Source organism: Dermacentor albipictus, unplaced genomic scaffold, assembly GCF_038994185.2.
Source record: "Dermacentor albipictus isolate Rhodes 1998 colony unplaced genomic scaffold, USDA_Dalb.pri_finalv2 scaffold_14, whole genome shotgun sequence".
Taxonomy (NCBI): domain Eukaryota; kingdom Metazoa; phylum Arthropoda; class Arachnida; order Ixodida; family Ixodidae; genus Dermacentor; species Dermacentor albipictus.
The window spans coordinates 6,011,122-6,083,210 of NW_027225568.1; the positions used below are offsets into that span (position 1 = coordinate 6,011,122).

The window sequence follows — 72,089 nt, forward strand, 5'->3', positions numbered from 1 at the left end:
TATGAGAACATAAACTCTTTCGTGTTTTTAAAAGATTGACAAGCACTTGTGCAGCTACTTGAAAACTATGCCTGGTGCATGATATTGTGAAAAACAATGAAAGAAGACAACCCGCCATATAGAACATACTGACAGAGAGTAAAAACACCCAACCATCTACCTTCCCACTCATTTTGCTAAAACGTTCTGCGCGTTATTCAAAATTGCCAGTTCCAATAATAACTTTTTCAAGATGTATACGCAACACACTTAGATATCATTGCTTTCATAAGGGTTTTCGCGGTTGATTCACTATCTTGCTGTACACAGTCGTGTAGACAGCATCTGAAAGGGTTAAGCACTGCCGAAGGAATACCATAAGCACCACAAGGGAAGGTTTGACGCGCTTCATACTTTTGAAAACAAGGTCTCCATTGACTGATAGCGCACACACGATGCCAGGCTTAGAAGGAAGGTTACTTGAAGCATCTTTTACACCATATACAGAATGTAAATGAAAGCCATCAGCAATGTTCGAGACAACATCACCATATTCATCAAGAAGGCATACATCATTGGCCCTCTCTTTAGAAGAGCGAGAGTGCACAAAGCAGGAGAAATATATTGAAATACGTGTCACGCTGGCGTCAACACATTCAATGTGGTCGTAGTAAAAATTCTAATAATAATAATATGAAATAACAATAATAATCTTAGTAGTAACATGGCACTCTAGACAGCTCGCAAGGCTAAAAAGAAGGCGGATGCCTGGGTGCTAGAGCGCCTGAAAGCCAGCCATCTAGAGCAGGAGTGCGCAGGGTGCAGAAGACAACCCCCCGTCCACGTGCACAACACACACACGCGCACGCACGCGCACACATTTGTTGAGTTGCAGAGCACTGCACACAGTCGACGGGTGCACAACACGCAGGAGTTCCGATTCAGTCCGGTCGCAAGGAAGGGGTGTCCGAATGGCCGAGGGGTGGAGAGAAAGCTCTGTATGCCAGATGTAAGCATGGAGTTGTGGTGTCGGGCCGTGCAGGCGTGACAGGGCTCAGGCTGTGCGGACCACTTGTTCAGATGGACTGAAAAAGAAAGACGAGTGCTGTCCAGAAATCCATCAAGAAACCTGCAGAATAGACTAATGCAGTGTTGGGCTGGTATTGCATGGGGTGCCACTTTAGTGCTCTGAGGCGATCCTCGTAGGCTGGCATGAGCTTGCGACGACCGAAAAGACGGGAGTGTGCGTGTTGCCCTGCGCTGAACAAAATCAAGTTTATCGGCGACGTGAGTCTGGTATAGGGACAGTACTGATGAGCAGTACTCAAGGGTCATTGTTTTTTAAGCAGGGGGATTATTTTTGCGAGTTTCCAGTCAGGAGGTATCTATGCGTTCATGAGAAAGTATTTTACTATATTTCAGAAGTTTTGTGGGGCGAGGTCAAACAATATTTTCAGCATGCCTGATGTTAATGTCATCTGGACCTGCAGCTGTGCCAGGGAGCAGTTGAACAACGTGCTGAAGCTCCTCCATTGCTACCATTGAGCAATCATCCCCTGACAGAGCCCCTACGAAGTTTACCTGAAGCTGAGTTGTAAACCGGTGCTCTAAATCTTTCGCAATCGTATCTAAGGATTCTAACAGTTCTTTTGGTGACAGAACAACTGAGTCACTATTTGTGGGCACTGGAACGACCTTGCGAGAGCGGAAAAACCTAAACAGTGCTGTTGTATACTACCACTTTTCAAAAAAAAAAATCGAAGTTTTTCCTCATAATTATCCTTCGCTAATGAAATTGCTCTTTTCAACATAGCAGCAGCATACTTACAATTGCTGCTCGCGAATATTGGCGGGACGCTTCTTCTTCTTCCAGAATTCGCCAGTTGTATAAATCCGAAGGTGTGAGCGCTAGCTGGTGCTGACCGTATAAGCGTCATAAAGCAAAACTTTTGATAGCGACCGCTCCGAGGCTTTATAAGGAAAAGACCCGTTAGAGAAGGCATTTAGTGCAGAATTGCGACAGATTCAACCGTAGACTGTTTGATCCAATTCAGAACCATTTACTGCAAGCTTAAGCAATGTATTTTGTACGTAAGCTTTTGACACCTTGTCAGTGGAACTTTGTTTAGCTGCCAGACTACCGAAAAAAAGTTTGTTTTGATTAGGTGTTCATGAACGCGCGAGAAATATTTCCTGAAGATATTTTGCCATTTTTAGCCACAATGCCTAATCCCGCTTCTGCGTGCATTGGTGGAGTACGCGCGTACGGGGTGAAAAGGAAGAGGCATCGCCCGTTGTCAAAAGTCATGCCGTACGAGTCCTACTACGACCTCAGCATTCCCCGTGCGCCCCAGCATCCTCCGACGTTACTTCTAAAGACAGTCGAAAACCAGCTGCCCGCGCTACCCGGTACCCCACTCGCCGTTCCCAGAGTGAGTCTTCCGACGGAACCGGCGTCCGCTCCCTGTGCTTGGCGGCGCAGCGGCGTCACAGGCTATCATCCCGATTCTGCCAACCCCTGCAGCGGCGGCATTGCGTCTTCCCCAGTGCTGCAGACGTACACGGCCGCGACGAATGTGGCCGCCGAGTTCGCCGCTGGCTCCGCCGACAATGCGACACTGACGACACTCGACTGCAGCCGCGAACACCAGCCGCTGCTGCAGCTGGAAGCTGCACTTGCGCAGGAACCAGAACCCGGTAGTAAGACGAATACGCTGCAATATTGTCTCATCGGCATCCTGTTTGCTGGTCTAGTGATCGCTGCGGTTTCAGCAACGACGAACGCGCCCGGAGATCCCCTGGCTCCTCACGACCTTCTCCCAGAAGAAGAGCGACGGCCTGCACACCACCAGCCGCGCCCCTCGTACCACGTGTCCGAGAATGTCCAGACAGTGTTGGTTGTCCCTAGCATCGCCCGGCCAACGTCGCCTGTCGTAGCGCGTCCTGCTGCGGACGAGTCTCGCAACAGGCTCCGGAACTCTGCGGCAGCGAAATCCGTTGACCAGACGAAGACTGCGCAGCACTTGGGCCAGCTCGAGTCAGCGGGGGCAGAGAAATACGTAAGATACATAACTCGAGCTAATTCGCGAGGCGTCAGCTATACATAGCGGAACATCGGTCCTCTTTGCATCCTGTCTGATAGATGTAGGAAGCAATATCTCGTCTCGTTTACTTTATGGCATCATTGAAATCTTAGAACATTACAGGACGCTGTGATCCAGTTACTAAAACGTTTTAACATAGCGCTATTGCCTTGCCTATAGCGCTGCTGCTACGCACATTGGTGCTAGACTCATTTAAGCCTTAGACTAGTAGCATTTTGCACGCGATACCAGTTCCTGGATGAGGCGATAACGCTAGCGACTGGGCGGTAGGGCTGGACAGTACCGCGATGTATCTCAGTGGTACTTTTCAGTATCCGTATTTATGTATCGAGATACATGTGAAAAATGCATTTGCATCTCAGTAGTGAAATATTTTTACAATGTATCGATTATATCGTGGTGCTGTGCAGGATACGGGTATCTCGTTATCCTCTTCTTTGTCGGAAATGGGCTGACGTGTTCGCAGCACGTGTAATCGCTTTTTCCCTTGAGTGCCATGGTTACAACAGCCAATGGCATAGCAACGCCGCACTGAGAGACGAAGAGCGAGACGCAGTTCGTCGCTTCGAGTGCATGCGGCGAGCGCAGAGGAACATGCCGCAGAGAGGCGAGAAAGGAAAATATAAAGAACAAGAAAGCGCGCGCTATCACCGGACCCAAATCGCCTAATCGGAGGTGCGGGAGAAAAGGAAGCGGCTTTCTTCAAGAGATAGCCTTTGTGGAGCATCTACATCCCCGAAATACAAGTATTCCAGTATCTGTACTCTTGTTTCTGTATCGCTGTATCTGTATTCCGGGACACTTTTCTTCGTCTTTTCGCAAAAGTATCTGCAAAATATCCCGTTACGTGAAAGACAGATTTATCTCATTATCTGTATTTTAGACTCGAGCACATGTATTTCGATATCTGTATTCCGGAATACTTTTCCGGGTATCTCTGCGCAGCCCTGTTGTGCGGTAACCCTGTTTTAGTACTTTTTTAAGCGTAGCTTTCTTCGCCTCTTCCTTCGACTTTTTCCCTACTGCTTGTGCTGCGGCTGTTGCTACTGCTGCTGCTTCTGCTGTTGCTGTCTTGCATGCCGCGTCGGGAGGTGCTTGAGTGGCCATGGTAGGAGTGCGGGCGAAGAAAAGACAATGTCAAAGCATGCTTAGTTTGGGAGAAGCGTGGCCACAAGGACCTCTCAATCTCTCTAGCAGTCGCCACAATGCCCTCCCTCTCCGCAAAAGCATTGCAGAAGCTGCAGCGCTTTCCTTTTTATTCACGCGCAACAGTCAAGAGAGGGAGCAGATAGTGGAGGCAGAAAATGGGGTAGAATCAGATTCCCTTCCAAATTCAGTCACCCGTGTAGTTTCGAAACAAGAGATCAACAATTTTACCGCTCTTCTCTCGTGCCAGTTCGCCTACACGTCGCGGGAGCGGGGCAGTGCGACGTCATAAAGCATGAGTCGTCTGGGGTCCTTGCAATACAGGAAAGTCTACTATTGCACGTGGCAACAGTTGTGGACTTACTGGACGAAGGTTAATCCTGGGTACGGTACGGTACGCTTCTGTTATCTATATATATTTTTATTTAAAAATACCGTGTAGGCCTCAAATTGAGGCATTGAGTAAGGGAGCAGTATATGAAAAATACATAGAAAATACATACAATATATGATATCCGTAAAACCAGAGCAGTTTACATACTATAACCGCAACTACAACCACTGTGAATAAGAATTACTTAGCTCACGATTCACTAGTAAAAAAAAACATCCTATAATAACGAGGAATGTGTCACACAGAGTACTTTCAATGCAGTCGTGTAATTAACAACACCAGAGTGCTAAACACTATTATAGATTTAAAAACAAAAAAAACTTAAAAGTTACTAAAGCGACATTCTCACAGAATGGTAAACATAGCGACATAACGGCACTAACGCGACAGCGAGGTGTAAAACTTCGTGCATGTACAAGAAATCATAGTGCCACAAACGCAAAACCTCATTTTTTTTTGTTATGTAGCCGGTCAAGGCATCACGGAATGAATCGTAGTTGGGCAGGCATGCAATGCTGTCCAGGAGAGAATTCCAAAATCTGACAGCACGTTGAAGAGCAGAGTAATGGAGTGCATGTGTAGAACCGTAAATGTGGGCATAGTTGAAATGATTATGAAGCCTATGTGACGTGGAGTAGGGTCGTTTCAAGAATGCTGATGTTCAAAGAGACGGAACGAGTTTGTGAAACAGCGTTGAATGGGCGATGTCTCGGCGAGTCTTCAAGGCTTGTAATGAAAGTTCACGTTTTATTTGTGGTACAGTAGCCTGGTAGCTGTAGATGAAGCGGCTTGACCTGTTCAGAATCCGTTCTAGCGTTTCAATTAAGTATTTCTAGTGAGGAGACCAAATGGGAGATGCATACTTGAGCTTGGGACGAACGTGAGTTAGATAAACTAGCTTGTGAACATTCTAAGGGACATTTTTTAAGTTGCGTCGCAAATACCCCAACGCTTGGGAGGCGTTAGCTTAAGTGGACGTGACGTGTTCTGACCAAGAAAGACTCGATATGAATAGAACTCTTAGATACTTGTATTGTGTGGCCATTGCAACCGTGTAATTGTTAATGTGGTAGGGATACGCTGAGTTTGTGAACTTCCGGGTAAACAACATCACTTTGCCTTTTGAGGTACTTAAATTAGCCGAAAATTGCACCAGCTAATAATTTGTTCGAGGTCTTGCCGAAGAACGAGATGATCATCTGAACACTTAATTGGGCGATAAATTATGCAACCAGCGAATATTCTTATAGTGGGGGACACATTGTGTGGTAGGTCGTTAATAAAGATTAGAAAAAGCAAGGGACCGTGGACGCTACCCTTTGGTACACCAAAATAAACGCCTGTTACGGAGGCAGAGTAGTTATTTGCAATAGTAAACTGCTGACGATTAGACAGAAAGTTATGGAACCATGACAAGATAAGACATTCCAATTTGAGTTTGGATATTAGGCGACAATGTTCGACACGGTCGAATGCCTTCGAAAAATCAAGAAACAATTGCTATCAATTGGTAAGTTACAATTCAAGTTAGTGTGTAGATTTGTTGTAAATTCAAGTAACTTTGTCTCAAGCGAGAGGCCCTTCCTAAAACCGTGCTTATTATGAAAAAGCAATTTCTTTGTCTCATTGTGTCTGTAAATCTGTGAAGCGATAATAAGTTCGAACAACTTGCAGGGAATGCATGTAAAGGAGATGGGACGATAATTCTCACAAGAGTTGCTGTTGCCTTTATTAAATACGGCTAGAACTTCCGCCATCTTCCAATCTGTGGGAAGGTGGCCAGTCGCAAGCGACTGTCTGAATATGTGGAGGAGAATTTTTCTTGACATTGCTAAGGTATTCTTTAAAATATTTGAGTTTATACCATCTACGCCACATGATGGAGACATCTTAAGGTTGTTTATGAAAGAAGAGAGTCCCTTCAAAGTGACTTCAACAGGTTCCTTGTATTGGTAGTTGAATTCTGAAACACAAGCTATATCTGAAGTGTGCTCCTGTGTAAATACAGAGCCGAAGAATGAATTAAAAGATGATAGGCATTCGCTGTCTGGAATAGGAATATTGCTGCTGTTTTGTAATAACACCTGATCGGATTCGTTATTAGGCTTTATTATTTTCCGAACCTTGGCTGGATTGTCCTTAAAGGGAGACTGAAGGTTAGTATGAAGTCAAGTTACAGTGATAAAGCAATGCTTTAGAACGTCTAAGGCGTCAATTTAATCGCCAACAGAGCTTTAGTAACCGAGAAATTGAGGTAAATGCATGACACAATTTGAGATTCCCCCAGCAACTTTCCTGTACAAGCCCGATGACCAAGGCAAGCCTCATCATAATTTATGTCACTAGTACTCAACTACTCGTATTATAAATATATTTCATTAGGTCATAAGACGGAAGGAAATGCTACTGGTCTACTTCTATGCGATTCTAAGAAAAAAATAACATTTTCACGTTACCCTTGAGTAGTATGGGTGATCGAAAGGCTTCGTTTTCGCTCGACTCTGCGCGCTCGATTTTGCGCCGCGCGCGCTTTGGAGTTTCAGTTGTTTCCTTATCGCATCGCGCTGCGGTGGTCCTGCTGGCTCGCGAAACTTGTAGTTGGAACAAGCAGCGAGAACGCCACGTCCATGTGATGTCGTGGGATGCGCGAACGGTCCGCAGAACTTGGCCAAGGGCAGTCGCAGCGGCGGATCCAACGTTACTTATCACTGTGTGCCAACAAGTGAACCTCTCCTTTCGAAGTGGTTAAGTGCCGTACCTCTGCCACAGCGCGCTGGCAAAGAGCCAAAAAATCACGTAGTGTGCTCGCTGCACTTTTGTCCAGAGGATTACGAGTTCAACGCCGACTTACTGAAGTCGTGTGGAGTGCCTTTCAAAGCACGCCGCCGTCGTAGTATACAGTACGCAACGACGCCGGCAGCGCGAGCCCTCAGCCGCAGGTCACGCTCATCAGTGCTTAAATCGCTGAAGTCGAGCCAACGACACATCGCGAGCCAATGTGTCGTTGTCAGAGTCTGCCATTGCAACGAGCGTCGAAGTTGGCGTCATAAAATGAAGACCCAGCTTATCGTCGCGCGCTTCCCTTCCGCTAGCCGCCATATAGTTCCGCTTTCGCGCTGATGTCGGCACTGTCTTGGATCTGCTTCTGGCCGCGCGTTTGCGTTTTGCGCAGAAAAGCCGTAGCGCCGTCTGCGGGTGCCGTTTTACTCACCGACGGCGCAACGTCACCATGACGTCACCACTCCTCGATTGGAGGGCGGGCGATTTGAACTGCGCTAGAGGTATGCGGACGCTTCAGAACGCATTTTCTCTTAAAATAAGTCTCTTCTTCGCAGAAAACAAGCGTTTCGAGGTTTCTGGGGTGGTATTTCAACAGTGCACGTTGACTTAATATTAACCTTTAGTGTCCCTTTAAGTAGCTCAGGAAAATCATTCGAAAAATATTTATCCTTGGCTTCACTTAAAGCAGAGCAGTGTGCGACTTAAGGTAAGTTTTGTAATTCTGCCGCACAGCTCATGTGAGATCTCGCTTAGCAATATTATACAAGTGTTTTTTTTCTCATTCTTCATGCGTTGAAGCTTTTTAGTAAACCAAGGGTTCAACGTGTCGTTAGTTTTATTAACGAGTAGAACATACTTGTCTACTAACGCGCACAGTGTATTTTTAAACAATACCGAGTTTTCTTCAGCTGATCATTCTATCGCAACATGATGGCCACATCGTGTTTACGAAGAAAGCTTCCAGTTCTGAGATTTTCGTTTTATAGTTACCCTTACTGTAATCACGAATTCGCTTTCTCGTTACACCGGCAACTGGTGGCGTTGTATTGATTGTTATTTGGAGTAAATGGTGTTCTCTGAAGCCATCCAAGTATTCTATGTGACCTATGGTTTAAGGTGCAGCACTAATAAGAAGATCAAAAACATTGGCACCACATGTGGGTTTTGTGACACCTTGAAATAGATTCGGTGAAGGCACTTTTGTGTTTCTTAAGGACGACGGGTTTGTGCGACCACCTGCGACTATTAAGGCAATTTTTCTAAAACCACACGCGTCAGCGAACTTGCCGCAATTTCCTTCTTTCCTTCCCTCCTCTCTCTCCCTGTGATCTTTGCTTTCCCCTTTCCCATTCCCCCGGTGTAGGGTAGCCAACCGGACGTTATTCTGGTTAACCTCCCTGCCTTCTTCTTTTCTCTTTCCTCCTCCCTTGAAATAGATTGAAATTTAAAGACACGTTGATGAATTCAAGCGATATATGGCAAGGAGGGGATAAATTTGTGCACTCAATCAACGAATAATTGAAATCCCCGAGAATATAAACTAAATCAGCCAGGAAAGGTTCCATGGATTTGTTGATTGTGTAGCGCGGACCATGGATGAAAGAACTGTTAGCATCCGGTGTACGATAGCTATTACCTATTAGTATCCTAGAAGATGTGGTCGTGCAGGCCTCCCAAATAATCTCGAGATCAGAGTTAGTGTTGACCAAAAATGAAGTAATGGCTTTCTTATACCAATCGAGACACCGCTCCCTCTTTTAAGAGAGTGGTCACACCTATATATGTTATACATCTTTGAAGATGAAAAAATTTCACCATTATTGCGGAATGCAGCCAGGTCTCCGTGAAAGCGATAATGCCGGATTTACTGCCTGCCAACAAGGGAGAAATGAGATCGCGCATTTATAATATGCTTCCTATGTTTGCGTACGATAGCGATAGTGAGGGTGAAGCTAAATGTATGGGGTTTTACGTGCCAAAACCACTTTCTGATTATGAGGCACGCCGTAGGGGAGGACTCCACAAATTTCTACCACCTGGGGTTCATTAACGTGCACCTAAATCTAAGTACACGGTTGTTTTCGCATTTCGTCCCCATTGAATGGCGGCCGCCGTGGCTGGGATTCGATCCCGCGACCTCGTGCCCAGCAGCCCAACACAATAGCCACGTAGCAACCACGGCGGGTGAGGGTGAAGTCGTGGATAGTCTTAGTGCTTGGTGACTGTGCGCATGCTCTAAACCGTAGCTATCCATTCAGTGGGACAACTGAACTTACCGAACCTTCTGCAAACTAAACACTGTGCGAACTTGCCCTGCGGTGAACTGACGTAGGGCACGCAGACGCAACGCCGCATTAAAGCCGCCCAGAAAATCAGCACTTCTGCACCCGACGCGGCATCTCAGTGGCCTTGCTCGAGGTCACGGGTGCGATCCCGACCGCGGCGGCCTCATTTCCGTGGGGGTGAAATGCACAAGCTTTAGGTGCTCATTACACAACACCAGCTGGTCGAAACTAGTCTGGTGTCCCACACTACAGCGTGCCTGGTAATCACACAGTGAGTTTGGCACGTACATCCTTTAAAGGATGTTTAACAATTTCGAAGCGATTCGATGCGCCGCGTGAGGCAATGGCAGTACTAACCTTCTAGCAGGCTATGAACTATGGTCAACAACAACGCCTCAAGCGAACACGTCTCGGATGTGTGTATGGTGTACCACGTCGACAAACACAAGTGGTGCACGCAGAGGGACATCATTCTCTCATTGCGCCAACTTAAGCGCTCGATAACTTAAGCATTCGCCGTCAACACCACAGCCAATTATCGCCAACTAACTAAAACACTACAGAAGTCTTCGCTGACGCTGATTCCAAGTATGTGTGGGGAACTGAATATTTTTTTTCTTATCAGTTGTACCCGACGCCCAAATTTCAACACTTGTATCTTTCATTCCGCTAAATCTCAAAATACACACTAAATAATCGACTAACGAGGTACTTGATGAAGGTTACACACCTCAAGTTTAAATAATTATTACTATTTGGTTTTCTATCAAAGCAATGACGGTGTATCAACATCGTAGGCAGAACGCATTTTCTGAGCATTGAGGTTAGTTTTCACATCTTCTAAAGTGGAATAAAATGAAGTTTGAAGCTCCTTAATTGGAGCAGGAAGATTGGGTTTATGGTGTAGTTTTTTATTAGAATCAGTTCCTTAGCCTCCATAGTGACTGTTAAGAACAGAACTTGCTCACCTGGTGCAATATGTGAACGCAACCACTACATGGAGGTGTATGGGGTGATAAATCTTAAGTATGCCGGAATTTCAAAAAATCGCCTGTTCGGGCCATTATGAGCTCATCAGCCACATTATGGCTGTAGTTGCTAACACCGCAAGGTCGCAATGTTCTGCTTGAAGCATATTGCCGCATCCTTTCTGCGCACAAATCATCACACCTAGGGATTGTTGTAGCACGAGTCGTATATGCGAAAATATTTGTGCTACAAGCCATACGCTCTGAAAGGTGCTAAGGCCAGTGATGCAAAAGTACACAAAATATGGCACGGTAATGCCATATTTAATGGCATTACCATTACCATTTAATGGCATCAGATGGCACGGTAATGCCATCTGATGGCCACTGCAATGCGCGTCCTATCATTGACATAAACAGGGCAGACGTTGAAATCACCCGGAAACAACCACCGCGTCTAGTGCCGTCTTTGCCTATACAGGGATTATGTGCGATCATCAATTCACTTTAAAGCCATTATACATATCTCTGCGACACCTGATTTTTTTGTATTCTGTAATGTTTAAAGAAAAAAAAACTATTTGTGCCTGTTTGAGGAACGCCTGCTGCGTATCAGCAGTGTTGTCACTTGCGATAAAGGCCCCTTCCTTTTATAAATGTCCACGCGTCCGCCCTCTACACTTCCAAGGTGGGCGAAGAGTGCCGGCGCTACTACTACACCTACTGTGCGCACCCGATGCCTCTGTTCCACTACGACCCGGAGCAGAGGGTTTGCGTCTCTACCTCAGACGACGGCGGTCAGCTATGCAACCACGGATCCAACCGGTTTAGCAGCTGGGAGACCTGTCGCGCGAGCTGCTTGCAAGCCGACCGCGTCTCGGAGAGCTGTTCGGAGAACACGCTCTTCTTACCATGCACCAGGTGAGTCGAGAGCACGAAGGGACTGGAGGAAGCGTTTTTCTAATTAGTATTGCGGCATGCATATTCCATGTTCTTTTCTGGAGGATGCGCGCGGGCGCCCCGACGAAGACAAGCTGCTCCTTTAGCATGAGTTTTCGGCTGAACGGGTCAGTGCTGCAGCTGTTCTATAAATATATCTTGTAAATAGTATTCAGAATAAAATTATCCCTCGTTTGTTCCGGAAACTGTACAGAGGCGGCACATTCCCGCATGGCATCCTGCTGCACGCTACGCATCCTACGAGCTACAGTTACAACTGTGCCTTCTGCTCTGCGCCCAATGCCCTCTACCGCGTGACATAGGAATGTGGGCACAAGCCATCGGCACCACCCATCACAGGACCAACCATCGCGCAGTGGGAGGCCCAGCTGACAAGCCCGAACCTTGAAAACCAGCATCCTCGGAACCACGGAACTCCGGAGCAGCAGCACCGTCCAGCTTGCCGCCATGACTCCCGATAACGACAACTCGTCTGAATTTACACCTGCGACTCCAACTACAACGTATGTCACGGTGGCCAATCCCTATATTCCTGGCATATTCTCGGGCCAAGATAATGCTGACAGCGAAGACTGGCTCAGCATGTATGAGCGTGTTAGCCCGAACAGCCGCGGGGACGGTACCATAATGCTAACACATGCGATATATATATATACATATATATATACATATATATATATATATATATATGTATATATATATATAAACGAGAAGAAAGGGGGTTAACCGAGGGGCCCGATATTTATTAGTCATATAATGAGAAGCCAACAAACACTGACACCAAGTACAACAAAGGGGAAATTGCATGTGCTTAATAAATGAAATAAAGTAATGATAAATTAATGGAAATTAAAGTGGATGAAAAAACAACTTGCCGCAGGTGGGAACCGAACCCACAACCTTCGCATGTCGCGTGCGATGCTCTACCAATTGAGCTACCGCGGCGGCGTTTCCCCATCCACTTTCTTGGGTATTTATGTGTACTAGTAGAACCCTGGGAGTGTTAGCTAGCGCCCCCACTCTGTTGTACTTGGTGTCAGTGTTTGTTGGCTTCTCATTATATGCCTATATAAATATATATATATATATATATATATATATATATATATATATATATATATTTATATGTATACAATGAGCTAATGTCTTTAATTGGACAGACAAAGGCGCCAACTTCCAAGTCAAAGCAAACTACCTGGCTTAACAATCAGCTCAAAAAGTTATACAAAGGAACGAAAATGAGGTACATCACACTGCAAGTGGGGTGAGGCCTTTTGGGTACGCAAAGATGCTTCGTTGCGCTAGTTGTAAAACTTCCTAGTCTATGCTGTGCATTTTCCTCATTACTTTTTATTCGTCTTATGCTATGTTAACTGCTCAATAACGCAATCCAGCTACTTGTTCTCATGTTTTTCCGCACTTTTGAGATATCGTTGTGTCTTATTTATTGATTTATTACAGTGAAGTTGTATACCTCCACCATCCAAAAAAAAAAAATTCGTGTCGTTGTTGGCGTAGTAATAAAATACTGCCCATGCGTGGGCCGATCCCGAAGATTGTGCAATGCCGGCCCGACCCGCGGCGGAGGTGAAGCAGGCGTTAAGGGCCGATTTACGCTCGAGCCGCCCATCGCCGCAAGCCGCACCGCACGCGTGCGGTCGCGCGAAAGGTTGCACGTATCAAACACTTGTGCACGAATTTCGCTTTAAAATGTGCTGGATACCTGCAATTTTCCGCGTGGCCGCAAGCGTGCGACGCAGCTTGCGGCGATGGGCGGCTCGAGCGTAAATCGGCCCTAAGCACTCCCCATACGTGGGCTGTTACGTTGACCAGCGGGAGCTGGCGATCTTCGGGGAAGCGACCGTCGGAATGGCGCCGGCAGGTCTGCTGCGACTACTCATTTTGTGAAAACAAAGTCATGCCCGACCCCAACCATCACAACCGGCTGACAGCGGTGAGACGGACTTTGCGACGTGGTGCTGTGTCTGCGGTGAGTGCTTGGTTCTTGCTTTGACTCTCTAGGCTTCCTTTTGTGGTTGTTCTTTTTGGAACAGTAGGGAAGCTGAATTGTTGATTGTTAGCTAAGTTGTGTTTTCCTAGGTAGGTTTAGCCGGCAGGACCAAGGCAGTAAATCAGCAGTTATGGAGTTAAGGGCACTGCTGAGAGATGAATTGTTGATTGTTGGTGAGGAACTGGGCCTAGAGGTAAGCAAGAAAATGCTAAAATTGGAATTATTGCAGCTGATTTCCGAACAGGCCAGTGAGGAGGACATTGAAATTGGGTTGGAACTTCTTCGAAAAAGAGAAACGGGACAGAGAGAGAGAGAGAGAAACGCGAGAAAGATCACGACTTAACAAGAATGCAACTTTAACTTGAAAGCAAACGTTTCGAGTGGTCTCAAGGGAGTGAAGGGCCTCTGGGATGGTCAAGTGAGGCAGAATCATACCGCATGGACAGGCTGTTAAAGCCATTTGAGGTCGGGAACGACATAGGCTTGTTTTTAGAAAATTTTGAAAGGACTTGCGAGAAGATGAACTTCGGGCCGAGTACACGGCCACAGCAGTTGCTGTCTATGTTGCCATGTGAAGCTGCTTAAGTAATCGCCAAACTCAGTGCGCAAGATGCATATGATTACATGAAGGTTAAGGCTAGTCTTTTGAAAAAATACCGCCTTTCAGCCGAAGCTTTTCGGCAGAGGTTTAGAATCACGGGCAAGAAGGATAGCGAAGGATATCTGGAGTTTGCATATGGCTTAAGGTCAAACCTAGACGAGTGGCTGAAAATCGCGGAAGCGTACGAGAGCAGAGACATGATTATTGACTGCATCTGTCTAGAGCAGTTTTACAGAATCATCTCGCAATCTGTGAAGCTGTGGCTGCAAGACAGAGGAAATGCAAACACTGTGGAAAGGGCGGCTGAATTAGCCGAAGAGTGCGCAACGCGTAGAACGCTGAACGCCGAGGACGGAAATTGGGACGGTCGAAATGGACCACGGAAATCATTTCCGTTCAAGAAAGGTTCGCAGACTAGACGACCGGAGTCTGTATATGTGGCGGAAAAGGCCTCTGAAATGAGCGAGGAGAAATCGAACGGGGAAACCGTGCAAAAAGAGCAGAAAAGAAAATTCGAATCTTTTGGACCTATCCGCTGCTATAAGTGCCACAAACTAGGACATATCGCTGTAAACTGCGGGAAGCCTAGCGTAGTTTTCTCCTACGTGGATGAAAAAGACGAGAATAAGGAACTTTTAAGCCCATATTTTCACGGCCAGCAAGTTAATGGAAAGCCATGTCGAGTGCTGCGAGACAGTGCCGCCACGATTAACATTGTCCATCCGTCTTACGTGACGGTAGATGACTTCACTGGAGAAGTAGCCTAGATCAAACAGGTTGTAGAAGAACACAGCATGTGTCTGCCAATGGCCAAAGTCAAAATTAGTGGACCGTTCGGGGAGCTCGTGACCGAGGCTGCAGTTTCCAAATTTTTGTCGCTGCAGTACCTTTACATTTTTTCGAATCGGTCGGATCAGTTACTGCGGGAAAAAGGGACTTAAACTGGGAGAGGGCGTAGTACAGGCGTTGATGCGAGGCCAAGCTCGTAAAATCGCGTCGCTTTCGGCTGATAATGCAAAAGCGGCTCCAGCGAAAATAGCAAAAGAGGTAACTTCAGTAACCGAATCCGAGCTTGGCTCGAGGGACGAAAAAACGGTTGAGGAAAGCCTGCCAGCTGACCAGCTCAATGAGAGCGGTTCTCTAGGGTGTCAAAGTTCACGCCTGCAGGAAGAGCCAGCTGACGCACCCGCAAGCGAGACAGGGCCGTTACTATCACTGGCCTTAAAGAACTTTGATCAGCTCTTACGTGTGGGCAGAGAGTCACTGGCAGCCGAGCAAAAGAAGGATGGCAGGTTAGGTAAACTACATCACACAGCTAAAGAAGGCATTGCTAGGTGCAACGTGACGATACAAGAGAGAGGAGGGTTGTTGTATCGGCACTGCAGAGACCGAAAGGGTAGGATTCTAGATCAGTTAGTCGTACCTACTAAGTACAGGGAAAACCTTTTGAGTCTCTGTCAAGGAAATGGGTGGTCTGGCCACCTAATCATAAACAAATGAAAGGACATATTGCTTATGGGATACTAGTGGCGTGGCTGTTTCAAAGGCGTAGAAAACTTTGTAAGATCATGCGACGCCTGCCAGCGCTCGGGTAAACCAAGATAAACCTGGAAAGCTCCACTAAAGGTAGTGCCCTTAATATCAGAACCTTTCAGATGACTTGTGATAGACACAGTAGGGCCTCTACCGAAGACAAAGTCGGGTTACAAGTGCTTATTTACCATGCTGTGTCCGGCTACAATGTTTCCAGAAGCGATCCCTCTGAAAAAGCTCAGCTCACCCGAAGTAGTAGACGCGCTTTTGAGAGTATTCGCACGAGTTGGGTTTCCAGCCCAAATTCAGGGGGATAAAGGGTCAGTATTCACCAGCGCACTGAATCCCACATTCTTACAAAAGGGCGGGGTAAAGTTTATACACAGTTCCGTCTATCACCCTCACTCAAATAGTGTAGAGAGCTGGCATTGAGTGCGTAAGCGAGTTTTGTGGGCGCACATGTTACCAGCACAAGGAGGACTGCGAGAATTGTCTTCCGGCTACTTTGTTTGCTTTGCGAACGGTGAGGCTACAGGGTTCTCGCTAGCAGAATTAGAGTATGGGAGGACACTAGAACCAAGTTTAATGAGTGTAAGGCGACCTCCAACTCTGAAATCAGCCTAAAAGAAGTAGTAAAACATTCGGCAAGCTCGCACGCTCTAAGACCTGAGGAGCTAGATGAGCTAAAAGGGATGTTAGGGGAATATCTCGACAGATTCAGCGATTCGCGAGGTAGAACTGAACTAATAACGCATGATATAGAGCTGACATCAACCGAACCCGTAAGATCTATAGTTAAATGTATTTAGCAGCGCTAACCCTTTCAATTCGTTCCTCAATGTTCGGTGTCGGGTACAGGTGATCCCTAGTGATGGCATTTAACTTCCTGTAATTAACACACGGACGAGGGTCTTTATTAAGTGTTTCTATAGGTATTAATGGTGACGTGAAGTCACTCTCAGCAGGCTCAATAAATCCCAACTGTAGCATGCGCTGTATCTCTGCCTCCATAATTTCTAATAACTAATAACGCATGAAATAGAGCTGATATCAACCGAACCCGTAAGATTTATAGTTGAAATGTATTTAGCAGCGCTAACCCTTTCAATTCGTTCCTCAATGTTGCGTATCGGGTACAGCTGATCTCCGTTCTGCACTGAGAATGTTAAGAGAGATGTGGGAGGAAAGAGGAGAGAGTCCAACATTGGTAGGATACATGCTAAATTTGCTGGAACGGCTAAGCGCAACCCAAGAAGTAGTCGGAAAGAACATGGGAGTAGCTCAAAAGAACGCCAAATTCTATTACGACAAGAATGCGAGGCTTCGTACGTTTAACGCCTGAGACCAGATAATGATCCTCAAATATTCAAGAAAGAACAAGCTTGAAGTTCACTGGGACGGGCCCGTTAAAGTGTTGCACAAACTTTCAAATACTAACTATGCTCTGAAGATGCCCGGTCGCAGGAAGGAGATGAGGATATACCACTTAAATTTCTTGAAGCCGTACGTAGAGCGGAGCGGAGTCGTAAACACTCCGTAAACGCTTAGCTACACTGTCGCCTTTTCTTTTTTGCTATTCCGGTCTCTCTCTCCTTTTTACTTCCGGTCACTATCTCCATCTTTTTCTCCCCACACCCCTTTCCCCGTGCAGTGCTGTTGACGTGTCCTCCTGTGAGAGACAGTTACGGCACTGCACTTATCTCTTCCATTTCTCTTTAAAAATCACTTCACACAGTCGTAAACTGTAACATCAAGCAGCAGGACGACACTAGAACCAAGTTTAATGAGTGTAAGGCGACCTCCAACTCTGAAATCAGCCTAGAGGAAGTAGGAAAACATTTGGTAAGCTCGCACGCTCTTATACCTGAGCAGCTAGATGAGCTAAAAGAGATGTTAGGAGAATATCTCGACAGATTCAGCGATTCGCCAGGTAGAACTGAACTAATAACGCATGAAATAGAGCTGACATCAACCGAACCCGCAAGATCAAAGCCTTACAGGGTGTCTCCACGACAAAGAGAAATTATGGAGGTAGAGATACAGCGCATGCTGCAGTTGGGAGTTATTGAGCCTGCTGAGAGTGACGTCACTTCGCTTTTAATACTTGTAAAAACCCTTAATAAAGACCCTCGTCCGTGTGTTAAATACAGAAAGTTAAATGCCATCACTAGGGATCAGCAGTACCCGATACGCAACATTGAGGAACGAATTGAAACGGTTAGCGCTGCTAAATACATTTCAGCTATAGATCTGGTGCGGGGATACTGGCAAGTTCTCCTTTCGGAAAGTGCCAGCCGCTATGCCGCATTTATCTCGCCTGTAGGCACTTTTCTCCCTCTCGCTCTCAGGAGGTTGGGGCTGAAGAACGCGCCGTTTAGCTTCTCTAAGTTAATGGATATTGTCCTAAAAGACTTGCAGGAGTTCGCCTTGCCATATCTTGATGATGTAGCAATTTTTTCGGACAGCTGGGAACAGCACGTATCGCACCTCAAACAGGTGTTCTCACGGTTGAGGGAAGCCAGCTTAAAGATGAAGGCGGAGCAGTGTAGGTTTGGCTGCTCGCAGGTTACTTATCCGGGACATGTTGCCGGCCAGGGCACGAGACGGCCGGCCGAGCTGAAAACAGCTACGATTGGAGAATTTTCTCAGCCGCGCACGAAAACAGACCTTCGTTCATTCTTGGGACTTGTAGGGTACTATCAACGGTACATTCCGAATTACTCGCAAATGGCAAGTCCTTTAGCGGACGTCCTCCGAAAGGGAGCACCGAATAGCGTGCACTGGGATAAGGACAAAGAGAACGCTTTCCAAAGTATGAAAACGCTGTTGTTTTCTCGTCCTGTGCTTCGCGCGCCAGGCTACACAAATGAATTCATATTTCAGCGCGACGCAAGCGACAGGGTCAGGTCGGCGACTTAGTTAGGTCGGCGACTTAGTCAGGTCGGCGACGATAATGAGGAGCATCCTATCCTCTATGCCAGCCGTAAACTAACCGTAAGAGAGGAAGCCTACAGCGCTTCAGAGAAGGAATGTGCTTGTTTAGTTTGGGCAGCCCAGAAGTTGTCGTGTTACTTGTATAGAGCGAGGTTCATCTTCGAGACCGACCACTGTCCTCTGACGTGGCTCAATCAAATGTCACACAAAAATGGCCGCTTGCTCCCATGGAGCCTCACTCTCCAAGAGTACAACTTCTCCATTAGATATAAGAAGGGGAATGTTGCATAGCAATGCGGATGGTTTGAGCAGGCTAATTTGAATTCTGGGTTAGGAATCCCGTCTAAATATTGGGGTTGTTATTGTTAAGATTGTTAAGCCAAGAAGATGCCCTCTCATTTAGCAGGACTCCTTCCATGATCGCTCAATTTCTCAGCACGAAATCCCTTTTAAAGAATTGGCGTAGCGAAATGCAGCATTTTTTGTTGCTGCACTTATGTTTTCTTTGAAGCCTAGCGGGTCTAAAGTGAGATCCAAGCTACGTCATCTCGGCGCAGAGCCGTGTTGTGGGGTTCGCTGTGCAGTTGCCTGTCCTTGTTGGATGTTTTGGAGCGGTGTCATCATTTCACAGCGGGTCGCTACAAGCCAAGGCACGCCCCCCCCCCCCTTCCGCCCTTGCCACCAGCCATCCTCTTCCTGCCCAACGGTTATCAGCACTGGCCAGGCGAGATCTTCCGGGCCATGGGGGAGCTGTTAAGTTTCACCGGCGGGAGCTGGCGGTCTTCGGGGAAGCGACCGTCGGAATGTCGCCGGCAGGGCTGCTGCGGCTACTCCCTTTGTGAAAACAACGATGCGCCGAGTGAACAGAACATTGGCGCCACCATGGCTGCGGCGGCGACCCGTTTTGTAAGGAGGACAATGCACCGCGTCCCCAACGGTATGGCGCCGAGATGGCTAGACGCAGTCGGCGGAGCAAGTATTGTTAGTGTGTACGCCGACACCGTCATGGTCTGTTCGAGGGAGGGGAGCTCCGGGAAGATGTGTTGCGCTGCCATCTCACGCAGCTTAAAATTTGTCAGTTAAGGGGCAGACGCGGCGGCCAATGTCTGTGGAGTCGACTCTGGCATAAAGAGGCGCCTGCTCGGGGCAGCACCGTGTCTGGGAGAACCCTCTCACCTTGGTATGGTCAGTGCAACCTGTACGGAAGTGAATGCGTAAACCCTCCCCCTCAAAGGCGGGTCGGCTGCGATGACATTGGACGCTCTGTTTTCCCTCTCCTAGAGATCTAGGGAGTACAGAGTGTTTATAAGCAGCCGTTGTCGGCTCTTCAGTGGGCATTCCTCTTTCACTCATATTTGACTGATGAATTGTAACGATCTCGTGTAGATACTGTAAATAAATCCCATATTCCTCGTTCTCGATGTGAACAAGTCTCTCCCTTCAACAACGTCCTCAGCGTGGATAAGTTGGACGACGGCATGGGCCAGCTACCATCTATTTCATGCCCGACTCCAACCATTACAGGGCCGATCCTGAAGATAGTGCAATGCCGGGCCGACCCGCGGCGGGGGTGAAGCAGGCGTAAAGCACTCCTCATACGTGGGTCGATTTAGAAGATATTGCAATGCCGGACCGGCGCGCGGCGAAGGTGCAGTTCGCCATTAAGGGGCTCACATACACAGCTTCGCTGGTCATCCTTCTTCACAGAGTGGAAAGGCACTCAGTTTTTTTTTTGTTTTCGTTAATATGGATGCTAATTGGGGCGCGTCATAATTTAATACTCTATAATCATCTATATAACTGCCGGAAATAATTGAAACCGATGACGTAATGCATGATTTGTCAAGTAACTGAACTATTGCGTTATAGAGTTATAGGCAAAGCTGCCGCGCGACTGGCCGCACGAGGCACTTTGCGTGTATGAGCGGGCTCCTTTCACACTCGGAAAAATACTTTTATGTAGCACGTATTGAGCAGCAGAAAGCTGTATCGGGAGTTTTTCAAGTTGCTCTACAAGTTTATCATCGACACTTTTCATCTAACTATAATATTTGAGAACTTAGTAAACACTTAAGACTAATTATCAAATTAGGCAGAATGAAAAAATAATTTGACTATCTCCAAGCCAGGACAAACAACATTACCTTGGTTCTGTTCAGCTACGTAGCATTTTCATGTTTTTAATGCTTGGCTCAAGTTACGAGGGGCACACTGTATAAGAACACGGACGATGCCAAGGCAGATAGAAAACGACAGTTTTTCTATCGAACCAACTTTCTAAACCAACTAGTCGATGCTTTCACTTTAATAGGTCGCAGCAGGGTCTGCGTGGGGCCGAACTCTGTTAAAGCGCGAAGCTGTGGCAGGCGCCTGGCGTGGTGTCAGCCGCACGCGCTGCGTAATGTAAACTGCGGTGACCATCCTCCCGGGCACGGGTCGGATTTCACTGCCTGCAGAAAAAGTCGCAGTTTCGCCCGAAAGGCGGAGCATCGATTGCGATAGCAAATTAGTAGACAGTTATACGAAGTAAAGATCGTAGTTTTATCGGCCGTATAAATTTGGAAACATTCGCTTACTAACTGAATTAAGCATGGAGTCAGCGCGCCCAGGCAAGCATATCGCATTCGATGACCGCGGACACTCGCTGTCAACACGCTGGCGTGAGCAAGTGGGACAGCAGCAGCGAACAAAGTGGCCTTCGTGCTGTCTATCGTTTCAACGCAAACAGTGGCGAGAAAACAGCGCGCACACACGTGTGAGCTGTGTGCACATCGATTTCAAGACACGGAGAGCGCGAACGCGCGCCGCAACGCAAAGTATGCAGTTGCTGGCGGGGTTGAAGCCGACCCCCTCCTCTCCTGCGCTGCCTCCCCCACTAGTTGGTTCCCCTTGCGCCCGGTCGCGAAATACGTAGTTGCTGCCAGAACCAAACGCCGCCAGCCCTGCCTCCTATCCCAACATGGCCTTCCGCGCGACGGCGCGTTTGCCCTACGTTTTCTTGCTTCGCGCGCACCAGATTGAGCCGCGATCGCCGGCACTCCTCACCACGGCGACGCCGATGGCGACGGCAAAAATGCGTCCGGAGTGTCCACAAGATTGCTTTCGCAACAGTAAAGGCTTTTCATTCCCAGCAAGCCTTGTGGATAGTCGCTTCTTTCTGCGCTTCTCGCGCCCACGACATGGTGCCAGAAGTGGGATTATATCTGCCGTCTTTAAAAAAGGCTTTGGTCTTGTCGCCCTTAACGGTCTCCAACAACCGCCATGGCGGACTCAGCTGTGTCAGCAATACAAGCGCGATGGGCTTCTCTTTAGAACCTCCTCGGTCATTCACGTTTCATCAGGCCTCCGTGTGGCCTGCATCTTCTAGTTGCACAACTACGCACCGGGGCTCGTCCAACAAGATCACGAGTTGCAGGTCCGAACTCTGCTCTACGTTGTGGGTCGCCAAGTGAGACAGATTTCCAGAACGTTTTCGCTCGCTACGGAAGACGCCAGGAACTTCAACGTCGTCAAGGGAAAGTTCCAAACGCACTTATATAGTTGAAGTGAAGAACGTCGTCTATGAATTAGCGTGCTTGAATTGGTGGGAACACGATCTGAGACCCTTCTACCAGCACGTCGTCGTCCTGTACAAGATGGTGAACCGGTGCGACTACGGTGACTTGCGGAATCGCCCCATCCGAGACCACTTCATGCATGGGCGGCCCGACAAGCACTCTGAAGCGCTGCAATCGTATGCTAACCTCACCCTCCATGGTCATGGCGCTCGCTTAAAAAAGAAGTCCGTGCACAAGCAACAACAGCTCATTCATGCCTGCGAGGGACCGTCCTCTGTCAAGCCCTAAAACACCCGACTCGACGCCATCTCTCGCCAGAATCGCCGCCAAGGCAAGAACCTCCCACGAACGCGGAACAACGCCACGAAATCTACCAATGAACAATGCAGTTACTGGGATAGAGCGCCTCACGCTCTCTCTTTGTGCCCAGCAAAGGCCGAGAAGTGCTCAAAGTTCAACACAGTGCGAGATTACGCTCATCTATGCAGAAAATATCCGTCAGAGGACGTCTCTGCACTGGAGCAAGGAACATCAGCACTGTTTCTCGATGCTGTAAACCACCCAGCCGAGGCTGAGCGCGACACAAGCATTCTCGATGCCGAAGTAAACGGCTGTGCACTGACCGCGAAGGTCGACTCTAGTGTTTAAGTCTGCATCATCCCAGCTACCAGGATTCCTGGGTATATCCAGCCAACGAAAGAAACCCTCCTGGTACCAAGCGGCATGACACTTCGGATCGTCGGAATATTTGACGTGACGACGACGTGAAGTCGCACAAGTCGGACCAAGTCGCCTAAGTTGTGCATCATGCAGCTGAGACATCCGCTTCACGCATTAACTGCAATCGAAGGCTTGGGACTCATGTTTTGTTGTGTGCCACAGACTGCGTAGAACAATATCACCAACTGTTCAACGGACTGGGACTGCTGCCAGCCTGTACACCATTCCGCTCAAGCCCACGGCTAGGCCATATTCCATGACCATGGCAAGGCGCATTCCTTTGCTCCTGCGGAGAGCAGTCGAACAGTAGATAACCGGCACACAAGAGCAAGGACTCATTCACCCTGAGGCCCTATGTACTAGTGTGCTGAAATTGTTCTGGTAGTCAAACCCTCTGTAGGTGTCCGAATCTGTGTCCCGCCTCAACTCTTCGGTCTTCAGGAAAAAGTTTCCCTTCCTGTCAGTACAACAGACGCTCACTTTGTTAGGTCACTTTGTTACATTAATGATATTGTAAACATTAACAAAAATGCAAAGTTAATTTTATATGCAGACGATACGAATGTATTCTTCTCAGGTGCTCATGTAAGAGAGGTATTTCATCGAGATAACGAATGGCTAACGATCGGGATTTGTGGCTTCAATCTAATAGACTTTAATTAAACATCAGTAAAACAAAATATTTACTCTTCCGACCGCGAGCAAACCACCCGACTGTAAAGTTAGATTTAAAATTTTAGAACGTTACCATCGAACAATCTGTATCAGTTGATTTTGGGGGGTGACATTTCAAGAAAACCTCTCATGGACGCCTCACGTTGACAAGCTCCGAAGTGGGCTAGGGCGAGCTGTTGGCCCTGCAGCCGCTGCCCAGCTCCTAGGATTATATGTGGCGACTTCAACGCGCATCATACTCTCTGGGGCGACAAGGCGACTGATGCACGTGGAAAGCAAATTGTTAGTGCTTTAAACACCGAGGGACTCTGCGTGGCAAATGACAAACAGCCAACGTTTTTTCGACCACCGGCCTCTTACAGTGTCATTGACTTGACGTTACACTCAACGGACATCCTCGCATTGTCAACAACTAGTAAAGATAGAATGGGCAGTGATCATTTTCCTGTCTTCGTTAACATTGCTGGATATAGAACCAACGGCCGAAGATCCTGTCCTGTGACGCATTGGGATACGTACAGGGACGGCCTAAGCGAATCATCTGGAAACCTGTTCGCAGACATGCTACGTAGCAAGAGATTGGCTACCGCTGAGCTGAAGCTACCCGACCACTTCCCCGCTCCGGATCTAAAGCTCAAAAATCTATGCGCTGCCCGTAGAAGAGCGGAACGGTGGCTGATGAGGACAAAAGGCAACCCATCAATGAAGACTATATATAACAGGATTACCGCAGTAATTCGACGTTATACAAAGAAACTAAGAAGAGATCAATGGGCATCATTTTGTGCAAGCCTATCGGTCTTCAAGCCAGTTCCACGGATATGGAGGGTCGTTAATAACCTTGCTGGAAACTTTCGACCAAACAAGCCATTTGAAGCCCTAGCATTGAAGTTAGGCAAGACACTCGCTTGTCTTGCGAATGCCTTCGCTGAAATATAATCTTCCCGAAGGTCAGCTGGCACAACCAACCCGCCACCGCCGCTATCGTGGTCTATAATGGATGCTCCTTTCACACTCAGAGAGCTGGAACTAGCTATGAGCAGCCTCCGACATTGCTGTGCGGTGGGACCTGACGTCATCAGTAATCAGATGCTGACTAACCTACCGGTTGAGAGACGGCATGATTTGCTGGCATTTTTTAGCCAAGTCTGGGCCAGTGGGGCTATCCCACATTTATGGAAGGTAGCATGGGTGGTACCGGTTCTGAAGCCTGGAAAGAATCCTGCAGCTCTGGACTCATACAGACCGGTATCACTGACCTCGTGTGCAGCGGAGCTAATGGAGAAGAAGGCGTGCACAAGACTCACTTGGTATGTCGAGCAGGGTCGAAAACTACCATCGCGCATGACTGGGTTTCGGCAGCGTCTAAGCGCTCAAGACAATGTGCTGGACCTGCTAAGCCACATAGAACATTACAGTGCGGATGGCCTGTCGACACTTGCTGTTTTCATGGATGTTTCTAAGGCTTACGACTACGTGTCTCAAAGAGCCATCATCAGCCAGTTGCAAGTTATAGGCGTCACGGGTCATCTCTTGCACTTCATACATACGTTCCTCAATGATCGTCGCATCAGAGTTCGTCTTGGCGACACTTTGAGCGATGAAATACGTATATTTCGCGGTGTGCCACAGGGGAGTGTTTTATCTCCCTTGTTATTTAACACTGCCGTGAGTAGCCTCCCAAGTATACTAAACCATCGAACACCAGTGAAGATATCTATATATGCCAATGATATCTGCATTTGGGTCTCCGGCTACCAGCATCGCCGCCTCGCACGAATAGCCCAGGGAGCAGTAAAAGCCATTCAGGGCCACTTGGCAACGATTGGATTATTACTATCAGCAGAAAAATCATCATTCGTACTATTTCCTGGAGTGAAAAGAAAATCTACACGTTTGACGCTTAATTTGGACAGATACCAGATTCGACAAGTCACCAACGTTCGATTTTTGGGCGTTACCTTAGACCACAGGCTACTCTGGCGCCGCGGTGTTGAGCACGTTGTGGCGTCATCGTCACCCAGGCTACATGTGCTCAAGCGAGTCGCTTGCATACGCTGGGGCAACCACCTTACGTCGATGCTACGGCTGCATACAGCGTTGGTTACCAGTCGAATCCTGTATCAACTACCTCTGATGTCACCCTCAGACAGCCTATATGAGCGCTTAGAAGCCATCCACAGAAAAGGTATCCGACTTTGCCTTGGAGTCCCTCAGCCAGCGTCAAACAAGAAAGTGCTCTACGAAGCTGAGTCACGCCCTCTGCGACTTCAGGCTTCCCAGGCTCTGATGATCCAGCTCCTACGATTGAGTGAGTCTACGCCCGGCAGAGCGCTCTTACGACGTATAGGTAACAGGCTGCGCTCACATTTTTATGCAGCATTGAACACGCTTCGCGTATTAGGATTGCGCTGCTCGAGACAGAGGGAAAAGATAGAACCACCCTGGACATTCGAGGACTTCACATGCAACTTAGGTGTACCACGATTGCAATCAAAGAGCTGCATTCCATCTGCAGAAGCCAAGTCATTAGTCCTGAAACACCTGAACACGATTTACCCGAGTCACCTACAAGTATACACAGATGGCTCTGTCAAGGCAGACGAAGACCGCTGTGCAGCTGCATTCTATATACCCTCTCTAAGATATACGTGGTCTGGCCGTCTGGACTGTATAGCCTCGTCGACAGTTGTGGAAGGCGCAGCTATAGCTTCTGCTCCGCGCAAATTAAAGACTTGGCCTCCGCAGAATGTGGTTGTCCTTACGGACTCAAAGGCCGCATTACAACAAATATACCGTGGTTTTCCATCCCTCAAGTTCCCACGCAAATCACTAGCCATCGTGAAAGAGCTCAACAACAAAGGCTTCACAGTAAAGTTTCAGTGGATTCTTTCCCACATTGGTATCTCAGGAAACGAAAAAGCTGATGCGCTTGCATACGCAGCGCTCTATCATCCTCCCAAAATCAAGACCCCAAAGAGTAATCAAGTGCAAAAATCTGACATTCGAAATCTCTTTGCGTCGCTTTGGGTTCCACCGCATATGCCCTGCGTAACCAAGAGATTGCACCGAGAGGAAGCCTCACTTCTATATCGAATAAGAACAGGATCTGCTAATACACCGGCCTGGTTATTTAAAACGGGGTGAATCAATTCTCCGAACTGTTCGGCATGCAACGAGACAGGAGACATTGAGCACTTTTTGTGGTCCTGCCAGCAATTCCAAGATGAAAGAGACACTCTCCTGAAAAATCTGCAAAACAAGGACCTTCCGCATGCGCGCCTGCAACGCCTTATATTTTCCGAGGGATCAGTTATAGCACGCAAAGAAACTTCCCGTCTCCTCATCGAATTCTTAAAAGAGACTGGTTTGATGGACATATGGTGAAACCCTTCAGCGGTATTGTGCGAGACGCTCGGGCGGAGCAATTGCCGGCCTTGTTCGCCAGGCTAAACCCGCCTGTTGCTACAATTCACCACCACCACCACCACCACCACCACCGAGCTGTTGGAATCTTAAATAAAGTAAGATATTATATCCCGTATGTAGTGAAAAGGCAGATATACTACGCGCTATTTCATTCCCGGTTATGTTACTGTTACTTAGTATGGTCAACAACGACTAAGACCAACCTAGACGGTCTTTTTTCCTTACAAAAGCGAGCGGTGCGTGCAACGGGAAATTTAGAACTTTCTGAAGACACTGCACCTTTTTAAATATCAAATAAAATACTGCCTATTCATAAATTGTATAAATATAAACTAGCCCTAGAAATATTGCATCAGCACCAAACAACACCTTTCCAAACCAAATATCAAGTGAAACCTGGTCCGTACTGCCTACGAAATAATTTAATACCCAGGCCACATCCTCGTACAAAATATAGCGATCAAAAACTAAGTTTTATTATACCAGTCCTTCTAAACGAATATCCGGAAATAGCTGAAGCACTCGTTACAGCTACCTCAATGTACATTATCAGAAAAATGCTCAGAAATTTTTTTCTTAACATAGAATAAAAAAATGGCTGTGGCTTAGGTAAGGTTAAGCCCAGGATGCGAAGCATACTAGCCTTTATTTTAGTTGTTGAACCACTGTTTAGCCTGGTGAACTGCTGTTGCTTGGCTATATTTGGTTCGGCTAGACGAAGAAACAACTCATGCATTACTGCTTCGCCTTCAAGAGTGGAACGCGACAGCGTTCCCGTCGACCCGCCAAGGGGTGTAAGACAATGGGCTACAGGGCAGCGACTACGCGCCCCGCATTGGACGCGGTGAGCGTCGAGCAAAGCAGCGTTCGGCGCGGCAACGAAATGTGCGCCTGAGCAAGAGACGCACGCCTCAGAAACAGCTCGTTTCTAAGGCAACACCGCATTCACTAGAGGCGCTTTTGTACCGCTTTGAAGCATCGTACTCGTGGCTCAGTGGTAGCGTCTCCGTCCCACACTCCGGAGACCCTGGTTCGATTCCCACCCAGCCCGTCTTGCAAGAGTTGAGCCAAAGCCACTTCTCCTCTGTCGTGACGTCACGGTGTCACGTGGTTTCATGGCGACACCGCCGCGCCTGAGGAGCTGGGTTGAGCTCTCGTAATATGCTTCGCATAAAATTGTGCCGGACTGATCCCAGTTGGTTTCCGCTTACTCTGTGTTTCGACTTTTCATTGTGAAAGTCCGATATATTTTCAGTACCCGGACGACTGTTGCTTCGAACTACCTGTACAATGTATCGGATTGTATCTGTATTTATGTTATTGATCTAAAAAAAAGGAAAGAACACGTATTGATGTTTAAGTTCTACCGTGTTTCAAATTTCGGCTATTGTATTCAATACTTTTTGTTATTAATTTATGTGCTTGTGTGACCGCAGCTGCCAAGGGTGGCGAGGCCCAGTCAGGCACGTTCAGTGCCTTTTGTCGCGTCCCCCAAGGCATTTCTGTAAGGAATGTCTTGAATAAAGAAGGAAAGAAAGAAAGAAAGATGAAGAAAAGGCTTTTTTTTTTCCAAGACTAGACGCAACTTCCTCCCTCCCAATCGCCAATCGGGCGCTTTTGTTTCACAACACTCCCCTTCGGCCATAACGCCACCACCGGAATGCTTACAGAAACACACGTCCGAATACCTGAGCGCACTAACAGGAGTTGTCAACTTCATTGACGACGTTCTCGCCTTTGGCCGCGATCAAACCGAGCACGAGAGAAATCGTGACACGATGCTCGAGCCTCGTTGGGAATCACCTTCAACCGTTCCAAATGCGCTTTCGGTGTGAAGGCGCTGACTTTCCTGGATTTCATCATCAGTGGTTAAGTCATGCGTTCCGATCATAAAAAAGTCGAGGCGGTCAAGTGCCTTCCGCCGCCTACCTATGTCGCCGGAGTCCGCCGGATCGTAGGGTCCAGAGTCCGCTGGATCCTGGGGCAAGGTTGCTGCCCTATTGTCCAGAGACGACAGCCTCTCTGCGTGGTCTTGTCAAGAAAACGTCGGAGTGGACATTGGGCTCCACTCAAGAACAAGCCTTCCGAAGCCTCAAGGACTTCACCTGTTTGAACCAGTGCTTTGCAAAATACCAACCGGGCTATCTGGCGACGCTTTCAGCAACCGCATCAGCCCACGGCTTCGGCGCGGTATGGCCGCAGGTTCAGCCAGATGAGAACGTCCACCTAATTGCGTTCGCCTCAAGATTCCTAACGCCAGCCTAAACACCCTACGCTCAAGTCGAAAAGGAAGCACTGGAAGCACTGGCTCTCTCCTGAGGAGCCGAATGGTTCGAAGAATATCTACTTGGTCTGACGGCAACTTTTCAAAGTGATCACGAACATTTGCTCTCCCTACTGGGAAAAAAGTCTATCGATCTGCCGCAACCACGAATACAACGCTTCTGCGTGTGCTTCATGCATTTCAGCTACGTCATGCAGATACGTCCCAGGGAAAGGCATCACCACTGCTGACGCTCTCTTGAGGGCACCAAACGCAGGCAGTTCGACACCAAGAGTCCTCACTTGTCAAGAAATGAACGCCCACCCGCCGTGGTTGCTCAGTGGCTATGGTGTTGGGCTGCTGAGCACGAGGTCGCGGGATCGAATCCCGGCCACGGCGGCCGCATATCGATGGGGGCGAAATGCGAAAACACCCGTGTGCTTAGATTTAGGTGCACGTTAAAGAACCCCAGGTGGTCAAAATTTCCGGAGTCCTCCACTACGGTGTGCCTCATAATCAGAAAGTGGTTTTGGCACGTAAATCCCCAAATATTATTATTAATATTAAATGAACGCCTATGTACAGGGAGCACTCACGGGCCTGCAAACTTCCGTCTTCGATGCAGTGAAGAAAGACCAAAAGGAAGACGAGGTCTGCCAACGTAAACGGATGGTCGGGAGAACATAGCGCACTCTCTCTATTTGAGCAGCACCAAACAAGTCTGCCAGAAAACGACGGCTACCTACTGTACGGAACGCGCTTAGTTGTTTTTCAATCCTTGAGGAGCGAAATTTTCAGTCGCCTACATGAAGGGCACCAGGACATCGAACGTTTCAGGACAAGGGCGAAGCAGTCTCTGCGGTTGGCAGGTACCTCATCCGAACTTCAGCAAATGGTTTTCAACTGCGAAGCATGCGCAAAAAAACGACAACAAAGAGTCAAAGCGCTTCTACCGACGGCTCCTTCAGAGCATTCATGGCATATGGTGTTTGTGGACTTGTTCAGACTTCGGGGAAACAGCTATCTTCTTTGTGTAAAATACCGCTCACGGTACCCGGAGATAGCGCATCTGGCTTCCACTTCCGCAGACGCCTTTATTAACGTCATCAAGATTATCTGCGCTCGTCACGGCGTCCCTGTGACAGTGGTGTCGGGCAACGGCCAGAAATTCTCAATCTTGGCATTCACAAAGTTTCCCGAGGCATACCACTTCACCCACACAACAAGCAGCACTCTCCGCCCACAGGTCAACGGGGAAGCGGAACGCGCCGTCGAAAGGCGGAAACATCTTTTGGAAATAGCACAAGACCCTTACATCGCTCTATTGGCCTGCAGGGATACGCCTTCGCTGACAGGCTTCAGCCCGACTAAATTTCTATTTGGACGCCAGCTCCACTCGCTAGTTTCAGCATTCCAAGCTCTCCTTGTACCGGAAAACGTCGACAACGCGAAAGCGACAAAAAATTCCGGCAGAAACTATTCTTGATGATTATTTATGTCAATGCAAATCATTTCCGAAAGTCAATGAGGCAACTTTACATGCATTTTTGAGCAGCTTCTTATTTTGTGTTATTTTAATTTATGCGGCCCTGCCACCAAGCCCCGAGTCCCCTCCACGTCCTTCCACCTTCTTCTTCAACTACAGTGGTGGCGGTTGTCGTCGTTGTTTACGTCGGAGGAGGTAGTACTACGCTGCGGAACAGCCAGCACGCCATCTCCTCCTCGAAGACCTGAGCGTTGATGATTTGGACGACAGTTTCAAACTGACCACCGTGCATGAAACATTTCACTCGCATGAACAAGTTCCGGGGCGACACCAAGCAATCGGTGATAGCATTAGGGCGGCAGGCACGGGGGTCCCTCGGGGTGCCATAATCACGGGACCGTGCCCTTTTAGAAAACCCCTGCACATGGCGGACAGCCCAAACGAACTCACGTCCTCCCGGAGAAACGCCCGCTCTAGGAGCGCAACATGCATGAGCCACGGCACGCTGACGACGTCCGATGTGAATCAGGGGTGATCGCAGTGCACACATTGAACCAAATTCGTTATTCCAAGGGTAGACAGGCTACGTGTACTAGGCCTTCACATACAACGCAACGGGAAGGCCACACGTACCCTACACATACTCCGCCAACAAATCACTTAAGTAACGCACATGATAAAGCGCATTACAAACCGCAGACAAGGACTCCATGAAAAAGATGTAGTCCGAATCGTGCAAGCCCTTATAATTAGCAGATCAAGCTACCACCTCCCTTATCATAACCTGATTCAGACCGAGATGCACCAGATGGACGCCCTCCTCCGTACAGCACTAAATGCAGCGCTGGGACTACCCCAACATGCGTCCACGTAGCTCCTACTACGACTCGGGGTGCACAACGCCATCCGCGAACTAGTCGAAAGTCATCTTAACTGCAACGTCTCCAACGAAGAATGCAAGGGTGCCTCATTTTATCGCGGCTAGGATACCAGACACCAAGAAAACAACAAAAGGAAGACCGCACACATCTTGCACTTAGCATTCGCAACAAAATTCACGTGGCCCCGTTCCCCCGGAATATGCACCCTGACCGTCATAAAGGCCGAAGGAAGGAAAGAGCACAAGCCCTGGCACTACTCTTTCACGATGACACATCAAACACACCAGTCCTATACACAGAGGTGGCCCGCTACCCACAGAAACATGCCCTATGTCTAGTCGTACTAGATAATACAGACATTCTGAGGGCTTCGGCCACGTTCAGCAATGTGTACACCGGCACGGCGGAAGAGGCTGCTATTTCCCTAGCCATCGCACACGCTTCAAACATACCGGTACCGAATGGAACCGTCACAATGGTCACTGATTCATAGACTGCCTGCAGGACTTTGACCCGCCGTGGTTGCTCAGTGGCTATGGTGTTAGGCTCCTGAGCACGAGGTCGAGGGATTGAATCCCGGCCACGGCGGCCGCATTTCGATGGGGGCGAAATGCGAAAACACCCGTGTACTTAGATAAAGGTGCACGTTAAAGAACCCCAGGTGGTCGAAATTTCCGGAGTCCTCCACTACGGCGTGCCTCATAATCAGAAAGTGGTTTTGGCACGTAAAACCCGAAAATTAATTAATTAATTATTAATGCAGGACTTTGGCACAAGGGAGTGTGACACCCTACACACACCGCGTCCTTACATCATTACACCCCACAACGTTACACAGGGTGCGTATCGTCCGGAAACCTGGACGCGCCTCTCTCCATAGTAATGAACGCGCTAATGCGGTAGCCCGAGAGCTCGCTAACCGGGCGCTATTGGAAGAGCTGTCCAACCCAGACGGCGCACAGACAGAACCACTGAACTACATTGAAACTCTGCGACATTACAGAGATAGCAGGATACACTTCGCCCCACCAAATAATTCTCTTAACCTAGAAGACACCGTCGCGTGGCGACAGCTTCCAACATTCATTTTCTCTACCTCTTTTATCTTCACCTCTTACACCCCACACAATATCCCTCATACTGACCCTACTGTGGAGCAAAGCCCACAGTATATCATTGCACCTTAGAATGTCCATACCCTCCGGGTTACTCCCCTATTCCTTCACCTTTACCTTCCTCCTGGGAGACTACGTTGACCAGCTTAGACCCGCAAGAGCAGCGACGGCTGATCCGGCGGGCACGTGGAGGGGCGCAAGCCAATGGGCTCTGAACTAAGGGCTCCACCCTACCAGATAGTTACCCCCATCTCATTACATATAAAAGTTTTTGTTCTCTCTCTCTCTCGTCTTCGACGAAGTGTTTTATTGCGATAGTAATTATATGGACACTCCAGGCGCATTTCTACCGTCGTGGTCGTCGCCGCCGTGATGTTCCATATAAAGTCCAAGCGCGATAACATCGTTGTTGCATCTGCAAGTGGAGGCGTACGCGCAACATAGTGCACCTAGTGCAACCCAACCACGTCTGTTTGTGGTGCGCGCACCCGTACTGGCGAGTGCACTAAGAGGCGCCGAGCCAGTAGCGGAGAACGAACAGACGCATGGGGGCGCGCGAGCACCGCCGACAAACTTTACGACCTGGAGCCGCTTCACGTTTCGCCTTGGCTCTGATTAGGCAAGGAAATACCTCGCATTTCGAAACTGCGAAGCGAAAGAACGCCAGAGGATAGACTTAAGCTTAGACGTAAGCTGGTCACCGTGAGGCCAGGGAGCTACCAACTGCCTCGCCGCAAACCCGCGTCTTGGTAAAATACCTCAAATGCGAGGGGAAATAAAGCAATGCACCGAGCAGACACGGCCCCTTTCTGGTGTGTCCGAACAGAGCTGGGAAATGTGCGCCGCAACAGAAAGATGCTTGCTGACCTCAGAAAAGAAAGAGCGGCCGTGTCCCTCCCCATCACTCTTCGACACTGACGACGAAGGTTTCGAGCTGCCGACAGCCGCAGAATCACTAGCTGAGAATTTCCAGCCAGGCGAGCCACTGTGCAGCGACAAGTAATTCACTTCCCGAGCCTGGCAGCGACGCTCCAGTCGAGACAACGGGGATTCGGGCTGCCGCCATTCGTTCTGGCCGCCTTTGTGCCTGACCACTACGGGCTGTGGGGTCCTAACCTGAGCGGGAGATATGCCACGGCACCTCGCGTAGTGTCACGCGCCAGTGCGTTGTGATGTAAGCTGCGGAGACTGTCCTCCCGAGCGCAGAGGATTTCACTGCCATGGAAGGCACGGCCACTCGTCCGGAGAGTAAAGACTTTTCGTTCCCAGCTAGCCGTGTGGAGAGTTGCTCTCTTTGCGCGCCCAAGAGGAGCCTGCGTTTAGAGAGCCAAGGTTCTATAAAAGAACCCGGTTCTATAATCGTTGCGCGAAACAGCATTAGAAGCCGAGTCAGCAGAACAACATTTCATGCAGCGTCGGCGGCGAGTTAGAAACAATCAGCGCCGCACATGGCCATACAGAACCCTGTTTGGTCTTGTCCACCCTCCTCTTTCCTTCCTTCATTTCCAGCTTCCATTCCTGAAATTTTGTTTTAAAACCTCCTCGGACATACCCCATTCCGTAGAACTGCTGATACTCCTGCAGGATGCTTCCGCATCGAATGCGGCACGGAAAGAACGGCGCGCATCAAACAGCTGGCACTCACGACTATATTGCTTTTATTTCAACGCAGCAAACCGCCTTCTTCGCAAAATCACACGCACAATCTCCTGTGGGAGTTATGTAAATGATATGTAAGCGTTTGCTACTAATCACCTGTTGTTTCGTCGTCGTAAGCTGCTGTGTCAGGTATAATTGTGAGAAACACGTGGAAAGAACCGTGGAACAGAGAAGCGTGGTTGCAACACCGAAATGTTAACTCAGATCAGCATGAGACGACGACGAAGAGGCGAGTAGTAGCAATGTTCACTCATGTTATGTGATGGTCAGTGAGATTTAAACTCTGAATACAAACTTTTTTTAGACTCCTTTTCTTTCAGCAAAATTGAACTTGAATTGTTTTTACTTTATGGTCATCGCAGCATTTTCAGTTTCATGAAATATTGCAGGCTCTACAATCTCTATCTTTCGGTTATAGCTTGCCTAGTATAACATTTTGACATATTTTACAGTTTACCTACCCGATTCTTCGCCAATCCCCCAGAGCGGGTACGTGTCAGTAGGGGACAAGGATCTACATATATGATGGTGCATTTGTAAGATCCGGCTGCATCGTGGAAGATGCGTGCTGTAGTATGTGCAGTAATCTGACAGTGTCACGTTTGGTAGATGTCGTGCTTAGATGGGGTCGATCACGCTGCCTCCTCTCGATGCGGACCATCGTTAACGGCGACCCGCCCTACGCCGGCTGCGGCTGCCTTCGGCGCGGCCGCGCGGGCCCTGCATCCCGAAAGCGATGTGCGGCTGAGTGCGCCGAGTGCTGCCAACTTCGTGAGCGCTGTGTTCTCACCGCTCCGCTGAAGCGAGAGGCAGCACGGAGGTCAACTCGTTCGCTGCTATTTCGAAACCGATCGTCTTACGTGACGGACGGACGGACTGCTTTTGTCGTTGTGTAGGCACATAAATGCTTGCAAAGTTAAAAACGCTATCCTGAGTGAGTACTCGCGAAAAAAACGTCGTCGTCGTCGTCCACTACGGTGTTGCCTTCTGTGGCCACGAGAAGAACACGGACAACCGACCTCAGAGTCCGCGTCGCGCACGTAACTTCGCACAAATCCCGAAGAGCGTGGTTAATAATATAACCGAAAATCAGTTATTATCGCGTCCCGCTCCCGAATGCACATTTCTGCAGGTGCTGCCTGCGCAGCGCCTTAATACAAGCGCAACATGCGCGCCGTCTCTTACAGACTAAAAAAACAGGTACCTACCTCTCCTTTATACACAATTACTGCATCAGTACCATGGCTTCCTCGCAAAGCGCAAGTGCGACAAGTTTGCATAAAAAAGTTAACGGATGGGATTGTAATTCTTGTATTATTCGACACCATCAGGCAAATGTTTACCGTTCAGGATCTCAACTTGACAAAGTTAGTTGATAAAACGGCGACAAAAAGACTTTTTGCTTTCTTCATTTTGGCGGCTCACAAGCTGAGAAAGCGCTGGAAACACTCCCGTAGACTACCACCGAAATGTACGACTCCATTTTAATTAGCAGCGCGGACACCAACTTGTTTTGTTTATCGAAATCACGCTTCCCTGTCTTCGTGTCGTTGTTCGTCTGTCTTGTTCAGACTCGCAACATAAGACATCCTGGCGCAGCACGATAATTAAAAGTTCAATTCTCGGCTTTTAACGTGCCAAAACCAAGATATGATCATCAGGCATGCCGTAGCGGGGCATTCCTGATTAATTTTGACCACCTGGTGTTAGCGTACACCCAATCTGCGGTGCATCGGCAGCAGGAGAAACGACAAAACAAACGCGTAAAAGCAAAAAAGAATAACAGCAATGTTAGAGGTAACGAAGTCTTCACCTTCCCGTCAACTAGTAGCTTGTTAAGATTGTTAGAGAGACACTTTAACGCCTAACGTAAACTCAAAAGTATCCTCAACGTCTCTTCGCTACATCCTCCTTTACAGGCAGGACGTCGTGGCCACATTCTGGTACTTCGACGGACGTGCGTGTACGACATGGGACTACCCGCGCGGCAACTGCCCGCAGAGCCGTCGTGGCGTCTACGAGACCTTCCGCGAATGCTCCAGGCAGTGCGAAGGGAAAAAGGGGGACGTGCAGGCGGACTCGGAACGCTGCGGAGTTCCAGAGGCCGGCGCATGCAGCCTGAAACACTTGAAGTACCCCTTCTTCGCCGACATGCAGGCCGAAGGTAGTGCGCGGTGCGGGAACGTGTCCCGCGCGTCTCTGTTGCGGTGCCTGGTGGGATCCAATCAGTTCCACTCGCTCGAGGCTTGTCAACGCACGTGCTTGCACTGAGCCGCGTCCACCCACCCTGATTAGAGCTCATTGGGCGAAGCAGGTGTGAGCGCTCCAATAAAGCAGCGACAAAGCGGCACAGACGGGTCGAATCCTTTCCGATGCCATGCCGTTCGGTTCGCACGCGATGCGGCGCATCGTTCTGTTAGGGCCGCTCGCGCAGAAGTCCGTTTTCACGCGCGCCCATGTGCCGTTTCTGTTGGACCAAAAGGCAGCGATGTGATCTGGGCGCAAAGCAATCTCCTATTTTCAGTACGTATTATAGCCACATAAGTAGGCTTGATCTAGGCGACCAATAGCACAAGGAATGCTTGTCGTATATTTGAAGAGCTCATAGGCGCACGATCAGTTAGTTACTTCTCCGTTGGCCATCATCCAATTTTCGAGCGATTCGCACATGCCCTTTTTACGCCATCCGCTTTTACACTACCCACATTCATGTACTGCAGTGCAGAAAAGAGAACGTCATGAGAGACGCGATCGGTCGCTGCTGCCAGGTCCAACTGAATCATTGCTACGTGATCCCCAAGTACATCACAACACTCCTAAAGAGTTTGCGCAGCATGTACGTTTGTTGCACTGGCGCGGCCTTTAATGGCGCAACTTTGGTGTCGCTCTGCAAGAGTTGTGGCTACACTTTGGAGTCTTTTAGCCCATGGACCAGCACAGCACCGCGCGGGGGCGCGGCAGCGTCAATCGCGGACGCCACCCACAGCAAAGATTTTTAAACTATCCGGTGCCTAGTGCGCAGTCCTGCTCCGTTTCGCTACACTGCGCTAACACGATTTAAACTTCACGAAGACATGTGATTCGTTTCGAAAGACACGTACACTCTCTAATCGAAATCCAACGCGAAAGATTATTTTAAGACACGTACACTCTCTAATCGAAATTCAGCGCGAAAGATTATTTTCATCGTTCAAACGACGCGAAAGCAAAGCTCCATCCTGTTCCGTCACGCCGACGGCGAGGAACAAGTCACTCAAAAAAGAAAAAAAAGCGTCTCTGTATTTATTTATTTATTTGGCTTGCATTACTTCAGTAGTTGTTAAATGTCTGAATGCCTTAGAAGTGTTCCTGTACAGTAATTTTCTACCTAAACGATGCTTACTATGAAGTTATTTTTGGAAAATGTTTTTTCAGCTATGAACCAACTGAAAATCCTTCTCACTCTGTATACGGCGTTATGTTTTTACCGTACTATGAGTCGACAGAAAATTAACAGCTCATTCACATAATTTTTATGTGCTATTCTCTTCCTGCATGTGACAAATAGCCATAAACCTGTTCAGGCGCTTGAGGTGCACAGCGCTGTAATTAATTAATTATTGATGAAAAGAATTAATTTGAGAAGGGATGGCTCTGTGAGCTAAATATGGTATGGGGGTTAAATAGCGGGGTTTTACGTCCGGGAGCTGCAATGTGGACTATGAGGGACGCCTCATGGTGGAGGGCTCCGGATTGATTTTGACCACGGTACTTAACTGCGGGCTCAAAGCACAGCGCACGAGAGTTTTTTGGATTTCCTGTATATAGGAATGTGGCCGCGGCGGCCACGAATTGAACTGACGAGCTCGTGCTAAACAGCGCAACGCCAAAGGCCCAGGGCCACCTAGAGGATTGAGTATACAGGGTGTCCCAGCTAGTTTTCATCAACATCATCTGATCAGCCTGGCTACACCCACTTCAGGGCGGCAAAGGCCTCTCCCATACTTCAACTACCCGGTCATGTGCTAATTGTGGCCCTACTGTCCCTGCAAACTTCCTAATCTCATCCACCCACCTAACTTTCTGCCGCCCACTGCGATGGCCAGTCCGTAATCCTTAATGAGCATCGGTTATCTTCCCTCCTCATTACATGCCCTGTCCATGCCCATTTCTTTTCCTTGATTTAAACTAAAATGTCATTAACTCGCGTTTGTTCCCTCACCCAATCTGATCTCTTTTTATCCCCTTATCGTTACACCCATCATTCTCCTTTCCATAGCTCGTTGCGTCGTCCTCAATTTAAGTAGAACCCTTTTCGTAAGCCTCCAAGTTTCTGCCCCGTAGGTGAGTACTGGTAAGACAGCTCTTACACTCTTTTCTCATGAGGGATAATGGCAACCTGCTGTTCATGATCTGAGAATACCTGGCAAACGCACCCTAGGCCATTCTTGTTCTTCTGATTATTTAAGTCGCATGATCCGGATCTGCGGTCACTATCGGCCCTAAGTAGATGTATTCCCTTACCACTCGCTACCTATCGTAAACTGCTGTTCTCTTCCGATACTGCTAAACATTACTTTAGTTTTCTGCAGATTACTTTTTAGACCCGCCCTTCTGCTTTGTTTGTCCAGGTCAGTGAGCATGCACTGCAATTTGTTCCCTGAGTTACTAAGCAAGGCAATTTCATCAGCGAATCGCAAGTTATCAAGGTATTCTCCATTAACTCTTATCCCAAGTTCTTCCCAATCCAGGTCTCTGAATACCTCCTGTAAACACGCTGTGAATAGCATTGGAGAGATCGTATCTCCCTGCCTGACGCCTTTCTTTATTGGAATTTTGTTGCTTTCTTTATGGAGGACAACGGTGGCTGTGGAGCAGCTATAGATATCTTTCAGTATTTTTACATATGGCTCGTCTACGCCCTGATTCCGTAATGCCTCCATGACTGTTGAGGCTTAGACTGAATCAAACGCTTTCTGGTAATCAATGAAAGCTATATATAAGGGTTGGTTATATTCCGCACATTTCTCTATCACCTGATTGATAGTGTGAATATGGTCTATTGTTGAGTAGCCTTTACGAAATCCTGCGTGGTGCTTTGGTTGACAGAAGCCTAAGGTCTCCCTGATTCTATTTGCGATTACCTTAGTAAATACTTTGTAGGCAACCGACAGTAAGCTGATCGGTTATCGGCGTTTTTATTGCAGTCATGGCGCCTCTTGAGGTATTGCTAACTTTCACGCACAAACTAGCCAATTTCGAAGGGGCTGAAAAGACGACGTCAGAGCTTGCACGCATTCCAGTTATCTTCATGTTATGGCTAGCTTGGTGCAAGTACGGAATCACCACTACCTTTCTGCTTCTGCTCTGCTGCGCGGCGGAATCCGGGTGATCACGTTTTCTCGTGCATGGAAGGTATGGTGTACCGTTTTCCTTTAGACTGCGGGAAAGAATACATTGGTCAGACAGGAACGCGCCCCAATGGTTGCTTACGGGAACATTCGAACAATGTTAATGGTCTGCCAAAGAGTAGTCATCTAGCCGCGCACTGCTCGCGTTGTGGCTGTAAACCCTTGTTTGACAAACCAAAAGTGATATCCAGAAACCCAGATCAAGTCACAAGGGAGATCATCGAGGTATTCGAAATGATTAGAAATGACAACTCTGTAAGTTGCCCATTTGTGGTCGCTGTCAGAAAAAGAAATCATGTTCATATCTAGCGGCCTATGGTGGATGATTTTGCCGAAAAGAAATCAATGTTGCGACATTGCCCTGTTGTACGATGGTATATATGTCGTAACCATGTGCAATAAAATTCAGTTGTTATTAGCTCAATGTCTTCCTTCCTTTCCGTTGTGGTCTTGCTTTTCTTGCCCTTAGCCTAAAGTTATGCACTACCGACTAGCCCACCAGTCTGTTCTCCATAGCGTATTTGTGCACCGGAAATAATTGCAGAGAGAAGAATAAAAAGTTAGTCGAATTCCTAAATGCTGACTTTAAGGGTTTCGAGAATGATGTCAAAATTGCCCTCTTTGGTGACATGAATGCCCGCATACAGGATCTAGATGTCTATATGGACAACAACGGGAAGTCCATGCCAGATCTTTGTGAGCAATATAACCTCGTTATATTGCCTAATTGTGATCGGCAGACAACGTGAGAAGTGGGAAACCGGCAATCGACCATGATGTATTTGTGGCAATTCCCTATGCTGCTATACCCTTCCTCGTCAATGACAATTTCTCGGTCATAAGTTCCTTCTGTCAACAGACAACATCTCTGTTGACAGAAGGAACTTATGACAGAGAAATGGTCATTGACGAGGAAGGGTATAGCAGCATAGGGAATTAAAATGCATCATCTTGAAAATGGAATGTGTAGTTGGGAAAGAGAGCAAGGAGCGATGGCCGGTCCCAATTTGCACGTTGAACAAATAAAGAATATAGTCACAAGACTCGAGGCAGAACTTGGGAAATGGCCAAGCAAAGAGTTAGAATATAATGAGATTCCAAGTGTAATTACGACAGATACGGAAAGAGAAACAACATGTTCGTTGGAAAGGAAAAAGGAAACCCAAAAGCTGGTGGAACCGGGCGATACGGGAAGCGATCGATGAACGACAGTAATCATCCCAAGAGCACTGGCAGGCAAAAAAAGCGCAGTTGCTGCAGGATGGAGCATCCAAAAAATGGGAAACGGTACCGAAAAAAAAAAGGTCTTATGTTCAAATACTGGTGCAAGCAAATATAAAAGCTGAAAGTGAACGTTGGTTGTCAAAAATACGTGCGAAAAAGAAGGCCGCACCTAGAATATATTGGGACCATATAATCGTATTAGGTAGAAATCTGGAACAATACAACGTATCCTAGACGAAGATGGAAACAAACAGGAAGGGGATTAGGCATTAACTTATATCCGCAAAATAACAGCCGAATCTTTCCAAGGCAATGACGAGGTTGTATTTGAAGAAAAAAAGAGCATGAAAGAGAACCAGATTGAAAAGGAGATGGTGTTGACAAATTTCCACTGGAAGAAAGCCGAAGAGAAAATTCCTAAGCGCACAACCACAGAGCTAGACGAGGTTCCCGTTAAGCCGATTAATGAACTAAGACCCCAAAGTAAAGAAGTTCTGTTGAAAGCAGTAGAAAAACAACCTTAAAAGATAGCCGAATGCCAGACAGTTGGCGGCAAAGTAGAATGAATTTAATTTATAGAGGTAAGGGGGGAAACGTAGACTTCACTCGTATAGACCGTTGACCATTACGTCAATAATATACAGGTTAGCAATACACGCGAATAAATTGAAGTTAATTCTGCCCTCCCTGGGTCAAACCTAGAGAAATGTCTGTCTGAGCTGCCTGAGAAACAGCAGCAGCAAGTACAAACATGCTTTGAAGCATCGAAAAGGAAAGGTACACAGGGAATGAAGTACAGTGGTGAGTGGCTTCTGGACTGCATTATAATGAGGATGAAAAGTCCAAAGTTATATGAGCATATTCGAAAGCACAAAATAATGGTTCTGCCCAGCAAGAACTGTTTGAACAAATATGTGAGAAACTATAAAAGCAAATTTGGGTTCAATGAAAATGCCCTTGCTGCTATCACAGAAAACATCAAAACTGCGGACAAGTTTCAGAGGCACTCAGGACTCTTGATTGATGCGATGAAGCTTTCAGAGAGCCTTCAAATGACAAGCATTAGATTTATTGAAGGCTTCGTTGATTTGGACAAATACACTTCTCTGGACCAAAGCACACAAACATGGTATCACGGTCTGGTAGTGTTGTACCAGCCATTTTCAGGCAACTTTCAGCAGATCCTGGGAGTCTTTGGGTCCCATAGAAACGTTGAAGCAGATGTGCTTGCAAAGATCATAGTTGACGCGACACTAGCTGCTGAGAAGTCTGGCTTTCTTTTGGATTTTGTGACCACAGATGGCGCATTCTGGAATAACAGTATGTGGCGACAGTTCGGCATCAAAGGAACTTCAAAGTCAATTGTCTGCAAAGTAAAGCACCCTGCAGATCACAGCAGAAGCCTGTTCTTCTTATCAGACTTTCCGCATCTCGTGAAGTGCGGCTGCAACAGCGTTGTGTCAACGGGTCTCCAGGTGCCTCAAGGAAGGGTCAGGAATGATGTTGTGAAAGAGACGTGGAAGTGTGACAATAGGGATATTGTGCGACTCAAAGCAATGCCTTGTGTAACTAGAGTTGCCATCGAACCGAATGGGTTTGAAAAAATGAAAGGAAACTATGCTTTCAGGTTTTCAGTGATGGGATAATCAGAGGCTTGTATTCATATAGGGAAGACATCGACAGAATATGTGGCACCGGCTCCAACAAAGCAACTACATGCTTTATCAGAAGAATGGCTAAGCTGATCGCAGCCATGATTTCTCGCTATAGCCGTGATGCTATGCACCCAAGCTCACCAGTCTTGGCTGAAGTAAAAGATTTTATTGCATATTTAGATGACTGGGAGGAAGAAGTTGGAAGGCTAGGTTTCCTGAGCCAGGGTACTGCAGAAGCGCTTCGTGTTACTCTGGCAAGCACCATGTCCATTCTCGAATATCTAACAGTAAAACTTGGCTTTAAAGTACTTGGTAACTTCACGACTAAGCCAGGATCCTCTGGAGAATGTGTTGGGAATGTTGAGGCAAATGTCTGGAATCAATGATGATCCGACGCCGACACAGTTTCTACTTTCAGCAAACTGTCTCACGTTCTGCAGTTTGGTAAATGCACCTGCAAATGGAAATGTGTTGCCATCAATGCTGAAGAGCCTCATACATGGGACATGCAAGGACCAAGGAGAGGTCCAGAAAAAGCTTGACGAGCTCATGGACACTGGCTGTCTCAACAAAGTGCATGAAATACGTCATCTGGAATCCCATTGGATCACAGCGCAATGGCGTCAGCCAAAGTGACTCCCGAGTAATTTATTACGTCACAGGATATGTCGCAAAAGGATGATAAGAAAAACCAAATGTGATGAATGTGCAAAACCACTCAATCATCCACCTGATTCTGAAATGCCTGGGATGCCTGTTTAGTCAAAAAAGTAGACAGGGGAGGACTGCTTTACCCATCTTATGAACTGCAGACCTTTATCACGTAGATGGAAGGCTCATTCAGATATTGCTATAGATGGAAGACTCATTCACATACTGCTTCAGTTTCAGCAAACTGAAAGCAAATAGCATAATGGACCTGATTTCTACAATTCATAGTAAAAGCAGATAACAAGGCATGGGAGGATAAGCGGCAGCGAATGCGCTATTTGAAGCTTCGTCGCGTTACATGAATATGCCTGGACCTATGCTTTTCTCTGATTATGATTTAGAACTGCTTGTGGCATGAGATTTGTGATGTACAAAAATAAACATGCAATCTTTCAAGTCTCTGCACCCTGTGTTTGTATATGTGTGAGTCGAGATATAGAAAATCCACCAGACACAAAACTGTTATCGGATAGATGGAAATTGAATGACCGCAAAGTGAAGGAAGTAATAATGTATCCTTAAGTGCGGCATATGCTTTAACACTGTAAATGGGGGTTCCAACTGTTTGTAACTGTAAACGTATACTCGTTCTGCGGCCATTTTTGAAATGGTTTATAAAGATCAACGCGCGGCCTGATTGCGAAGTGAACCAGCTCTTGGGTGCTACCTCCATGGTTTGCATGCCACTAGGCCACGCTACATTCCGTGCTTACATCTCCGTGTACAGCACCCCGTAGCTAGCTTGACACACTGCCGGATTCCTCTTAGAACAAGCTGTCTGGAAGCTCTGCAGACTGTTTGGAACTGCCGTGGCGCGCCTGGCCAGCTCGGCTTCAGGGTGTCCGCCGCGGCCGACCAATCTAAAAAGCAACAACAGCGCCACCGCTGCCTGCACAATCTGTTACTACACTCCGCGGCGGGCGATGCTCCCACCTCCCCTTCTAGCCATCATAGCACAGGCCACGCGCTCGCATGTTCCCTTCATAGAGGACCACCCTGTACAAAAAAGTAAAACCCCTTGAATTTCGTAAAGTAGCGACGCTTACCTCCTCCACCTCTCATCTCTTTCCCGCTGCCTTCTCGACCGTAACACTGCCTACACCGCTTGAGCGCAGCAGACGGCCTTACGCAGAGTGAATGCACGCATAGCAACGCGGTGCGCTTTAATCGTTCGCTTTCTAGCTTCGAGTAACTTCGTATATATTATGGGGTTTTACGTGCCAAAACCACTTTCTGATTATGAGGCACGCCGTAGTGGAGGACTCAGGAAATTTCGACCACCAGGGGTTCTTTAACGTGCACCTAAATCTAAGTACACGGGTGTTTTCGCTGCCATCGAAATGCGGCCGCCGGGGCCGGGATTCGATCCCGCGACCTCGTGCTCAGCAACCTAACACCATAGCCACTGAGCAACCACGGCGGGTGAGTAACTTCGTGTACAGCATATAATTTCTATACGGATGGCTATACAAATTCAGTGACGGCAGCTTTTTTTTTCTTCCTGTTTTGATAACTAAATTTTTTTAAAGTATCTGCATGAGCGCTAACGCTTTGCCATGACGACTCCGAATGTATCGCATGCGCTACAATCTGCCTCTTTCATGTTCCTGTGCTGCCCTCTGACGCACGCCGCTGGAAACGTTTTGGAAGGGTGCCAGGGACTTCGCCGATTGATTTGTGTACCTGCGCCCATGTTGAGTGTACGTTGGTTGTACGTTCCATGGATCGCGATTTATTATTAATGGCTTCTCCGGGGCAGGATGTCGTTCACCCATCGACTATACTGTGTGAAAAGGCCAGAGTGCGCTGTTACGGTAACAGTGCGGCCGATATAGGCATGCTGAGTTCTGTCAGCCGATGCGGCTGCCTAGAGCGCGTTGTCGCTGATGTCTGCGCTTGCACATCACTTTCTGTATTCGTTTTACACATTCATTAAACATTTCGCATGTTCAAGAAGCTTTCGAGCGGTATTCCACGTCGGATTCGCCAATGCGGTGCATTTGCTTGCATCTACATTTACAGCTTCTGATCGCTGTTAGCTTCGAATATTGTATAAACGGCGCATCGCTGATCCTCAAAATGTAGCAAAACATACATATCTGCGCATAAGGGTCGTATTGTTCCACCCTGAGACGAGTCAATATTGAGCAGCCGAGCCACTTAAAGAACTGCAACTGTGATCCAGATACATATATGCTACGGACTGTTACTACTGATTCTCGATTTTAACTTCATCATACCATATTTTTGCGATTCTAAGCACCCCCCGATTCTAAGCACCCTCCCTCTATTTTCGCGAAAAAATTGGGAAAAAAGTTTGCATGCGAATCTAAGCACCCCCCTATTTGTTAGGAATAGCGCGTAGCCAAGGCCGCCAAGCGCGCCTGCTCACTCTGTCATCGAGCCGGAGCTGTCGGAGTCACTGAGGTGGCACGGCGTCCGCAGCGCGAGTACGCCGTACAGCGGGACTGCAGAGGCGCGCGGGCTCGTGACGCCCGTGCACCTCTGCATTCCAGTCAACAAGCCCTTCAAAGCCAATCTCCGACAGGAGTACGAAGAGTGGGTGAGAAACCCCAACCGGAAGAAGACGCCGACGGGAAAGCTGCAGAAAGCGTCCCCATCAACCATCGCAAAGTGGATTTCGCACGCGTGGAAGCGGGTCCAAGTGGACGTTGTGGTCAAATCGTTTAAGAAGTGCTCGATGACAAACCACTTCGACGGAACGGAAGACGACCTGCTCTAGGATACCGAGAGCGGCGGTTCAAACGTTGCGACGAACTTGAGTGGCAGTGCTAGTGAGAGCATCCGACACAAGCGGTGGGTTCACTGTCTGCACCAATTTTTCTTTTGAATATTTGCAAAATAAAATGTTATTCATCGCACCCGTCTCGTCTAATGACGCAGCCAAAAGAGGGAGGGGGGGTCATTCTAGATTTTTCTAATCTAAGCACCCCCCCTCACTTTGGCATCGCGATCGTGAAAAAAGGGGGTGCTTAGAATCGAGTAAATACGGTACTTACAGTTTGCGCGTACCATATTGAAGAAAACTGTGCTCGGTATAAGCCCTCACCCATAGGCCGTGTAGTTCTCTCGTGAAAACGTGGATGCCATCGCTGACACCGCTCGTAACTGAGTGAGTTTATGCTGCTGTATCGGATGCACTGTCTCTACTTTCCCGTTTGATGCAGAGGTAAAAAGTGCTTCGCTGGAATTATGAAATGTGTTAGCATAACAAGAGACACAGATCCAACATCTATACGAATGCGACCGGCAGCGCCCGGAACGGTGACCAAAGTACAAGATGTTGGCACAGAGCTGTGTCGCCGCTTGCCGCTTATTGTGTACGTCCCACAAATCCCATGACTGAACTATATAAGGCCAGTTTCCTTTGTCATAACTGCTTATTTTTTATGTTCAGGTCCATCGGTAGTGGGTGCACGAACTCGACGTGGTGAGGCCTAACCCAACCTTCGCTAAACAGGATCAACATTAGCTCAAACTTCACGTGCACGGCTTGAGAGGACTGAAGCTTGTGCATTTCCACTTCGAAGGCATGTAGACGCATATTGAGCGCAAATAATTATATATACATGTGAATGAGCTGCAGCTATCGTGTTGTTGGTTCGACGGCTGATCACGTAGGGCTCCGTCAAGCTATGATATGGTCGGCAGGCTGATTTTAACGCGATAGCGTTAAGGAGCTCGTGTCGCAGAAAAGCCGGATTTTGTTGCTGACGTCGACAAGAAAGCCCGTCGCGCTGTATAACTCGCACCCGTCTATTGCGTCGTCAGCCTATTATGGTCAAATGGTCTCAGTGACACAGTGCTGATAGTTCAATCATCGTCAGCGTCTTGTCGGTCCAGTATTGACCCAGTGTTACCACGCCTTAAATGAGTGCGTGAAGTCAGGCATGTGCTGCCACCACCAGCAAGAGTGGGCCGACTCTGCTAGAATACTGCGTCAGCAACATGTCTTTGAAGTGTTGCCCAAATGTAACGCAGAGATTTATCGATAAATTTGACTGCCGTCAATGCAGGGCGGCAACTACGTAGTTCACGGTGCAGTCCGGACGAAGCCCTTTTCTGTTTTAAAGTGGAGTTGCAGTCTTACACTACGCACGTTTTCGGCACCGCACCGACGGCGAGCTACTAGTACAGTTTCAACACGGCACACAGCAAAAGTGTTCACTGCAGTGAGCATCCGTACACATTTTTCTTTCGGGGTACTTTCCCCCGATATCTGGCTGCACGATCGCGCACGCGTCCCTTCCAAAACGTTTCGCGACTAATCCGCTAGGGCAGGGCGCATGCGTCGTGGCGCTGTGAAAAAGGCGGATTAGGTACGCAACGTTTGTCAAGTGAGTGTCACTAGACCTTGTTGCAAATCGTTGTAAATAACACATTTACGATTGAATGCCAACATCCTGACCTCCAGCAAGCCCTCAGTAGCCTAAATAATCCGCGTTCTCCTTACCACGTGAATTCGCGGCGCGTATCAGCTACAACGTGGATTTCGGACGCGTGGAAGGCCGACAGAGGGCACAAACAATGGCTGCTCTGAAGGCTCGAAAAATTATTACAAGCTACAGTGCTGCCAACGTGCGTGCTTGCCAATCTTCTAAGCACGCGCAAAGGCTCAGAGGCGGGTGCTGGTGTTATTATGTTTCTCGTGCCTCAAAGTCGACAGAAATACGTGCGGCCGATCATCGAGCCGGAATTCTCCGTTTACAGAAAATGAAATTAGTTTTTAGTATTCGTTCACGAAGCGGAAACGCGGCAACAGTGCTTCATTTAGGCTCAAACAATTGCATTATTTTTCAGGTTAGTGACTCATCACGAAAAACATTTCATCGTGCGTTAGCTCGTCAGTTCACGAAGTGACTACTTCTTGGGATACGAGTTGCACTAAGGTGCATGCATTGAGGGCGGTTGCGCTCGCTCCAAAATAACATTTGCGAGATATGACTTTAGTGAAGTAATCACGGCGCTATGACGCGGCCAGAACTGCGGTAAGGGAAATGATGCAGTCATTCATATTGAGCCACCATTTGTTGTCTCATTACATGTGTCCCAGACACATAGTGGTCGAACGAGCTAGTAGCTGAACAAACGAATAAGTGAACGACTAAACGAACGAGCGACGACTAAACCAGCCAGTGAACGAGCGGGTGACCGCACGTTTTCTTCGCAAGTGCTCCACCGCCGCACCTTACCCACACTTTAAAACTGACACGAATTAACACGTACGTCTCCAAGACTTATGATGCTGTCATTTGGTGATGAACGCGGTTTCGCGAGAGCACGCACGCTTTTCCTTTGTACCGTAAATCCAGTGGGCGACCGCCAATGACGAACACAAAAAAAGAGGCAAACAAAGCTATCTGCTCCAAACAAGGCTAGTTAGCAACCACAAAATGCAGAGTTGCTTTCTTAAGATGAGTTTTCATGCTCCAGCCTCAAATTTTGTCCGAAGGAATGCGCTGAATCCTAAAGGTTTCATAATCACGTTTTCGCACGCAGCCTTGCGTCCCTGCGAATCCAAGCCTGTCGGTGTACAATACGATTAAGCGCACAAAATACGACCATGTACTGCTTATATAAGCAAAATATACGTCGTGCAGGACTATAGTATGATAGACTAGCAACTCCCTCGTACAGTCGTGTGGAGAGTGTTGGTCTGAAGTTCTCCCTTCAAATTCGATGAATCCATGTCTTTCTTAACCCTTAGCGCTTACCGGACGGTATCGAGAAGAGCACCTTGCCTTTGCTAAAGCTACTTTAACATCCGAAGGCACAGCAGGTCATGGTCACAGAAAATGCCGCGAAGCGACGTCGCATTTTTCACAAAACTGACTTCAAGGCGTTTGCAAATCAAAACGATACAGATGAGCAACGGCGCCAACATGTGCTCCTCGCCACTCCACTGACGCTTCTCAAGCAAATATGGCGCTGAAGCTCGACTGTAAGCAAACAAAGCCGGCGCGAGGGCCCACGTGATGCCATTAGGCCAATAGCGACATGGCGTTGGCCTCGGCCAGAGTGCGCGAGGAGGAGGCGGCATTCTTCAAATCGTCGCGCTACTTTACGAAGTTTAAGGGGATTTAGAAAAAAGGGGCGCTTACTCCTCCGAGGCAGATAAGGCGGACGATCCTGTGTCGAGGCTTCAGCGACTTCGTTCGTGGCTAAGTGCTCTTTTTTTCTTCTTATTGGCTGATGTTTTTGAAGTGTTCCATTTTGCATGGGGCAGAAGCGCAAATTTTGAATTCGTGGTAAGCGTGGTAAACGTACCGGCTTTGTCTAGGTCTGGCGGTTTCCCTCGTTAGGCCTATGTGCTAGGCGGGACCTATGTGATAGGCTTATTAAACTGTCTAAGCTAGCTCTTCGAAGTGATTTGGCGGACTTGCTCGTTGAGCCTAAGGACCTAGGCCTAGCGATGAAACCAAGAAAGGGAAGGCCGCGGGGGACGCGGAGCAAGTGCAGTGTGACGAGTGCCTGCGCTGGTGCTCCCTCGACGAGACCAGTTTCTAGAGCTTAGCAGACGCGGAGGAACCTAGCTTTACGTGCAGGCTGTGCGAAGGAGTCAGGGAAGAAGTCCAAAAACTGGAAGGAAATTGGACAGCCAAGTTCGAAGAGCTGAAAGCAGACCTGAGGGAGGAGCGGGAGAAGCGGGTAGCTTTGCAGGCGAAAGTCGCCGAGTTGGTTAAGGTGGAAGCGGTGCAGGCCGCGCAGTTAGTAAGAACCGTGGCCGAGCTTGGAGAAGAGAGGGAAAGGAGAGCAGAACTGCATAGGCGGCTCGATGCGCTTGAGACGCGGGCAGCGAAGAATGAGGGGTCGGGACACCAAGCCGGTGGCAAGAGCACAGAAAGTAGGGTAGACCCCACAGGCGAAGTGGGAGGCAGGGAGCCAGAGCAAGCAGTAGTCGGCTCGCCGCCGGTGGCTCGGCGTAGTTATAGTGAAGCAGCGCAACGCGCCCCGAAGGAGGCGACGCTGCAGCCACAGGGGCGCCAGCGAGCGCGAGGAGAGGAGGGGAACAAGCTAACCCCGAGGAATGAGGTCATAGCCAATGATAAGCAAAACCTGGAAGTTCGGAGTGAGGGAGAGAATGCCCTAGTACTTATCGGTGGTGATTCAAATATGAGGAGGTGCAAAAGAGCTATAATGGAGCGTGCAAAGGGTGATAAGTGGGTGGCAGTCGGGACGTTCGCAGGCAGGACAATGGACGCAGTACTGAGGGAAACAAAAAGCGAGCTTTCTGAGAATGTCACAGAGCGCAATTTGGTAGTGGTAGCGGCGGGGCTACATGATGTCTTGAATGGTGAAGCTGCAAAAGTAGTGGAAAGATTAGCGGAGGGAGTTGACGATTTAAGGGCGATAGCACAGCAAGTCCAGATCGTGGTATGCACAGTGCCGGAGGTGCAAGGAAGGAGCGGAGCAATTGCCAAGGACGTTGTGGCTGTTAATCGTGAGATAAGAAAGCTAAGCCAGGAGAAAGGATTTGAAGTGGCAGACATAAACAGAGAAGTGCATCGAGCAGGCTTTGGCGGAGGCTTTACACGAGATGGCATCCACTTTAATGGAAGGCTAGGAGCCGAGATCGGCTGGCGCCTGGCAGGTCGGGCAGTAGCTTTTTAGGGGGCCCACTGCGCCTCAGGGCGTAGGGGTAGGTAGAAACAGTGTAGAAAGTGCAACAATAGAGGCTGACGCCAATAAAATGGCCACTAGGAGGGCCAGGAAGAAAACTACAAAGAAATTTAACACCAGGATCAGGTACATAAACATGCAAGGCGGTAGAAAGAGAGCGAGGTGGTTAGAAAGAGAACAGCAGTTAAAGGACGAAGAAGTAGGTGTATACGCGCTATGCGAAACACATCTCAGGGATCTAGAAGACCCACCGCTTATTGAAGGCTACGTCTGGAAAGGGAGCAATAGAACAACAACGGAGAGGAAGGGAGGAGGAGTAGGTATGCTCATACACCAAGGAACAAATTGGCAAAGAATAAAGTTAACTTGCAAATAACATATCTGGGTATCAGGTACAATCGCCGGAAAAAAGGCATGGCTAGAAGTAGTTTATTTCGGGACAGGGGACAAATACGGGCAAGAGAACAAAGATCTAGTGAAGTGTCTCGATGACGATATAAAGCAGTTTGGAGAAGGTGCCGATATTTGTCCGCTGGGTGACATAAATGGCCACATCGAGGATCTGGATGGGGACACAGATTGTAATGGGAAGTTGATGCTAAACTTCTGTGAACGACACAACCTAGTTATAGTAAATAGGGAAACTAAGTGTGAGGGACAAATCACGTGGGAGTCCCGTAAGAGACAAACGACCATTGACTACTGCTTAATGTCGCAGGGGTTGTATAGCAAGCTCGCAATAATGGAAATAGATGAAGAGGGGAAGTACAGCCTCAGAAGTGATCATAAGCGTATTAGTCTACAGTTGGGAGCCCTACTCAAAAGAGAAGTGCAGAGAAGCCAAAAAGAGTACACAAAATTAAATGACGCGCAAATAGCGCAAATAGCGGCTGGCATAGAGGAAGCAATAGAGAAACATCCCATGTAAAGGTGAGATTATAATCAGAACTACTCATTAGTACAAAAATAAAAGAAGTAAACGGAGTAAACCGCTGGAGAGGAAAGAGGAAGCCACGAAGTTGGTGGAATAAGGAAATTAGAGAGGCCATCGAACAATGACGGTGGGCATCTCGGGAACACAGAGAAGCAAAGAGGGCGCAGTTATCTGAAGGGGAAATAGGCCAAAAATGGGAATATTATCGACAAAAGAAACAACAAGTGCAGGTCCTCGTCCAGGCTAAAATAAAGCAGTCCTCTGATCGCTGGCTGGCTGAAGTTCGCGAACCACAAACGAAGCAGTACAGGGAGATATGGGCTGGGCATCCTTCGAAGCACGGGAAGCTCAGAGTAAAATCCTATACGAAAAACGTCTGAGGAAATTGGACGATAACAGGTGGGCAGCTAAGGTGTTCAAATACCTATACAGAAAGAGCGTTGACTCAGAATGGCGGAAAAGAAGTAGGAAGCTAACCAGTAAGTATGCCAGACTCGAGGACGAATAAAGACAGAGCATTAAACGGCAGGTTAAAAACGCGGAAGGTAAAAATTGGATAAATTCAATGGAAAAGAAGCATAGTGTGGAACTATACCGACACTGGAAACAGCAGATAAGGAAGGAAGCGTTTTATGATAACTCAAGAGGCAGTGCCCTACTCTTTGAAGCTAGATCAGGATGTCTTAAAACGTGGAGCTATAAAAAGAAATTTAACGAAGAAGACACATGTTTTTTTGTTTTTTTGTTTATTCAGACATACATTGCCTGGGTTGAAAAGACTAAAAGGCAGGTGAGCTCTGCCTGACTAAGGTCCCTCCACCCATGCATTTGCTCAGAAGCAGTGAGCATAAAAAAAAGGAACAACAATGGCTTTGTACAATAAAGCGCCACAAAAAGATTTTCATGAACAGAGGTAATATCGTGATTAGGCATTTTAAATTGGGTAACGGAATCACACAATAATGCAACAGCAACAACCCATAAGAAGCACAAACGCGTACATAATTGGCAACATATTAAAAGTACAAAGTTTGTGCAAGCGTTATACAAAATGTAACATAATTCCTAACAATGTATAACTGTTAGAAAACGCAGCAGAACACAGAGGTTATAGAGCAATAAAAAGGTTTTTTTTTTAAACTCAAGAATTTATTTAGGACAGAGCACCAGACAGTAAGTAAATTTTAACATTTTTCTTTAAACTGTGGATAGAAGTACAGTTTTCAATGAGTTCGTGGATATGGCTATTCTTGCGGAGAAAGTTAGGTATAAGGTAGAGCAATGTTTGATTACCGTAAATGGTTCTAAATAACGGTATTCTAAATCGCTCGTGTCGGAGATCATAGGGAATATTAGTAGGGTAGCAATGAGCCATATAACTAGTCAATTGATTTCCAATTTCCTTGCGAATATACAAGGCGAGCTTCAGATTAAAAAGTTGGTTAACAGTAAGCAATTTAAGCTTGATAAAATATGGCGCAGTGTGTTCAGTTGGTTCCAGATTTTCTATGCAGCGAACAGCTCTCTTTTGTATAATTTTTAACCTTTCAAGGTTCGTTCCTGAAGTCGTACCCCATATTAAGAGACAGTAATTGAGATGGGAATGAACTAGTGAATAATAATAAGACGAGTATGTACTGTGTGTAAATATGTAGAAACAATGGAACACCTCATACTAAAATGTGATGGTATCAATCCCGATGTCGATGCGGCCACAGTCACCCTTCCTGAGGCCCTAGGGTTCAGAGATAATGATAGTCATGCAAATAAATATGCGGTGGAAATTAGCAAAAGGCGATTGGAGGATTGGTGGCTCAAAAGCAGAGAGGTGACGTAAGGTTAAAAGGGTAGGAAGACGTATTTAAAGAAAATCGAGAAATTCAATAACACACAACACAGACAAAAAATAAAAGGCAAAATAAAAATTGGAGCATGGTGGCAACTGCCATCGCCCCGTTTCAAAGGGGACGCTCCTACCTTCCATCCATCCATCCAGATGCAGACGAGTATCCACCAATGGGCACGCACTCTGTACTGACCCTGCCGACGGAGAAGGTGGTCGCCCGCGCTTTGAACTGGGCCAAGTCATGTATGATGTGTGCGTTAAGCCCGGGTTGAGGGGTCGCGCCGGGGTCAACGTACCGAATGATGCTGGGTTGACGAGTACATGAAAGCTCTGGAACGTGGCACCCCCAGATGCCAAGTCCTCTTCCCATCTGACAATGGCGCTCCTCGGCAGAGTGAATTGCCGACTTTTTGTGATGGTCTATCATGCCGGAAATATTACTGCGAGCTTACGATGCATCATTTGTGCCGCATGCGTTTGTTCTGAGCCATGATCCGGTGAAGAAACATTGCAGTGAGCATCGCGCTGCGCTACTATGCTTTGGCTGAAAACGGGATTCCGCAGTGATACACCACTACAAACGCACATCCTGCATGCTTGTTCTATGTTGTTTTGTTTCACTCCTGAGTGAGGTTACAATGAGGAAAGTTTGCCAAAGTCTGGCGCCTACTGTTAGCGGGGGGTGTGTCATGTACTGTGTCAATGCATTTTTCGTCGGATGGGGTGAAGCAAAAACATTTTCAGGAGAAATGAGAAAAGCGTGCGTGCATGAAACAAACCTACGAGTGTCTCAACAGAAAGTATTTGCAAAAGCAGCCTCCAATGCAAAGATTTGTTGCCATCAACTGAGCTTGAATTATCTTTGTCAGCAGTGAGATAGCCAAGCGTCTAGTGGAGGTGTTGGAGCGTTATGTAGCACTGTCGCTTTATTGCTGTCCACCAGTGCTCATTGCACAAGCAAGTTGTAGAAGGCAAGCTGTAGAATGCGTGCTGTAACACAATCACGCATTAGGTGTGCTAGTGCTCGATATGCTTTTCCACAATACAACTCCATGCTGCTTTTCAGTTCTCGTGATTCGTTGCTTTAAAAATTCCTAGGACAATGTTAAGATGCACGGTAAAAAAAAAGAACAAGAAAAACCATACGAGAAGGTAAGCACCTGATGCCTTTACCCGCGTGTCTTTAAGTGTGTGTGTATGTTTTCTTACATTTGTCTGATGTTTTATTTCTCTAATTTCTTTGTATTTGGGAATTTCTTAGTTTTTGTGTTTGCGTGTGAATGCGAGGTGTGTTCAAAAAGAAACCGGACGTTTGAAATAGCACGCCAACCGGCAGAGGGAGCGTGTTGCGGCTACTGAGCACATTTAGTGGCAGGCTTAGACAACAAACTGCCATTTGCCGCGTTTCGCTATGACCGTTAGTTGGCAAGCTACAGCCGCTGAAGTGAACACATAAACAAGCTATTCTTTAGATTGGTGCCAAAGTGACAATGACGGAATTAGAAGAACAGCCGTGTGTGTTTCAAGTTCTGCTACGAACTTGGGAAAACTTTCACAGAGACATTTCAGCTGCTTAGCCAAGCATACGGAGAGGACTGTATGAGTCGCACACAGTGCTATGATTGGTTCAAGCGTTTTGAACACGGCACAATGTCGGTCGGTGATGCCATTCATGATCCCAAGCCTGGATGACCTTCCACACCCACAGATGATGACCACGTTGAGAGAGTTCAAACTGTGATTCGTGGAAATCGTTGTTTGACTGTTCGAGAAGTCGCTGACGAAGTGGGCATCAGCGTAGGATCAGGTCATGAAATTTTGAGTGGCAAACTTGGGATGCGTTGTGTCAGTGCAAAATTCATGCCGCGTTTGTTGACTGACGAACAGAAACAGACCTGTGTTGAAATCAGCCAGGGACTGCTCGCTGCTGCCAATGACGATGAAAACTTTCTTAAGAACATCATAACAGGCGATGAGACATGGGTTTATGGTTATGATGTTGAAATGAAAGTGCAGTGATGGCAGTGGGTGGCCAAAGGTTCTTGTCCAAAAAAGATCACGCATCAGTCGGTCAAAAATGAAGGTGATGTTGGTTGTGTTTTTTGACTGCAAAGGCATTGTCCATCAGGAATTTCTGCCATATGGTCAGACAGTAAGCAAAGAAGTTTACAAGGAAATCCTAGCACGTTTTAGAGATTCTGTGCGCAGTAAGAGGCCTGAATTGTGGGAAAATCAAGCTTGGATGTTGCATCATGACAATGCCCCAGGTCACGCGTCGCTCCTTGTCCCCAGGTACTTAGCGAAACACCACACTCCTGTTGCGCCCCACCCACCATATTCTCGGGACTTAGCCTCAGCAGACTTTTTTCTATTCCCCAAGCTGAAAAGCACCTTGAAAGGACGTCGTTTCCAAACCGTAGAGGAGATACAGGACAATGCAAGAAGAGACCTGCGCACCATTCCAGAAAGTGCGTTCCAGGAGGCTTTCCAAAAATGGGAGAAAAGATGGGAAGAGTGCATTGCCAGTAGAGGGGACTACTTTGAAGGGGACAGCACTTAAAATGTTATACCATAAGCAGTGAAGGTGCTATAGCAAAAGTTCGGTTTCTTTTTGAATACACCTCTATGTGCCTGCTTCCCCATGTGTTTGCGCTAACTCTTATTTCTGTCCTTTTATTTTATATTAGCATTTGCTTTTGCAAGGTTTCTTTCAGCAAAGTCTTTTTACTCATTTTCATTAATTCATCTCATTCAAAGCGCCAACTCCTGTAAACAGCAGGGCTGGCCTCTTCCATCTCATTAAGCCTTTCCCACTGGTCAACCTCGTCTTCTCAATCAGCCTACTCGCTGTGTTTTCTGTCCTTGCTTATTATGTTGTTGCCGCAGTGGGATTAATCAACTTGCACAAAACAAATTTTGATCACCTATGAAAACAAAGATTTACAGATACATTTTCTTAAAAGTGCCATGTGGGTTGCAGAGTAACTTTGCCTCTTACCCCTGTTCATGTTTATGCATCAGTGCAAGTGGCAGCTCACCAGAAGTGCACATGAAAGGGTGCCATATTGTGAAACAGCACCGTGCCATGTTGTTGTATTTTTCACGCTTCCAGTCCTAGTAAACAGACGGTTTTGCTGCCCATCACATATGCTGGTAAACTTTTCAACACGAATGACATTGTGCAGTGCGGTGTGATTTCCTGTCTGATGCATGCTTTCATCGTTACAAAGACATCTTTCAGTGAATTTAGCCAAGCAAAGCAGTGCGCCGAGAGCTTTCCTATATTTCTCCCATTTTTTACTTCACCTATGTCATTGTCGGAATCTGGCCGTGGCTATGTCGACGGCTTGTGAATTAACAAATTGCCCCAATAAAACACAGACAGCTTTACTAAGGATCTTTTAGTACTAACAATGCTAGCAGAGCAATTCAGGGTGAATACTTGCGCTTGCTTTCATGTTACTTGCCCAGTCAGATAAACAAATTAAACAGTGGCTACGGCATGACTGCGATTTGAAGTGCAGACTGCTAACAGTGCCTTTTAAGCGTGCCCTCGACTACTGCTATTAATAGCTACCCAAATTAGTATATTGGGCCTCCTAAGCTAATGATGTTTGATTATTGCTCACTTATTCACATTGCTTGCCTGAGCCAGATAACCGAAATAAATGCAACCACATGAATATGCTTTGGCATGCAAGCTGCCAACAGTGGCTGTCAATTTCGAGTTGACTACTGCTTTTTGAATAACAATGGCTACGACATGACTGCACTTTGAACTGCAGGCTGCTAACGGTGCCTTTAAGCGTGCCCTCGACTACTGCAGGTAATAGCTATCCGAATTAGTATTTTAGGCCTCGCTAAGCTAATGATGTTTCATAATAGTTCTCTTATTCACATTACTTGCCTGAGCCAGATAAACAAAATAAAGAATGTGACCACTCGAATATGCTTTTGCATGCAAGCTGCTAAATGTGGCTGTTAATTTCGCGTTGAGTACTTGTCGTGTCTGGTGGAAGGACAGCGCAACGGTGGAATGAAATAATACGGCTTTATTTAGCCGTCAACTTAACAACGGCGGGCGAACTGCCTGGTTCTATGTTCAAGGAATGAAAGCACCCCAGCTTGAATTCCGCCGCTTTTAAGCACAACCACAGAGTGATAACGTTCGCGCTGCTACCAGGGCGCATGCCTAGCTGTGATGCCTTGTTGCCTAGGCACGCGACATATCTTCCCCACACTTATTTTATGTCCCATTGTAGGATTAGATGCCGTAGCGGTCGGGAAGCCCGCGCTGACGTAGTGAGTAGCGGCGACCCTGTTCGGCGGATTCTCTGGGTGTCGATGGCTGTTCCACAGGCTCAGCGGGGCTGCTAGCGCTAGTGCCAGCTATGACGCGGTCTTCATCATGGAAGTCGGTGGCCATGATCACCGTGTCGTCAGAGCCTTTCCAATCTTCCAATCCTCTTATGAAATTCCAATCCTCTTATGTGCTAGCGAATCGTAGTGTTCGTGAGTTCGCGTCTCTTATGCGCATTGTTTGAATTTCAAGCGTGAGAATAACTTCCTAATGCTTTTCTACAATGATGAGTCTGACGGTGCGTTTTACGATGCGGTTACAACGAGTTTTACAATGTTTGTATCTAAACAAGTGCGTCTGCTTTTGGCTTGCTATAACTGTCCGCGTCTGGATGGACAAGTAGCACGTTTTGCAAACAGCATTTCTAGTGCGGGATTTGGTACTGCGTCCAAGAAAATTTGCACGTATTGTGTAGTAAGGAATAGTTAATGCTGCTCCCAAACAATGAGTGCACAGTGCCGCCGCCGCAAACTAACATCAAATTTACGCGCGTTGGGTGTTCGTACTGAAATTTGTGCCGATGTGTGATGTAAGGGAAGTCCCTGTACTCACTTTAATAGGAAACTCCATGCTCTTGCTGATGGCCGAGTTCTTTCATAGTATGGGGCATACTGCCCCAGATGGTGCAACGTGTTCAGCTCTTAGTATCCGTAACCGGAGAACACCGAGGCAGCTCGCCCTAGACGCGGGTGCACTCCGCCGCTCTTTTCGCTCCATTACCATGCAACTGAGTAATCCTTCGTTGAACCGTTTTCTTCTGTATCAAGACACTTCCTCCTGCCCACGGTGGCGCCATTTCATACGACATGATGGAGGAACTCATTTCTCTGTTCTGCTTGCACTCAGCACCCTGTCATGTCTTCCCCAGTTAAAGCTGCATTAATTGACGCACTAGGCATGCTTGAACTTGGTTTTAGCTCTACTGAAACTTTGCTCAAGCAAAGTGCTATCGTGACTGTTCTACTACCATTCTTGCACTTCGCACCCTGCCATCCATTCTGAAAGTGTGACACCTGATTTAGTGTGAACACATTTTGATGAAGGAGTTTTCAATACATTGATGAATCAACAAGACCTTGCTCCACGAAGCTTGAGCAGGCTAAGCTTGGTGTGCCAGTGGAGTGAGCTTGATTTCTCTGCTCATAATGCCGACATACATGATTGGCAGACAGGTGAAAGGTTGGACTTAATGAACATGGTATTGTCACTTCTAGGTGCTTGACACATTAAATGGCCCCTGAAACGGTTCGGACAAGTTTTGTAGACGCGTAGGGTACAGCTTAAGTAGAACATTCGCACCACAATTTAAGTGAAGCGTTACGTATTAGTGGAGCTACAAGCGATTAGAAGTTACCCTCCTCCCCAGCCCCGCTTTTCCTCCTCAACTCGTTCGCCGAGCGAGCGGGGCTAAGCTCCGCCTTCACTGGTCCTGCGTCACGATGCGACGTCACATCATCCACTTCCGGTTGTTTTGGAGCCCGCCCCCACCCGCGCGAAACCTCTCCGCTAGCCGCTTGGCTGTCGACCCCAAGCGAGAGCTATCGAAGCAGCGTGCGTTCCGAGCATTCTGTCGTAGCGCCGAACGTGTCTGGTATTCCGTTAACCACAGTCAAGCTGGTCATTTCGGCAAATGACTGGAGGCATAAACTCAAGCTGATGAAGGAACTTTGGCGTAGACGTACGTGAGCGGCCTGATCGGTCTGCATGGTCCAGACACTTGTTTGCGCAGCGCTTAACCAGCCAAACAAAGCGCTAATATTGCTCTAACCAAGTGTAAAACATTTTAAACATTTATAAAAACAACGTGTTGATGATTACACTCCTGCGAAAAATACGCACCAGCAGCAAAGAAGAATACGCTTCGTTGCTGCTACAGTGTATGGTTGAGCTCTATGCCACTAGGTGGCTGCACCGTGCAGACCATTCACATTTGCCCTTCTGCTCATCTCGGCTCATCCCGTTACGGCACAGTCAAGCGGCCAGACCCTGTCCCCTTGCGCTTATGTGTGCCCTAATACGGGACTCGCGAAACGCTATTGCGTTAGTAATCTTCCGGTGTAGAGTGACGGCCACAAACGCGCAAATCCTGGCGCCGATCGTATAGCGGCAGTCCGATGCGCAGCAGCCAGTTCGCTCGTACGCTGCCTTGCAGAGGGACACGATGTCGCAGCTTGACATATTGCCAGTCGCTACGTTTGTAGTCCACAAGGCAACAAAGTCGAATCATAGTGCTCGCGAAAAGACTGAGACCAACTCTGACCGCGGAGCTCTCGTCAAAATGGAGTACGTTGTAACACAAGCAGACGACACTTGCTGTGTGCCGGAAGTGCTTAAGTGTACTGAAAAATTGTTCTTGTGCATTCTCTTTATGCTACTTTCTTTTTATAAAAACAAATTAACTAACATTCCAAGTATTACGAAGATCATTTGTTTACCATAAAGTTGGAAAAATTATCGATCACGCGCCCTGGTCAGCCAATCGGATAGCTCGCCCCACTGACGTCATATGGGTGATTTCGGTCATATGGGTAGGGGCGGCTTAAAACTCCGCCGAGCAGTGCGCTGCGATCGGCAGCGATGTGCATTTTTAAAACCTTATAATAAATTAAACGCTTTACGCAGAGCACTTAGATGTGTCAATTAATGATCAGAAGGACCTACTCTAACGACTCAGTACGTTTGTAGAAAATCGTCAAAAGCGTTTCAGGGTCCCTTTACGAGATAGCATGACATACTTACAGGTGGAACAGTAGCATGACATTATGAGCATGGCACATTAACGCATAATATAAACAGCTGCAAGGACCCACTAATGGGACCTTATTAGAACAATTTTAGTTCTTTACTTTGAATGTGATAGCGTTATAGCTGAACTTAACCACTTTGAAAGATCTAGCAGAAAATGTAGCTTGATCCCAAAGGCAGTGCAGTCTAACACAGCATTTCAAAGTACTAGCTGTAAATAGGGAAGAATGCGAGAAGCTGGCAAGTTTTGCACGAACCAGATGTTTCAAAGAGTGACTTTGGTGCAAGAGAAGTATATGTGCAATTTTGGGTTAACAGTTATAACATTGGGCCGCTTTGCTGGAAGACAGATTCAATCCCACCAACAGTCACACACTGCTTTATAGCCTTATGCATGTACTTCACCCACTTTGGAGGTTGGTTAAGTGTATATGATTGTGTCACAGTGTGCATGAAATCGCAAGTTTGTGAGAGGTACAAGTTATAGTAACGTCACTTTGATAAATGAGTAGGTGCAAGATTACACATGCACATAGGTGCCACAATCACCACAACCTATTGCATACTTAGACAGTTAGCAGTGCTATATTTTAGTCTATTTTTCTTAATTTACTTACACTCAATGGCTGGAGAAGCATTAGCAGATGCGCAGAATCCTCGAAACAGATTTATGTGACGCTCTGCACATGACCTATGTGGTGAGGCACGGGGAAAAGGGGGTGGGTCAAGTGCATAGCTTCACTGCAGCATGGAAGGATGTTTAGTGGTGCAGTCAACGAATAAATTTTTGCGCTACGTGTATGTTTAGTGTGCTCTACCAACTCTGAAATGCCAAAGAAAGAAGTGTGTAGTAACTTTCACATGATTATTTCCATTTCTTTCTTGGTGCAGAGAAAAGGCACTTCAAGCCATACAGGTTCGCCTTATGGTGGAAGCATTAAAGTACCTAGAACAGCTACTTGTGACCTGAAGCACCCAAACAACAGGGTGATATGAATTTCAATGTGGCAAAGCATGCTGTGTAAGTCTTAGTTTTTATTGGTTAGCTTAGCCTGCAGCGAAATAAGAAAAAGCCATAAATTCCTAGTAGCATAATCATGAAATGCTTAAGTTGTGCATGTTTATGTGTTTTCTCCACACCACATTTAATTTGTAGCTGTTCGTCTAGAAGTTTATAAATACAAATGAGCTTTGACATTGCTACTTATTTATTTGAAAATTGTTGCATGCTCAACAGTGTTATAGTGTAGTGGAAGTCAGTATGTGAACAAGGCATAGAAAGGTTTATTTAGGTGCTTTAGGTGAGTGCTCTACACCAAGCTTTACCAATTATTCTGAACTTGGAATTATTTTTATCCCTGAGATATGTCACCTTTTCATACCCATTTCATGTAGTGAAGCAGGCTAACTTTATATAGCTCTTTTAATGAGCATACAGATTTCTCTGCTACATTAAAGTAACATTTAGATGGGGAACACTGTCATACACCATAAAAATTTGCTGTATTCTTTGAGTCAAACAAAATAGGAATAACTTTCAATTAATATTAAGGCCGTTTTCCGGCAACATTCAAAATGCCCTTTTCTAGACGTTCACTGAACATCCATGTAATATGCACAAGTCTTGCAGCGAAATGTCTATGGGATACCTAGAAAATGTTCTAGAAAAAAAAAAGAACTGGATGTATATTGCATGCTAAAATGTGATCTGGATGACTGAATTGTGTTACAGTTCTTTAAAGTATGCTCAGATTAGGTACAGGGACCAATACTTGATCACCCATGCAACAGGGAAAGACCATCGAACAGTAAATGTGTGTTGTGCTTTTCAAGCGAGTCCATTGCAAAACAGTTTAACCTGGACTTGAGTGTTGGGTTGTTATAGAGTGCTGCCCTTTAGCATGCATTTTTAATGCTGTCGTCTCTGTTCATTTGTGTTCATGGCCAATAAAAATTGTAGACAAAGCTATATCTTGCCTGAATTTTGACAGTGACAAGCACCTGATCAAGGAGAAGTATTTAAAAAGACTTGCCTAGGACTTAATCGGCACATACTTAACGTAGTTAGTGCAAAAATAAACATGTATGTAGGCTAGTTTGTTCTTGAACATGGAAGCCAAGTTGTGCTGCATAGCTGATACAAAATACTCCTAAATAAAAATGCCAAGGCACTCAAGATGGTGCACAATCATCTGTGTTTCGTATGAACTATGCAGTACAAGTTGGTTTCATAGCAGGTGAGTGTTATGCATCTGCAAAAAAAAGTAAAAAATAGTTATAGCTTATATGCTGCACTGGCCTGTTACATATACAATACCAGCTTTGCAAGAAAATAAATATGTATAATCAGTCTTTTATTGGCAGAACCCTTACAGCAAAATATACAAGTCTGATTTTCCATCTTCGACAATAGTGCAATATTTAGATAGAGGTACAGACGCTCCTGATGATTTGATGGTAGTGTGAATGCATGTAGCTGGTACATCTAGTGGACCTGTACAAGAGAGAGAAAAAACGCAGGTGAAGTACAAAGGATTAAAAAGAATCTGCAACTTCACTCTGAGATGAACATGTCACTGTGACAACCTGAGTGCTGCTGTTTAGCATTTTCTTAGTTTGTTGGTCCGCGGGCACAACTGCCTGTCTTGCATGAAGCTGCTTAGCACAGCTTCATGACAAGAGTTTTCTCTACCCGCCACCCGAGAACGCGCTCTGTAGCGGTCAGGCTCCGCTGAGAGACTTGCGGCAACAGGAAGGTAATGGGGCAATGTCAGTACAGATTTTGGTTGCTAAAGCCGTACCAGACCGATGGCAAGCAAATTTTGTAACACAGTTGAATATCCAAAATACTTGCTACTACTTAGAAACAGATTGATCAGGTTTTCAAATTGAATAGTACAAAGTGAACCTGTCCACATTAAAGCTTCAACCACAAGAAACACGTTCTTTGCGGATTGTCGACGCCAGCTGGTGTCGTCAAGAACGATAAGATGCTGTGGTTGATTCTCTAGATGCTGAATTGTACCCACGTCAAATCAAATAGCCGGCCAAAAATATGTTGGAAACTTGTTCCTTGTAGGTGGGCCTTAGCAATCCCGATGCCGTAGGCAACCATAAGGTAGTTGCACAGCTGCCAATGGTTCTCAGTTAATGCATTTATAATGAACAAATAAACCTCTTAACAGCATTGAAGTATTCAGGCGTATTGATAACGGGGCTCTGGAACAATAGAAGAAGTTTCACATAACTGGTTTGTGTCAGTGTTTACTGGTAGCTTGTAGATACACTGAAACCCGATTATAACAAACTGGCCTATGCTCTTAAAATAGGTTCATTATATCAGGTAATTCTTTAAATCCAAACGTGTTTATAACGAAAGGAAACAAACTTTTGTATTGTGTTCGTTCTACACGAATTTGTTGTCCTCAGTGGAAAAATTAAGTCAGAGTTGCCTGCATTTTAGTAAACAAAACCACTAAAATACAGACTCGATAGCAGCTTGCTTGAAATACATTGCTGGTATGTTTCCCAGTATTCTAACATTGAGGCACAATTTTAAAAAGAAGTATGAAAAGAAATGCCTCTGTTACAAGCAATATCATAAAAGCCAACAAACACTGACGCCAAGGGCAACATAGGGGAAATTACTTGTGCTTAATAAATGAAACAAAGAAACGATGAATTATTGGAAATTAAAGTGGATGAAAAAACAACTTGCCGCAGGTGGGAACCGAACCCACAACCTTCGCACAACCTTCCTTGTGGGTTCGGTTCCCACCTACGGCAAGTTGTTTTTTCATCCATTTTAATTTCCATTAATTTATAGTTTCTTTATTTCATAAGCACAAGTAATTTCCCCTATGTTGTCCTTGGTGCCAATGTTTGTTGGCTTCTTATGATATGATTAATAAAAATCGGGCCGCTTGGTTAACCCCCTTCTTCTCATTTATTACATAACGAGGGTCTCGAATCCGGCAACATTGATGCCTTCAGGTAGCATATGTCGGTTTATTGGACGTTTCATGTCCGCCGCCAAGGTCTGTGAGTGGTGGCGCTGGCTAACACTCCCAGCGTTCTACTAGGACACATAAATACCCAAGAAAGTGGATGGGAAAACGGCGCCGCGGTAGCTCCATTGGTAGAGCATCGCACGCGAAATGCGAAGGTTGCGGGTTCGGTACCCACCTGCGGCAAGTTGTTTTTCATCCACTTTCATTTCCATTGATTTATTGTTTCTTTATTTCATTTATTAAGCACAAGTTCCCCTATGTTGTCCTTGGTGTCAGTGTTTGTTGGTTTCTTAAGATATGACTAATAAAAATCGGGCTACTCGGTTAACCCCCTTTCTTCTCATCTGTTACAAGTGAGTGTTTTACATGAGTATCAGTCAGCAACATTTGTGTGTGCATTATACAGGATAATTCACTTTATGCTGGTTTGTTATAGTCAGGTTTGTCTAAAGCTGTACAAAGAGGAAAATGCTATGTACTACAAGCGTGGATTTTTTCTTTGGCAGTAGCCAAATATGAATTAGAGCAAACAATTACTTTTTTATCCATATTATCTGGTAAAAGGCGAAGGCATGCCCTGTGAAAGGTTTGTGACCAATATGCGCAAGAAATGTTCAGTACGTCTCTGCCATACAGCGGTTGCCTGCATACACAATGCAACTCGTAAATACAATCTTTTGGCTGCACACGAATACTGGGGGAGCTTGTGAGTGGAAAATCTTCCATGTTGCCTTTTTGTATGTATTTCAGCAAATGTGTGCGCAGCATACTCTGACTAAGGTTCAAATTTTCTGGTCTCCTATCTGATGCTAAATAATACATATTTGCAATTGCAAACAAGCCATAGTCAAGCGTGTTGCTCTGGTTTTGTGCCCCTTTAGTGCAAATGGTCAGCGTTGGTGACTGCCATTTTAGCATGTGACAGATTTGCCTGATGGCATCAGATAGAGTACCTTGGTCAATTGCGTCATATACAAAGACTGTGTTTTCATCAGCATCAACATTGGTTACCGTAAGCCAGTGATCGGGGTTTCGGACATGCAAGATTTGAATAAAAGGGCTTTTTACTTTAGTATATAGTAAACAATGGCCAAGTAGCACACTCTGAAAACTATCCCAGTGAGGAAACTTTTCATGAATCAAGTGTTGTGCTACGTTAATCACACTGTCGGATATCGAGGTGCCCTGTACTAAAGCATATAAATCGGCATCTGAAAGAGAGTAGCGTTTGCAGACATTTAACATGTCTGCTGTCACCATTGCAAGGCTTACTACTTTCTTTTGCGATGGCTAAAACTTCCGCTTAGCTGCTTTGATTTTTTTTGGCCATCCTCTTTTTGCTTTCACCAAAGGTACATCAAGCTTTGTACTATTCGACTGCCTGCAACTGCTTGTAACAGTCATTTGGGATAATAGAGCTGGTGTACCTTGTAAGCTAACTGTAATTTGGCTACTAGGAAAGGCAGTTAAATTTCTGAAGAATGCCTCGCATGATGCGAGTTTGTCCATTAGCTCCTTCTCACCACAATTATAAAATACATTAGCCTCAATCTTGGACATTTCACAAAGTCTCTTTTCTTTTTCTTGAGCAGTGTCGAGCTTCACAGATGGCGGCTGCCGACACCCATGCTGCCTGTCACCATGGGTGTCGCACTTGAGTTCATGCAGCTGTCCCTCAGGAAATGATTCTTACACCACCTGCCCGTTATACTTGCTTTGTCAAAAAGGCCTTGCTGGGCAAAATGGCGAGCTGCTAAACTGTGTGCACAAGGCAAACTGTACTGATTATAAAAAAAAAAACACATGCAACGTGTCAGGCATAATGAAACACTGTGCTCGGAACTTGCTGAAACCACTACATAAGAATTAGCAGTGGAAGTAACCAGATAACCTTCTTCCTAAAACCGTTCATACTGCTCAAGTACTTTACTTGTGGCCTCAGAAGTGCAATTACGGGCCCAGTCTAGTTGAAATGGCTCACTGGCACCATTTACATTTAGGTTCAGCTTCATTTCCTTAAACTCGGAAAATTTTAGAGACAAGAAATCCTTGTCAATATAACTTACTAATGCCTGTATGGCTTGAACCAAATGCATGCTTCAAGTGAGATAACTTTTAATCTTTTGATTGTGACACTCAATTGTGATAATTTGTGTTATTACCAAATATAGGAAGTTTTTATCGGTATGCAAATCCCCACATTTATTTAGAGGAGTGCCAGTTCTGCATCTAATAAGAAATAAAATATTTCGAAGCCACAGCTTTGAGCTCAGCAATCCTGCCTAAGTAGTCCTGCACAGTGAAGGAATGAACAATTTTTTTAAGAGAGGGAGTAAGTAATCACGCTGCAGTCTAGCGCTCATTTACCTTTTGCTGGAAGCTTTGCATCACATGCCATGAACAGAACAAAATTTTGAGAATTAGGAAGGGTCTTGGTCAAAATGCATAGCTCGTTCATGTCTTTATCTATCATAACTACTCTGCAAGCAGACAACGAACGAGCTAAAACCTGTGAACTTGGCGAACAGAGCCTGCGCAATTCAGTCGTTTCATTTCGGAAAAAAAGGCATATCACACAGGTCTCCACGACCTCTACCATATTCAACCAAAATAGAGTACAAGATATAGCTTTCAATGTTTACTTTATATGTTCGGTGAATAAATAAAATCTCTGGATACTTTTCCAAAATCTCACGCATGTGCGTTGTCTGAAATAGCGCAAATTGCAGGTTATCACTCTGATTCATTTCTTAATGAATGACCCAGTTTGGATTATTTTCTAACAAGGTGTCTATTTTTTATAAAACCATTTCTCCGTGAGCCTGCTCGATGCGAATAGGAATAGAAAACCTTTGCTTGTAATTGTTAGCATCTCTTGTAGTTAATTTCTTGCATGTTTTCTGTTCGACCAAATTTTTAAAATACTTTGTGCCAATATTACATTTGGAAAAATCAATTCTACCTTCGCTACATCGTTGAGGAGCCTGCTTTGAGGATACAAGTCATAATACTTCGTTGCGTGATTATGCTTAGTTTGCAGGTTGGTGATTTCGTAGTGAAGAGTAGGTGATTTGTACAGGATTACCGAAACTGCCATTTCACAACCAGTACCATTGTATGCTTGCGTGGGTCGCTTTCCTGTGCATCTTGATTTTATGGCACGACCATGAACACAGCTATATATAGTCGTAAGGGAATACATCTACTTAGGGCAGGTAGTCCCTGCGGATCCGGATCATGAGACGGAAATAATCAGAAGAATAAGAATGGGCTGGGGTGCATTTGGCCGGCATTCTCAGATCATGAACAGCAGGTTGCCATTATCCCTCAAGAGAAAAGTGTATAATAGCTGTGTCTTACCAGTACTCGCCTACGGGGCAGAAACCTGGAGGCTTACGAAAAGGGTTCTACTCAAATTGAGGACGACACAACGAGCTATGGAAAGAAGAATGATAGGTGTAACGTTAAGCGATAAGAAAAGAGCAGATTGGGTGAGGGAACAAACGCGAGTTAATGACATCTTAGTTGAAATCAAGAAAAAGAAATGGGCATGGGCAGGACATGTAATGAGGAGGGAAGATAACCGATGGTCATTAAGGGTTACGGACTGGATCCCAAGGGAAGGGAAGCGTAGCAGGGGGCGGCAGAAAGTTAGGTGGGCGGATGAGATTAAGAAGTTTGCAGGCACGGCATGGCCACAATTAGTACATGACCGGGGTTGTTGGAGAAGCATGGGAGAGGCCTTTGCCCTGCAGTGGGCGCAACCAGGCTGATGATGATGATGACTCTTAATTCTGCCTGCTAGCCACATGCTGCAGCTTGCCAAAACTATTACAAATGGTGTCATGAGAGGCACTGGCTCATCCTTCAAGTTTGCTACCAGAGACAGCAGAAGGAGCAGACTCAGACTTTCCACTGCCAATGCATGTCTGTTTCTGGCTTACAACTGCTGTCAAAGGTGAAGCAAACCTCAAGAACTTCGCACCTGTCACAGCAAAACTTTGCCTTCCTCGTCTGCAGCCAGGTCACAGCTCTATTCTTGCTTGTGCAGTGCCGCAGCATTTCGCCGCCTCCTCGATACTACCAGTTTCAAAAAAAAAAATTAAAACCACTTTATTTCAGGGCATTTCCTGCGGAGACAGAGACTAAACGCTGAAATAGCCTGACTGGGCCCCTGCCCCCGTTCAGTTCATACAGCATTTACGCGTACGATAACATCTACAGCAAGGTGCACATTATATTAAAATTACAGTTGCACTCAATGTACGGCCGATGAAAGAAAAAATGTGACTTCTAATACATCAGATAAGAAGTATGAAATGCATACATGTGTACATAGATCACGCGGATAAATAGACATATAGAAAAGGTCACACAGGATTTATGTGTTAGATAGCTAGTAGACCCTTTATCAGGTTACAGATATGTAGAGAACGATTATGTACCAGTACATTGTGCTTACAAAACAGAAAAAAAAGAAAATCAGGAATGTCATGGACATAGTACAAAGTAATGTAAAACAGTCTACAATGCACATGCTGTTCTGAAAAGGAACGTTTTGTACATTACATTCTTTTAAGTTAACCACGGCTGTCTGCCCAATTTATTATGGTTTTCTGTTTATTTAGAATGTGTATAGCTTGATACGTTACCGATTGTTTCCCGTAATTTGTCCTAATCTTTGGAAGTGTCCTCCTATGCTGCCAAAACCCGTACTTATGTTCAACTGCCATATCACTGTCTTTGTATATGTTTGTGGTGTGTATATGTTGCACTAATTTAAAGAGATAAATTTTATTGGCCATAAGCATGTTGTGTTTAAGAAATAACTCCCTGGTACGAAAGTCACAGATATCTCCTGCATAATTTTCAAAAATACGTAGCACGCGCTTTTGTAGTATCGTTAATCTATTATAGTTGCGCTGAGTGGTGGTGCCCTATACTAGCGAACAGTAGGCAATCTTAGAATATACTAGAGTGTAATAAAGAGTTTTCTTTAGCCGAAGAGGTATTAATGTAGAAATCTTTCTAATATATCCTATTGATCGAGCTATATCGACTACCAAAAGGTCGACGTGACATGACCATACCAAAGACTCATTACTCAGTGTTGCCACACTGGGGGACAGCCACTGGCACAGCTGCTTTTAGAGCAATGACTTCTCCTTCCCCCACAGGTGAGCACACAACAGGAGCACTCTCATGCTTTTGTTTGTCTCTCCTAGTTCTGACACAAGTGTTTCTTGCCTCTCGACCAGGGATCATTGGCTCAGCAGACCTCCCCTCGGCTTTTCCCCTGCTTGGTACACTTGTGCCATGGAAAATAGGGGTAGGCAGGCTGTCACAGGCACAACAAGCCTTGCTTCCCTTGCAACGGACACGGACCCCTCCAACAAATGAAAAATCAGCACCTTGGAGGGTTCTGGTAGGCTGGTTGGTGTCGTGCCTCTGCAAAGGAAGCAGTGCTAGCTCTCCAGACAGGAGCTGTTGCTGTGGAAGGTCCACTTGCTGCTTGAGAAGAGATGAAAATATCAAAACCAAGTGGGGGAAATTCAGCCTCGGAAATGGCAGGGATGATGTCCTGCCGAGTCCAATTGGTCCATGAAGAAGGTGCCTGGGTCTCCTTGTAGGATTGCTGGATGTGGCTTCTCTCCAGATGGATGGACAGAGTGCACTCCTCCTGGTACAGGAGGTCTGCCAGCACCTTTTTACCAAAGCGGCTCGGGTGGACACCACCTCTGCTCAGGGAACTGGGCCAGTTGTCCACGAGACCACCCAGGAATGTGTAGCCGCACTCGTGGCAGTACTGCATCAGGGCAGTGTTAACCTTTATGTAGTTATCATTCAGGTCAGGCAACCAAGAGGACTGAGCTTCCCATGAGCTGTACTGATTCTGCCCCCGAGGAAGAATGGCAGAAAAAGCTACATGCACCATGGGATTTCTTTCAATGATCCCCTGAGCGAGCTGGTGATACTTGTCCATGCACTCGCTGACATTGTCAACAGTGTTGGTAATGCCAACGTGCACAATGACAACATCAAAACCAGCTAGCTTGTCAGCAATAATTTAACGCGAATGCTTAATCCTTACTCCTCTATGCGCGGCAACACTGACTGACCAACTACGTCCGATGGGAAATACTTGTCCGTGAATTTCACCATCGAGTCGCCGGCAACCAAACATGTGTCATGTTGCAAGCTGCACAATCTAAAATGACACATAGAAAAAGAAAAAAAGTCTACGAGAAAATAAACCTGAGCTTTTTCACAAATGAAAAGAGGCTACCTTCTATTTAGCACTATATATGTTTAATCCGAGAAATCCGCGCTAGGGTTGAACAAAGCAAGCGGTCGTGAACTAGGACAGCAAGATCGGCATATACGCGACAAACACAATCAAAATACCATCAAAATACTTATTAGATTAGGCATAAATAATGTTAGCAAATATAAAATAACCCTGTAAAGCAGCTTTCACGCATATAAAAGGATGATGTTAAAGGCTTGCGAGGATGCAGCAGAACTAGGCCTTAGGATTAGCACGAGCGGCAGCAGAAAAGCACGACCCGCAAGCGCAGCTGACGGGATGCGTACTGAATGTCACGTGCGAACAAGCAATCAAACCAGGCGCCCTCGAAAAACCAGAAATACACATGCATACGATGTTGTCATCTATTGATGTCACTTCCATTCGTTGCAGGAGTCGATTCTGTGTGGGATCGTCTAGCGAGTCGCGCATTGCACCAGTCTTTGCCAATGTTTATTCCAGTTTGGTATTCCGAAACAGATTATATTGCCAGAATTTTATGCCTGCTTGCATTACCTGCAATTCAATGTTCAGACATGGAAAAACTGATTCCTTGCTGTCAAAAGGCTGCTTCAATGTCGATAGCAAGCTATAAGTATTCATTTCGAAAGTGTTAAGCAATGACTATATCTCTAAGCTTATCAATGTGTTTTTGTTCCACGAACACAATTAAGTTTTCTTTCTCCCTCTCACTGACAGCCACAGAATGAAACTTTGCACTTTCATAAGTATCAGGATGCAAACATTCTGTAGTTTGTCCTGAGCATTTGTCTGCATCCTATTGT

At 46.7% G+C, this 72,089-nt stretch overlaps 1 protein-coding gene across 1 annotated transcript; it reads left to right on the plus strand.

Annotated features, from left to right (window-relative positions):
• Positions 1 to 2,262: 2,262 nt before the first annotated feature.
• LOC139051758 (uncharacterized) lies at positions 2,263 to 36,872 on the plus strand. The gene is made up of 3 exons (XM_070528760.1): positions 2,263 to 3,038; positions 11,346 to 11,578; positions 36,401 to 36,872. Exons 1-3 carry the CDS (start codon positions 2,286 to 2,288, stop codon positions 36,750 to 36,752), a joined length of 1,338 nt encoding a protein of 445 aa, XP_070384861.1. The 5' UTR covers positions 2,263 to 2,285; the 3' UTR covers positions 36,753 to 36,872.
• Positions 36,873 to 72,089: the final 35,217 nt, after the last annotated feature.

Bases quoted from the DNA above. Each gene is read 5' to 3' on its own strand.
- LOC139051758 (XM_070528760.1), top strand. From the start codon at position 2,286: ATGCCGTACGAGTCCTACTACGACCTCAGCATTCCCCGTGCGCCCCAG. The intron at 3,039-11,345 runs GTAAGATACATA...TACACTTCCAAG, and splicing joins CAGCGGGGGCAGAGAAATAC to GTGGGCGAAGAGTGCCGGCG. The intron at 11,579-36,400 runs GTGAGTCGAGAG...CCTCCTTTACAG, and splicing joins CTCTTCTTACCATGCACCAG to GCAGGACGTCGTGGCCACAT.